This window comes from Rattus norvegicus, chromosome 10, assembly GCF_021556685.1.
Source record: "Rattus norvegicus strain SHRSP/BbbUtx chromosome 10, alternate assembly SHRSP_T2T, whole genome shotgun sequence".
Classification (NCBI taxonomy): Eukaryota; Metazoa; Chordata; class Mammalia; order Rodentia; family Muridae; genus Rattus; species Rattus norvegicus.
In genome coordinates this window covers 109,990,686-110,044,800 of record NC_141543.1, presented here as the reverse complement: position 1 = coordinate 110,044,800, position 54,115 = coordinate 109,990,686, and the positions used below count along the sequence as shown (strand labels likewise).

The 54,115-nt window shown below is 52.4% G+C and overlaps 2 protein-coding genes and 1 long non-coding RNA gene across 13 annotated transcripts; 1 reads left to right on the top strand and 2 right to left on the bottom strand.

Moving 5' to 3' along the window:
• Nucleotides 1-7,804: 7,804 nt before the first annotated feature.
• On the bottom strand, nucleotides 7,805-29,005 carry C1qtnf1 (C1q and TNF related 1). 7 transcript variants are annotated; one of them, XM_087572550.1, is made up of 4 exons: nucleotides 28,303-28,817; nucleotides 13,728-13,886; nucleotides 10,967-11,106; nucleotides 7,805-9,896 (listed from the first exon to the last, which is right to left on the bottom strand). In XM_087572550.1, the coding sequence occupies exons 2-4, from the start codon at nucleotides 13,880-13,882 to the stop codon at nucleotides 9,346-9,348; spliced, it is 846 nt and encodes a 281-aa protein (XP_087428676.1). In that variant the 5' UTR covers nucleotides 13,883-13,886; nucleotides 28,303-28,817; the 3' UTR covers nucleotides 7,805-9,345.
• A 363-nt stretch (nucleotides 29,006-29,368) lies between these two features.
• Nucleotides 29,369-34,069, bottom strand: LOC102548791 (uncharacterized). Of its 2 annotated transcripts, XR_015632317.1 has the most exons (5): nucleotides 33,645-34,069; nucleotides 33,246-33,323; nucleotides 32,953-33,139; nucleotides 32,744-32,865; nucleotides 29,369-29,825 (listed from the first exon to the last, which is right to left on the bottom strand). It is a non-coding gene; the product is annotated as an uncharacterized LOC102548791 (long non-coding RNA). The 2 variants fall into 2 exon arrangements; XR_015632316.1 differs by lacking the exon at nucleotides 33,645-34,069 and having other exon boundaries at nucleotides 33,246-33,545.
• A 5,703-nt stretch (nucleotides 34,070-39,772) lies between these two features.
• On the top strand, nucleotides 39,773-52,947 carry Cant1 (calcium activated nucleotidase 1). Of its 4 annotated transcripts, none has more exons than XM_087569776.1 (4): nucleotides 39,773-39,803; nucleotides 47,942-48,600; nucleotides 50,431-50,634; nucleotides 51,188-52,947. In XM_087569776.1, the coding sequence occupies exons 2-4, from the start codon at nucleotides 47,964-47,966 to the stop codon at nucleotides 51,556-51,558; spliced, it is 1,212 nt and encodes a 403-aa protein (XP_087425902.1). In that variant the 5' UTR covers nucleotides 39,773-39,803; nucleotides 47,942-47,963; the 3' UTR covers nucleotides 51,559-52,947.
• The last annotated feature ends 1,168 nt before the right edge of the window (nucleotides 52,948-54,115 follow it).

Sequence of the window (54,115 nt, the reverse complement as noted above, 5' to 3'; positions counted from 1 at the left end):
GTGTGTGTGGTGTGTGGTGTGTGTGTGTGTGGTGTGTTTGTGGTGTGTGTGGTGGTGTGTGGTGTGTGTGTGTGATATGTGTGCTGTGTGTGTGTGATGTATGTGGTGTTGTGTAATATGTAAGTCTACAAAAGTGTCTGGCTGGAGAGATGGCTCAGTGGTTAAGGGCACTGACTACTCTTCCAGAGGTCCTGAGTTCAAATCCCAGCAACCACATGATGGCTCACAACCATCTGTAATGAGATCCAATGTCTTCTTCTGGTGTGTCTGAGGACAGTTACAGTGTACTCACACACATAAAATAAATAAGTAAATAAATCTTTTTTTTTAAGTGCCTGTCATCCAGAGGGGGCAGCGAGAGGAATCCTCTTTATGTATCTGTTGCATTACTCAGAGTCGCTCATTGGAACTGGAGTTCTCTGTCGTTCATGCAGGCTGGAAGCCAGCAAGGACCAGGGAGGGATGCCTCCCTGTCTTTAACAAAAGAGAGGTAGACAGACAGACAGACAGACAGACAGACAGACAGACAGACAGACTGATGATGTGTATGATGTTTGGGCGTGAGTGCAGAGGTCAGAGGCCAATTTGCAGGCATCTGTTCCCTCCTTCCATCACGTGGATCTAAAGGACTGAATGAGGTTGTCAGGCTTGGCTGCAGACGTCTTTACGCTCTGAGCCCTCGTCAGTCCCAGCACTGGGAGTGCAGGAGTGCGTGGGCACACCCAGCTCTACGCACAGATGCTGGGGATCCTGACTCCGTCCTCCCTGGGCGTTCACCGGCAGCAAGCACGTTCACCCTCTGAGCCACCTCCCCAGACTCAGTTGCCCTGCCTCACACTGGGAAGTGATAGGGTCCCTGCAGCTGGCACCAAAAAGCCAAACCCTCCCTCCTGTCCTGCGAGCATCTTGCTAGAAGCTTGGCTTTTGGCGTCACTGACTCCGACTACTGTACTTCCTACTACTTGTCTGTCTCTGCTGTGGGTTTCACAGCTGACCAGCGAGTCCCGGGAGCCTCCTGTCTGCCTCCTGGCACTGTTGTCACAAACACACTACAGCTGGCCACAAACACGCGCCACAGCGCCCAGCTTTCGTATGTGGGTTCTGGGGCCTGATCTCAGGCCCTCACGCTTGCTCTGCAGACACTTTACAGTCTGACCTGTCTCTCCAGCCCGAGAGGCCTCACTGACATCATCGAGACATAATATATTGTTAATATGTTCATTTAAGATGAAAGATTCAGCTGGGCATGGGAGCTGTCATCCCAACCCTTGAGAGGCAGAAGCAGGAGGATTAAGAATTCAGCATCAGCCTTGGCTACATTCCAAGTTCAAGGCCAGTTCGACTTACGTGAGACTCTGTCTCAAACACACGGAAAAGTACCCAATTCAGTGGCATTTAGTGTATTGATTACATGTGCAGCTATGGCCAAGATTTACTTTTGGAACAGTTCGCTACAAAGTCCCGCTAATGGCTGTTCTCTGGCCACTGTTCTCCGGTATTCACAGCCCCAGGTAGCCTACAATCTCCCTTTGTGGGTTCCCTATTGTGTGCACTCCTCACAGGTGAAGTGGCGCCCTGTTGTGACCCTCTGCAACGACTTCATGCCCTCAGCGTGTTTTAGGTTCATCCGTTGCTGTGGCACACACTGGCAAGTCACCCCCTCTACTGCCAAGTAATCACCCTCTCCCATGCTTGCCCCACGTGCCTGCGGTTTCTGGTTTGCTCCAGTGTGGTGCCTCCCTGAACACGCGTGCACGAGGCTCTGTGTGGAAGCGTTTTGTTTGCTTGTTTGTTTCTCTTGGGTATGTGCTTACAAGTGGGATTTCTGAGTCACGCCAACTCTATATTTAACAGTTTTGAGGAACTCCTAAGCTGTTTTCCAAGGTTGTCGGTGTTGTTATTTTTAAAAGAGATTGTTCTTTGTCAGTTTTATATAAGTATATGCATTCTGGTTACCCTCTCTCCCCACCCCCTCCTCTTATTCAACCTCTACCAATACGATATCAAACCCACCCCCAGCCCAACACACACTCACACACACACTCACACACTCACACACTCACACACACACTCACACCTTCCCCAGATTCCTTTGTTGTTGTTGTTTGTTTTGTTTTGTTTTGTTTTAAAAAATAATTTATTTGATGTACATAAGTACTCGGTAGCTGTCTTCAGACACACCAGAAGAGGGCATCAGATCCCATTACAGATGGATGTGAGCTACCATGTGGTTGCTGGGATTTGAACTCAGGACCTTTGGAGGAGCAGTCAGTGCTCTTAACCGCTGAACCATCTCTCCAGCCCCCCAGATTCCTTTGTTTTGTGACCCATTTAGTTTAGCAAGCCCCGTCAGACCGGTGTTCTGTTGCTTGACATCACACAACCCCCACTATCTTGATCATAACTGGTGTTTGCTGTCCAGTTTGATAGCCCTGGAGTCATGGCTACCCTACTGAACAAACCGAATCCTGAGATAGTCAGCGGAGGGTAGCGTGCCAGCCAGTGATGTCCAAGTCTCTCGTTTGACAGATACTGGACAAGTTAAGTGTTGAGACAAGCCAGGTGCATTCTGGTCACACCTCGCCCATGTCTAGCTTAACGCTTGTGTTAGACAGTTGCTGCGACAACCTGGCTAAAAGATGTAAATGGAGAAAGATTTATCCGTGTTCCTGCTGTCAACGTACAAACGCTGACATCCTGCAAGACAGAACGCATAGATAAACGATAACCGGAAGGAAGGGACCTTGACAAGATAAATCCCCAAGGACACAAGCCCTGTGACCCATTTCCTCTAACCAGGTCTCCCCTTCGACAGTCCCCACACCTACGACAGTCTACTTGAATAATGTACCCACTAATGGATTGCACTGTCAGAGCCCCGATGAGCGACCAGTCCCCCAGATACACACGAGAGCTTTGAGCATCTTCTGAGAGGGTCTCCATCCAACAAGTCCACAGTCAATATCAACCAGCCTGTGCCTTTGACACATGGCCTGTCTGCCCCCGGGTCCTGACTCCATCTCTTTAAGTTCATGGTGCCTTTTCCCTCAGTCCTTTTCACCAGACTGAGTTTTCCTGAGGTCTCCTCTTTCTTCTGTTTCTGCCTCCATCTTTCTCATGCTTGTTCCCGGGCGCCGTCCTCTGACTGACTCACTGTCTCCTCCCCAGCCTCTTTCATCTGCTTTGTTCAGCATGTGGTTAAATCCGTCCACAGGCTTCTTGGTTTCACTTGGTTTTCCACTTCTAGAATTTTCCATCTGGTTCCTTCTCATTGCCAGTTCTTTGCTGCAATTCTCAGTCTTCCTCCATCCCTCTAACCGTCGCTAATGTGCTGTTTTAAACGTTGTTGGGGACAGCTCTGTGTCCTCCTTCTTGCCTGAAGAGCCTGTGTGTGCTTTCTCTGGTTGCTCTCTTTAGCAGGCAGGTCTTCCGCCTGTGTGGATTTTAACTTAGTGACCTCCGTTGTTGAACTCTGCTGGAGGTTGGTCTGGTGCTACTATGTATTCAAATGCTAAATTCTGGCTCCTAAGATTGTGTCACTATGTATTCAAATGTTAAATCCTGGCCCCTATGATCAGGTTGCCCCGGATGAGCAGATCCTCCCATAATACACCAGAGATACTATGTAATCTTTGCCCCCCAACTTAGCACTATTGGTTAAATAAAGGTGACTACAGGCAGTTACTGAAGAAAATAGGAGAGGCGGGGGTTTCCATTACCAGGCTGGGGGTCTCAGGTAGGGACCGGGATGAAGAAACGTGAAGGAGGAAGATGGAGAGGCCAGGGGCTTTCCATTAGACCATGATAGACCAGGAACACGTGCCCAAGCAAAATGGACCCTGAGGACAAGCAGTGGAGTAGAAATAACCCAGGAAGACACAAACAGTAAGTATTTGGGGAGTACAACTGGGGAAGTAGACAGTCTAACATATAGAAAGATAGATTTGTGGTAATTCCCCCCCAGTAATTGTGCAAGAACTGATTAAATAAATCCACAGGACTCTGACTCGATTATTGGGGGGCTGGCCGGGTCATATTAATAATTAATAGAGCTTATTAAAAACCATTTTACAGAGCAGTCAGAAGGACATCTTCTCTGGCAGAACAGGAAGCAGTCCGGGTTCCCTAGAGCACACCGTTTCCAGTCCCGTTTGTAGGATTCTCTGACTACAGCCTCTTGTCTGCACCAGCTAGCTGTTCCAGGAAAAATGGGCCAGACTCCATCCTGTGCTGGGAGGGGCTGGACACTGGGGACTCTTGAGGTAGGGCGCTTGAGGTCACCCTGCTTTTTCTGATTCCTTCCCAGCAAAGCAGGGATTTGAGAAAGGCATGGTCCTCCATTACGTGTTCCTCTGGAATGTTCCCCTGGCCTCTGTGTCAGCCTCTCAAACTTGAATGATCTCACACTCACGATGTTGAAAAATGCTTGTTCAGTAATGTTCTTGGAAGGGCTAACCCTCGCACTCCTGTCCTACCTTACTGGCTCAGACTCTGATGCTACCTTCGCCAAGTCTGGGTTGATGGATGAACGGACGCTGGTTCAGAACTCTCCAGGCCTCTCCAGCCCTCAACTGAGAGCAGTGGGCACCCTGGCTGTGTAAGAGACTTAAGTTAGTGTGCATGGGTGTGTGGTCATGTGTGAGTGTGAATGTGACTGTGACCACTCTGTTACACAACTCAGCAATGCAAAGTGTGCAGTTCCGAGGTTCCTAGTAATCACAGTGTTGTGTAAGCGTGATTGGCAATTTTAAAATGTTTTCATCAAACACACACACACACACACACACACACACACACAAATGCATTAACACACACTGGCTGTATCCCCACCCAGCTTTAGGAGATGTTGGATCAACATTTTTTAAATTTTATTTTGTTTATTTAATATCTGAGTGCTCTGCTGCATACAGGGCATCAGATCCCTCTATACATGGTTGTGAGCCACCATGTGGTTGCTGGGATTTGAACTCATGACCTCTGGAAGGGCAGACAGTGCTCTTGACCACTGAGCCCTCTCTCCAGCCCTGGATCAACTTTATAAGATTCACCTATTTCTGAGCCCCGCAGTGATGGCATACGCCTTTAATCCCAGCAATCCGGAGGCGGAGGATCTCTGAGTTTGAGGCCAGCCTGGTCTACGAAGTGAGTTCCAGGACAGCCAAAGTTTCACAGAGAAACCTTGTCTTGAAAAACAACAACAACAACAACAAACAAAAGATTTACCTATTCTGAGACTGGAGAAAAAGCTGGCAGCACAGTGTTGGGGTGGGGGTGTTCAGAGCATTTCCCACTCTTGAAGAGGAGTTGGGTTCGGTTCCCAGCACCCACACACTAGCAGCTCACGACCATCGGTAACTTGAGCTCTAGGGGTTCTGACACCTTTTCCTGGCTTCAGAGATACTCATGCATGTGCTGAGCTTACGTGCATGTAAGCAGAACACCCAAATGCAGATAATTAAATCCTATGTGTGAGGGATACCAGAAAAGGCATGCCTGTAATCTCAGCACAGCATGATACAGCCTAGATAATGGATAGATAGATAGATAGATAGATAGATAGATAGATAGATAGACAGACAGACAGACAGACATAGACAGGTAGATGGATAGATAGATAGATACAGACAGACAGAAAGATATAGACAGGTGGATAGACAGACAGACAGACAGATGGACAGATGGACAGATGAATAAATAAAACGGCAAAAGCAAAACCACTGACTTGTGGCCACAACATGGCTGCTGCACACTCAAATTCAGCAGGCAGCAGCCGTGACAGCCTGTACACAACCGGGCGTTTGGGCGCTTCGCTCTGGAACTGGGATGAACTCGTGTAGCCACACCCTGAGGACTTATACACAGTTGCCTGAGGGAAAGTCTTATGTTCTTCACTGATAAGGTTTATGTTCCTGCAATAAACCCAAGTGAAACTCACTGGAAGACACACACGCGCACACATGCACACATGCACACATGCACCAGCATGCCCACACATAGAATGGGAATTTGCTGGAGTAAAGGGGGAAAGGATTCTGTGAGCTGGATTTGACTGAAATACAGTGTGCATGTGTATGAAAATGTCATAAGGAAATTCTTTATTACCTATAATTAATATACACTAACATTTGAAAAGATCAGGCATGTTGGGGCACACCTGTTACCCCAGCATTCAGGACATGGAGTCAGGGAGATCAGGAATTCAAGGTCAGGTTGATCATATAGTGAGTGTAAGATCATCCTGGCTTATATGAGATCTGTCATGGGGATCACTTGGACCGCAGAGCAAATGCTGCCCTCTTCCCCATGGTGGCTGGGCCAGCTATGGATTGAGTGTACATGGGCTACAGGACAGGACAGCAGTCTGCCAGTGGTTCTTGAATGAGGCTGGAACGTTCCTTCTAGGCCCCTTTGGGAAAAGCCCTGGACCTCACATCCGGGCAACTGCAAGGCCTCTCTCTGCCCCACAGTCTCTATACAGTGAAGAAAGGAGCTTGCTTTTTACTAAGGGCCCTGTGTCCACCTGCTCCATTTTGGCCCCATCCCAAGGCCGGGCGTGACCACATGGGCTTTCAGCACCAGGCAAAGGCGGAAGACCAGCTGTTTGCCAAGATGCTGGTTTCTGCTTCCAAGCCAGCTGCTGGTAGGTGGAAAGGCGGGGGTGGCTTCTGGCCTTGGTGGCCAGTAGTGAGAAGAAGTGTCTGCCCTTCTCCACAGGGATGACAAGAGACTGTTAAGTGTCTAAACCTGTGAGTTATCACAGCAAGCTTCGCTGGGATCCCCAAAAGAGACACACACACCCTGGCCTCTGGCACCTGCCAACGTGTCCACTCACAGGTCTCTTTAGCAGATGTGCTTGCGTTAAAACCTGGAGTGAGTGAGTCCCAGACTTAAGGAGACCCTGAATGCAGCTCCAAGTATCTTTGAAAGGAAAACAAGCTGTGTCAAGGAGGTCATGTGGAGTTGGAACAGGAAAATCAGATCGAAGTGATATGGTCCCTCCTTCCAGGCAACGAATGCCTGGAGATGCAGGCGGCAGGAAGCGGCATCCCCAGCCTGTGCTATGAGCACTGCCTTGCTCACATCTGGATTTTGAACTCTGACTCCCAGAACTTTGAGAAGAGATTTGTCTGTTCGCAGCCACCTGGTTTCTGGACATTTGTGACACAGCCCCAGGATGATCATTCAGTTGTTTAGGCCCCAGGCCAGGCCAGAGGGGGCTGCCTGCTCTGCTGTCTCACTCCAGTGCAGAAGAACAAACCCCTACCTTCTGGGAGTCTCCAGGCCAGGCCTGCCCACACACTGGGCAGCTCTAGATGCTCCACGCCAGGAGATCCACGTCTCCTTGGTAGGAATGCGACAATTTGGGCCCCGCCTGGTCCCTGAGTATAAAGCTGAGGACTCCATCGGATTAATAAGCAGAAGGGTGGGTGCTAGATGGGGCAGAGGGATGGGGAGGAGGGAAGGAGCACTCTAGATGAGGAGGATGGAAAGAGGAGCACCCTAGATGGGGAGGAGGAGCACCCTAGATGGGGAGGAGGAGAACTCTAGATGGGGAGGAGGAGCATTCTAGATGGGGAGGAGGAGCACCCTAAATGGGGAGGAGGGAAGGAGGAGCACTCTAGATGGGGAGGAAGGAAGGAGGAGCACCCTAGATGGGGAGGAGGAGCACTCTAGATGGGGAGGAGGAGCATTCTAGATGTGGAGGAGGAGCATTCTAGATGGGGAGTAGGGAATGACGAGCACTCTAGATGGGGAGGAGGGAAGGAGGAGCACTCTACCCAATGAGCAGACAAAGACGCCAAGCTTGCTGTGGATCTCCATGGTGAGTTTAATGTTTTCCGGAAAGAGCAAGGTAGAGCACAGGAGGCAGCAGCCTCTGCTGTAGGCGCGCCCACGGAAAGCGGCTTGGAGTGTCTGACCAGCAGAAGCCTCTTCGGAGGCGGCTTACGTACACACTGAGCTCCAGAAGGAGAAGGATCCTAACCAAGGGCCACCAGGAAGCAGCAAGCAAGGCCTAGTTGGCACAAAGCAGATATCCAGTGGCCCGGGCCCTGGGGATCAACCTGGGGTGAGATGGGAAATGAACACAGATTCTCTGCAATCAGAGAGTCAGCCCCGAGGCCATCCCTGAGTCTGAGCTGGCAGCGGGATATGAATTTCCTGTTTCCTCTTCTACCACTTAGGAAGATTTTTACACCTCCGCCCCCAGCTCTGGGACCCAAAGGAAGTCCCTATCACATGGCCATAGGCTGCGAGGCTGTGTCAGGGCTCGGCAGGTCTATCAGACTCACCAGCTCACATACCCACATGGGATGCTGAACTGGGAAGGAGCGGGACACAGGGCGGTGAGGGGCGGTTTGATGGCACCCAAAGCAGAGGCCTGGTCCTTCCGTGGTTAGTCCATCTGGAAGGAAGAACGGGGACCCGAGACCCCAACAGGCAAGAAAGCCCACCCGTCCTGCGCTCCAGAGTGGCTGGGGAAGTGTGGAGCAGAGCTGAGAGGTACTGGCACATAGTAGGAGCTTTATTTCTCATATAGAGAAAACCTGCAGGGGTCCCTGAGGTCCCCAGCCACTGTCAGGATCCTGTGAGTTGGAGCAAGCAGGATGCTGCCACCAGCCTAGAGTCAACCATAGAGGACACTTGCTGCCCTCCCCCAACCCTTTTGCTAGGGTGACTCTGAAAGACTGACAAGCCACTGGGGAAAGCTCTAGCATGTCAACAGAGCGCAGAAGTCCGTCCTGCTGTCCCCAGGAAAGCCCGGCCCGGAGCTAAGTCAGATGTGGTTTCCAAACTCACAAACTGCAGCTCCTCTGTAGCCATTCATGCTTTTTCTGTGCCTCAGTTTCCCCAGTACAAACACACACACCCCCACCCTCCTCTCTCCAAGCTGGCTGGAAAGCCAAAACTAACACACCAGCTTTCTTTCTCTTTTCTGCTTTACTTCGTCCCTAAGAAACCCACGACCTTTGCTTACTTGCGTCCAGGAATGAAAACACACAGGGGCTGTGCTCTGGAACACCCTGTGGCCACAGGACAACACAGCACAGGGTCGTCTAAGGCTGTGTACACAGGAGAAGCTGGAGGTCCCCCAATGTCCACACAGTCTCCCCGCCCAATGATCTCATCCATCGGCAGCCAGATCCGGGACCTTTGGGCTTCCCGGTGGCCAAGGGCATCTTGTCAAAAACCAAAACTGAGGAAGTCAAGGCCAAGGAAGCCGGGATGGAGGAGAGAGGTAACGGGGTCAGCCTGGGGCAGGACTCCAGTGTCCGTAGAATGCAGGGATAAGCCAGGTGACAGGCAAGGAGGTCAGAAGTCCGTGGAAGCTCCAAGGGGTGTCCGCTAGGGCTCGGAGGCCGGCTTGACCAGGTAGCCGCTGAAGGTGATGTAGGTGTCGAACTCGTCACTGAAGATGGCGTTCTCACGCTCGCCCTTGAAGAGGCGCACCCATACCTCATCCTGCTCTCGCAGCTCCAGCATCAGGCTCTGACTCTGCATGATGCTGCGGTCGCTCACCTGCGCGTACAGGATCACGACCTCCTCCTCGTTCTTCATGATGTGCAGGTAGGTCTCCTTCTGGTTCCACGTGTGCACGTTGAGGCTGAAGAAGTAGATGCCGGGCACGTAGCAGTAGAACTTCCCGGTGAACATGTTGAAGTGATTGTAGAGGTTCACAAACTCCGTGTCGAAGACCACAGGCTGGAAGTAGTCGTTACTGTGCAGAGCCTTCTTTCGGCCCACAGAGAAGGCTGCGTACTGGCTCTTGCAGTGGTCCCCAGGGGCTCCCATAGATCCCTTCTGCCCTTTGGGGCCAATGTGGCCCCTGGGACCCGTAGAACCTATTTTGCCATACTTCCCCTGCAGGCCTCGATCCCCTCGGTCTCCTTTCTCACCTAAGAGAGAACAAGAAGATGTGAGGTCCCAAGGGAGGTCAGCCTACAGCTCCTGGGCCGTGGTCTGACTACACATCCCAGCATCCTCTCTGGCGCCCCTCAGCAGGAGGCTCCTGGACCAGGAAGTGTCTGGCCTCTCTTGGGGTTGGGGATTTAGCTCAGTGGTAGAGCGCTTGCCTAGCAAGCGCAAGGCCCTGGGTTCGGTCCCCAGCTCCGAAAAAAAGAAAAAAAAAAAGGTGTCCGGCCTTTCACATCATTAGCGATAGATAACTTTTTCACGTATATCCAGAGGACACTTTCTCAGTTTCTTTCTGGAAAGTTCTGGCAAAGATCAAAGAGCATACGGGTTTGTCCACAAGCAGCAGGCTGCATGGCCAGGCCTGGGCTCACTCTGAGTAAATGGACTCAGTGGGAGCGGGGTGGGGTCCAGGTGGCAAGCATCCCTGGGGTTACATGAAGCTATCTGGAGAGACAGGCACCGCATTTGAGAGAAATAGCTTAGGTGTTGTGTCAAGAAAAAGAACTTAGAGGTCTGCACGTCCTGTGCAAACGGGGATGGGCAGAATCCCCGAGGCCTCTCTTTCTGTCTGTGTGGTGTGTGTGTGACATGTACCTATACACACCCTACAGGCACCTGGGGAGGCCAGAGAGGATGCGCGTGCCCTCTTTTCTCTCCCCCTCACTTTTTGGCGAACGTAAGCGCTCCTGCTGAACCTTACTGCTTCAGAAAGCCTGGCTCTAGAGTCTGCCTGCCCCGGCCCCTCCCCAAGCTGGTTACAGGGGTTACAGGCACAAATGGCTATACCTACCTTTTCCATGGGTGCTGGGGATTTGAACTCAGGTCCTCCTGATTTGCTCTTACCCACTGAGCCACCTCTAAAGTTCTGCTCATGGAACGGGGTTACAGCTCAAAAAACAAAATGTCTTCCGTCCCTCCAGATGACACCCACCTCTGCTCTATTATAGTGATCCTCTATTCTTCCCCAGCCCCACCCAGCAATGTCTCCCTCTCCATCTATAGAAAGCAGCCTCTGAGAACTGGCCCCCACACCATTTCTGAAGCCTCTCACCTTTTAGGATGGTGATGTTGATCTGGGGCGGAGGGATTGTCTGGTATACTGGAGGGTTGGAATCACAGCATCGATAGCACCGGGAAGTGGGGAGGCCCTCACGCAGGCTAGGGCTATACCTCTTGTGTGTTTCTTCAGGCCTGAGGGAATAAACCATCACAGAATCATGAAGTGTTGAAGTGTTTGTGGTAGGAGCTCTCTCCTGCTGCTGTAGACACAAGGCTTGCCTCACCTTGCTCCCCTTCCCCTAGAAATGCAAGCTCTGTTTAGCATAGGCATGGGGAGGAATTCTGAGATCCTGACTCAAACTGTAGACAATCACACACACACACACACACACACACACACACACACACACACACACCAGTTTTAATATATCCAAAGCAAATATAACACGAAAGCCAATGACCTCAGGCCTTAGATGGCAAAGCCACGCCTTCAGGACCTGGTCTTTCGGTGGTAAAGGACTGGTCTATGGATCTGGAACACATTTACCCTCAACTCACTGGTAAAGTCTCCATTCAATTCTTCTGCTACCTCTGGGCTACAGCTGCCTCTGGATGGGAATGGCTCTGCACTGCCACCTTATGGCCATGTGCAACATTGCACTTTGCTCTCCTCCCAGAGGCTCCACGGGACACAGAGGGGTCTAAGTAAGTCAGCCAGCCCTTCTCTGACCCTGATCCATTCTATCCCCAGACCATCTGGAACATGGACCCACACATGCCCTGAGTCCAACCATATGAAAACCCAGTTCCTGGAGAAAGACACTCACACCTCTCTCTCTTTCAGGAGCCTTCTGCCCACATGACCTCTCCTCCATATCCAGCAAGTCCTGGAGAGTCAATCTCTACCCTAAGCACCCCCAGGACCACCCTGGGACCTTACTATCTCTAATGCACCATGCGGACAGCGGTCCTAGAGTTTGTCTCTCTAGCAGCTATGCATTCTCTGATAGTTCCCTCCATAGTTCCTTGAATACAAACCTCTCCTGTAGGATTCACTACTCCCCACAGAATGAAGGCTGCATGAGAGGAGTTTTCCTCACACTCAGCTGCCTCAGGCTCAGGCTTAAAACTTCCTATACACAGAGCCTTGTGCAGGCCTCTTGTTTGAAGTCCCTACAAAATATCTCCCATAGCCTTGGGTCTGTATACCACTGAGGGTCACAGACATGGAGGCAAGTCCGGGGACCCAGTTCCCACCACCCCAAACCAAACTCCCGTCCTGCTCTACCCGCCTACCTCAGCCTACAGCACTCTGCCTTTTTCTCCCACACCCAGGAGGACCCTGGCACAGCGTTGTGGATGCAGTTGTCTCTGGAGCCTGTAATGTATTTTGTGTGTGTATGTCTTCCCTGTGGCCGTGGGGTTTCTAGAAACCAAGGTCTGTCCTCCATATGCCTTTCTAGGACCCAGAAGATGACCTGATTGACAGCAGCTACTTAATGCTTGCTGAATGAAAATAGAGGAGAGGAAGAAGAAACAAAGGGTTTGGGGTCCTTGGCCCTAAATTCTGTCTGGAAGCTTGAGTGTTAAATTGTGCTGATGAGCAGGAAACCCCAAGTTAGCATGGAGCCTTGTGCAGGCCTCTCATTTGAAGACCCTACAAAATGTCTCCCACAGTCCTAGGTCTGTAGACCACCGAGGGTCACACACATGAAGGCGAGGGACTGACATCCTCTCAAGTCCTTTATAACCTTTTAAGGGAAGCTGATACCTGGTCTGCGGATCCATCCTCACCAGCTTGGTCCTAGTAAGAGACGAGGAATTAGACAGACTGACTCCCCAAAAGGTAGACAGATAGGGAGAGGGGCCACAATAAAGGTGTTGAATTTCCAAGATGGCTTCTTCCTCTCCCTCCAGACTTGAGACAAAAGCCTGGCAGCTTAAAACAAAGGCTTTTGTAGGCTTGGTATCCCAACCAGGCTTCAGTTTTCAGACCCGCTCAATAAGCTCAAAGCCAGATCAGGACACGAAACCCTACAGTTACAAGCCGGTCGGCCATCCCAGTCCTTGGGAAGAGAGTGGAATTTTTTTTGGCTTTCCAGGTTCCCCCTCTGCTTTGCATGGGGTCTTTTCTTTATGTGTTTGCTGCATGTGTGTGTGTTTCCTCCTCCACCCCCAACAAACACCTTTCTTCAGCTGTTGCTGCTGTTTGTAGCATTTGAGACTTCTCTGGGGCCACTTGCTTGAGATTGTTCTCGGGTGTTGTTATTGTTGTTTGTATGGTTTTTTTTTTTTTTGTATGTTTTGTTTTGCTCTTTTTTTTTAAGTTCTTTAACTGGCAGAGAAAATGAACCACAGCAAGTCCTCTAGGCTGTATCATTGTTTTATAGATGAGTACATTGCTTGAGGCCTCTTGTCCCTGCCTCCTGCCTGCATGCACTCCCAGAGTCCTGGTACTTATTCTTGGGAGGCCGAGCTAAGGGCAAAGGCAGAGTGGGGGCCCTCCATGACAGAGATGTAAAGTTCCTGTAGACCCAGCTGCCCTGGCGTTGCGATGGGACTAGACTGCCATCCTCGGAATCAGACAAGACGCTCAAGTCACTGACCTCCAGGGTCGGCCTCCTTAGGACCTCCTCTCAGCCTCATCTTTGCCTTTTGAAACTTGAAGCAACCACATCTGGAGCCCCCAAACCTCACAGACTTGACCCGGAACCCCCCAAACCTCACAGACTTGACCCGGAGCCCCCCGAAACCTCACAGACTTGACCGGTCAGATCGAGAGCCCCTGCTGCTGTGCTACCTCAGTCCCTCACCTTGTCACATGATCCAGGGGAGATGTCAGCTCCTCTGTCTCTTCCCACTCCTGTTGTTCCTCCTGAACTCGTGGCACAAGGCTCAGGACCGGGCCCCAGGTGACAGCCAGCAGCAGGCAGCATCCCAGCATGAATCCCTGTCCACGGGAGCCCATCTTCCTGCCAAAATACAAGCAGAGGGCATGGGTTTAGGAAGGGACTCTGCAGAGAAACAGTCAACAGTGAGAGCTGTCTGTGCTCAGCCACACATGCACGCACGCACACACACACACACACACACACGCACGCACGCACGCACGCACGCACATATGCATACTCACATGCACACGCACACACACACACGCACATATGCACATGCACATGCACACGCACACACACTCACTCACACCCCACAACATGAGCTGCTGAATCACCGAGCACAGGGTCATCTGCACCAGCCTCTCAGGAAAAGAGATCCCATCACCTGCTGACTCCTGACAATGAGTCAAACCAATCCCGAGTGAGTGTGGGGCAACTGGCATCAGCTGTTTTTTGTCACCAGGGGGCGCCGAGCGAGTATTCGTTTGAGCTTAATTTAGGACTCATAATCCATACAACTCAATCCAGTTTCTCAGCCCCTCAGGAGAGAACCCTTCTCTTCCAATATGGAGACTGTCCTCCAAGCCCCTCCCTCCCTGATCCCAGTGTTCCCCTACCACTTCTCTGCCCAATCTTCCTGTCATCTCTAAGCTCCTGGAGTAGGGCAAGCAAAGCCTGCCCCTCTTTCCTTATGGCTACACACCTCAGTCTATGGTCCAGCCTTTGGCTTCTCACATCTAGGATTCCTCTTAAGCTTCGGCTTCTCGTTCGGCTGACCAGACCAGGGCCTCCGGGCTCTGTGTTTTCAACACACCCCAGTGCTGCCAAGGGTCTGCTGATAGTGCTCTGCATGCCACCTCCCAGCCACACCCCCAAACCTGGGCACCTGCCCGCAGCCCTGCATTCCTGCTCCCTAGCCAGGAGCACCTCCGTCCTGTTTGGACTGATAAGCAGTTAACAGGGCCTGCAGCGGCACCAGGGCCCCGGCTGAGATTCTGTACATCCTTCCAATTAATTTCCCGGGCCCATGAGGTAGGGGTAGATATGAGAACATGTCCTCATTAATCACTTCTATTCCGTCCAGGCCAATCTTTCTGGGAGACAATATTCATTCATTAGTATGCCGTCTGTAAACGAGTACAGAGGGGGTTGGGATGATCTCTCCATGGTTGAGCGCTAGCCTGGCAGGCACAAAGACGTGAGTTCCGCTCCTAGAATCCACGTACTAAATAAGAATAAGTAAAAGCCAGGTCTGGCGGCCTGAGTTTACAGTCCCAGGATCATGAAATCAGAGACAAGCAGAGAGATGCCAGGGTTCACTGGCCAGCCAGACTTGCTTCGGTTGGTGAGCCCCAAGCCAATGGGAGACCAGTCTCAGAGAGCAAGGCAGATGGCACCCGAGGGAAAACTGAGTTTGTTCTTTGGCCTCTACACACTCTCATGTCTACTCACAGAAGTGCTCCTGTACACATCTGAACGTGCACAGCACACATATGCACATGTACACACATGTGCATAGCACACCCATGCACATGTACCACACACACATGCATAGCCTGCACACACACAGCACACACATATACAATATGCACATGCACAGCACATACATACACAGCATGCACATGCACTGCACACATATGCCCAGCACAGCACACACATGCACATGCACAGCACACACATGCACAGCATACATATGCACCACACACATGCGCAGCACACACATATACAGCATGCACATGCATTGCACATACATGCCCAGCATAGCATATACCTGCACATGCACTGCACACACATGCACATACATGCCCAGCATAGCATACACCTGCACATGCACTGCACACACATGCACAGCATGCACATGCACAGCACACATATACACGCACAGCACACACATACACAGCACACACATGTACAGCACACGTGAACACACATGCACACGCACAGCATACACGTGCACAGCAAACATGCACAGCACACACATACACAGCACACACATACACAGCACACTCATACACAACACATACACAGCACACTCATACACAACACATGCACAGCACACACAATGAGAAGACAGGGAGGGAACTGCTGGCTTGGGGCCTACTCCTAAGTGTCTGGCTGCACTGGAGCAAGGACAAGCTCAACTCAGATGAACCAGCCCAAATGGCCCAACCAAGACCCACTTCATGCTGTGCGCTGTCATGCTCTCCCAGACGCCTCCCCAACCCTGACCTGGGAAAACCTCCTGGTAGTTCTATGTATCAGGTGTCTCCAGCCCTGGAGACTTTTGCTTGGCCCTTGAGACTCTCCCGGTCAGACATGGATGTCCCTGGCCCAGCCAAGTTGTACCCTGGACTTCACTAGTACTCAACAAATATTTATCCAGCTAAGTTCCCTTGATCTGTTTATTTCTCTATTTCCATATTTCCTGTTTTCCCCTGGTACCTTCATAATTAGTCTCCTGCCCCCTGTAAGTGTTAGACTTGCATCTGGAAAAGGGAAATTTTCCTTTCTTTAAACTTGGGTCTGTTTGGGTTTGGTTTTTTTCATTTTTCTGTCTCACTGTGTAGCCCAGGTTGGCTTCAAACTCTTGATCCTCCTGCCTCAGGTTCCTAAGTGCTGGCAGTGTAGGTATGAACCACCATACTAGGTTTAAATTTGGTTTTCTATAAATCTGAATATATATGTGTGTATATGTGTGTATACATATACACATTTATACTACATATATCTATATCTATATCTATCTATCTATCTATCTATCTATCTATCTATCTATCTATCCATGTATGTTTTGAGGCCATTTGAATGAAAGCTGACATAAGGCTAACTTTGGCTGCCCTTCCTCATGGGTTCTTGGTCTTGACTTTGCTGACATCTGAAGCTGACTGTCCCGTCCCCTCAGTTTGGACCCTTTCCTGTACATCTAAAGGTGCTTTGTGGGATCCCAGCCTCTACCCACATCTTGTTAACATCTTCCTCGGTTTGTAACAAACAACAACTTCAGACACTGCCCTATGTCCACACAGGGGCACAATCACCCCCAGCCAGGAACCAGTGCTATGGCCACCATGCAAGGGTTGATGTGTCTCTTTCCCATCCAGAAAAGGAGATTTTAAACATGTTTGTCAGAAAACGGGGTGCCCAGAGCTGGGCTAGGAATGTGACACGATGGGGTAACAGCCCTTAAGCTTTTACAGTAAGTTGGGCAGTAAGGTGGGCAGTCCCTTTCCCCCTCCCCCACCACACACACACACACACACAGAGGCTCTTTTGCAGTTTCAAGTCAAGGCTGAGATACTCCCCTCTCCATACCGTCTTAACAGTCGCTTAACCAAACCCTACGGCCAAGTCAGCCCCATCACATAGGATTCTTGCAGTCACTTTTGAAAAAAACCAGTATTGCCCAACACCTAACCAAAGTTGGTCACAGACCACCTCTCCGTTCCTAGCCCAGAGGGGTCTCCCTGCAAAGGGAGATGCTTCCCTGCAGTGAGGCTCCACACAGGAAGAGGTCCAGAGAAGGGTAGGACATCCTAACCAAGGGGTGACAACCCACCCCACCTCCACTCCACCCCCGCCCTATCCCTGCAGTCTGTACTCACCCTCCTTAGATCTCAAACAAAAGGCTGAGTGCCTGTTTAACATTTCAAAGCAGACCTAGCCGAGATTCTCCCAGCATCCCTCTGGGCTACCTTTTCCCCCAGCTCCCCCTTCCCTATAGAATCCAACCAGTTTGGTTGCTTGGTCTTTTCATCCACTCTCCTGGACAGTCCCTTGGCCCAGGCTGCCCCTCTTGGTCGGTAGCTGCTCTCCAGCCCCTCCCCCCTCTCCTCAGTGGCTCAGGGTCATGTCCACTCTGTATTCTCCCAGATGTCCCTGCCTCGGGCTTTTATCTACAATAAACTTTCTCCTCCACCACACGTAGGTAGGAACAGCCATGTCTTTTTGTCTCTCTGGCTTGTGTGGCAGTAGCAGTCACAGAGGACAACCCCAGCGTGAGCCATCCTTGTTCTCTGTTGAGGAGAGCTGATTCCACGGGAAACTGTTATCCTATTTCTTCCTCCGAGTCCCACAGACGGAGCCCAGCATCCTTCCTCAGCCCGCCCCGCCCGCTTCCACCCAACCTTCATCCCAGAAAGCAGGAATCCCCCCCTTTGCAAGAGAAGACAGAGGAGCAACTCACAGAGCCTGGAGAAGGGCGTGGCACGTGAGAGAACTTCCTGGCCGGGACTTTCTGTCCCTTCCTAGACTTCATGGGTCCTTTACAGAAACAGTATTCATCCACAAGCTCAGTTCCCTTACATTCCTTTCAAGTCTGTCCTATTGTCTCTGGCGGGTCTGTGCCTCTGTGGAGCAAGGCCTCCTGGTGTGTGGGGACCCTGGCCTCCTGGTGTGTGAGGCTGCCTGAGTGGGTTTGGCCTCGGTATCCTCCCTTCTTCCCCCCCAGCTCAGTGCCATTGACAAAAGCACTTTGTAAACACTGTTTTCTTCTGTGATCCTCACAGGGTAAGCAGCAGTTCAGAGAGGCAAGAGGCCTGTAATCTCCTCGAATAGCCAGGAGCCTTGGAAGGAGAGCTGGAGCCCGCCCTCTCAGCTGGCAGTTTAACACAGGCATGGCTTATGGAATGCTCTGAGATTGGCCTGGCATTGTGCAAGAGCTGGGGGTGGGGAGTGGGGGGGTGATTCAGCCATAAATTAATCATAGTCCCTATCTCGGGCACAATCCGTACAGTCCAGGGAGAAAAACAAACCGACACTCGAGGTTGAATGAAGACTGATGAGCATCCTAGACCTTGTGCCCTCACAGTGGCCGTTGTGGTATTGAAATCGAGTAAAGCAAGACAAGAGCCAAGCACGAAGCAGCGCGGGGCACCTGCCTGTCATCCTAGGGTGCACTAGGAGGAGACAGAGAGCCGGACTCTACCTCCCAACACTGAGAGGACTCCTGGCCACCACGCTGCCATTTACAAGGTTCCAGGGACCAAACTCTTGTCTTTATGCTTTTTAACAAGAGCACTTTACCAAATGGGCTACTGCCCCTGCCCGAACATCTCAAAACTAGGACTAGTCAGGCTTTCTTGGTGAGACTATCTCAAGATGGCTTGGGATTTAGATCCCGTGGTGGAGCGCTTAGCTAACATGTATGAGATACTGAGTTCTATTCATCATCATCATCATCATCATCATCATCATCATCATCATCATAACAATAAAGTCAAGATTCTGCTCCCCAGGTGACAGTTGCCAGTCACCTCCCGGGCTCCGGACACTTGCGTGCATGGCGCTATTGCTGCCATATTGGGAAGTACATTACAGAACATGTCTGGCATGGCTGCCAGTTCCAAGGGGGAACTCTGTTCTAGATTAAAATGAGGCCAGCGGGGGAGGAAGCAGGAGCCATGAACAAACAACCTGAAATCTGGGAGTCATTTAGATTCCTTCCTCCCTGTATCCGGCACATCCAACCCACCAGCAGCCCTCCTTCGGAGCCTCGAAAGTCGTTCGTCCTTCCTGCCGCTGGCCCCACCAGATGCTTTCCAGGGGCTCTGGCTGCCTCCCAGACAAGGCAGGCAAGCATCTCTGTCCAGCTTTGCCGGGGCTTGGACCCTACCCTAAAGTTTCACACTCAGGACTCAGGAAGCCCGGCAGAAGAGGGCACTGGGTCCCAGCACCCTGCACCTTAAGACTGGATCCAACTGCACTGCACTTGTGGCTCCAGGCTCCTGGCCACACTGAGCATAGATAGCACAGAACTCGGCTTGTTTGAGCACATCATGGACACCGCCCACTGTTACTGCTCTTCCCAGGCATGTGTCTGTCCGCCATTGCCTCCAAAGTCCTCTCAAATACCGGGAACCCAGGGATTTGCTCAGTCTCCGCTCGACACTGGGTGGAATCGATTTCAACCACAGAGCACAGGAGTCAGCCAAGGGGGAGACCATGCAGCGTTGAGGTGCGATGTCCTCATTGCTCTCCTACTGTGTGACATACATCAACTCCTAGTCCTTGCTTCTCCATTTATCCCTCGCACACCGGAACTTGGGATGAGCAAGAGGGCGGTAGAGGGACTTCCACTTGCTTCATGAGCCATGTCCACGCCTTTCTGCAGAAGCCTCTTCAGTACATGATTTCCTTGCTGGGACCCTGTGGGCCATCCTGCTCTGAGACTCTTCCCCCAGCTGCTTAAGGGAGACGGCGAGGGAGCGGGGACTCCTTTCGGGGAATGGGCTCGCATGTGTTCCAGGGCCTGGATATCTTTTCCTGTTCCTGTCTTGGAGAAGGGGGCTGGGGGAGCTTACTTTTTAAGGCTTGGAGTTTCCTCTGAAGCCTACGAATGGGGAAGATGCCTTCCTCCAGGACAGCCAGCTTGCGAGCAAAGGACTCTGGCTCTGGATGGATGTGAGGTCTTGTTTGGGGCAAAACCATGAGAGGGAAGATGAGGAGTTCCCCCATCCTAAAGCATCTCCCCACTCTGCACCCATTCAGTCCTGACAGAAACCAGGCTCAGACTTCCTAGACCCTGCCCTGAGGTTGAAAGGCCTCCAGCCTAGAGGTACCTGACCAGCCCAGCCTGCAAAACTCTGCATCCTCCAGAGAACAAAGATCTCTAGTAGAGCAGGTGTCCTTAGGTCACCTCCCAGCTGAGCTCACTCTGGCTGGAAGCTTTAAGAACCATCTGAGAGAAAAGAGGCCCCAGGGGCTTGTGCCAGGGCCTCACTCTGCAGGTGGCCTGGCCCACTGCCCATTTCTTTGGCACCAGGAATGACGCTGCCCTGGGGGCTGACCACTCCCAGGACCCAGTAAGGAAAGAACCTGGACTCCACCGTGCCCAGCCCTCTGCAAGCAGTACAACTGGCCTTTGTCTGGTTAGCGCAAGCCCTAGCCTTTCACAGGAACCGCCCAAGGATGCTCTGCAAGCGGGAACATTACCCTCTAACACACAGCTGCTGGGTCAGCAATATGACTTGCTCGGCACCTGTCAATCTTGCTGCTACTGTCCATTCCAGCCCAGGCTGCTCACGCCACACTCACCACCGGGCAGAACCACGTTCTTTGCAATGTCCCGAGTGCCTTAGTAATTTACTTTGTTGTTTTGTTTTGAGAAAAGGTTTTCATTCTGTAACCCACTGACTATGTAGACTCAGTCTACATAGGTGACCCTCCTACCGCAGCCCTCCTGAACGCTCTGATTACAGGCATAAGACCACGCCCAGTGTGAGTATGTTAAACTGTCTACTTGTTGGGTCTGGAGAGATTGGCCAGCAGTTAGGAGGACTTCCTGTTCTTCCAGAGATCCAAGGTCAGTTTCCAGTACAACCCCTGTAACTTCCGTCTCGTAGGATCCGGCTCTCTCTTTTGGTCCAAGGATACCCACACACATGTAGCATACACATATGTAAGAATAAAAATAAGTCTTAAAAGACCTGCGAGTTTCGGCCACTCTTTCTTCTGTACCAGGCTCTGGTCTATTTTGTCTATTGGGTTCCCCCTTCCTTATAGAAGGAAGAAAGAAAGAAAAAAGGAAGAAAGGAAGGGAGGGAGGGAAGAAGGGAGAAAGAGAGGAAGAAAGGGAGGGAGGGAGATAGGCTCTTACGATATTGCCCAGGTTAGCCTTGAATTGTTCTGTAGCCCAGGTTGGCCTTGAATTGTTATGTAGCCCAGGTTGGCCTTGAACTCATCATCATCCTGTTTTGGCTCCCCAATGCTGAACTCACAGGCTTCTGCCAGTCCTCCCATGGATCTACCCTTCTTGCTCTCCCCCCAAAAAAGCCGCTTTCCAAGGCTGCTTCAACTCTTAGCTCCTTTCACTCCAAACCCTTCCTGCCCGTCACAGCTTCAACTGATACTACCCCAACCCCATCCTCACCCAGTAGTGGTGCCGAGGTCCAAGTCTGCGCTGTGCAACACGCCAGCCACACGGGGCTGTTTCAATTAGCTAAGACTAAACACAATAAAACTTCAGGTCAGATGGCAGATGCTTTCACACTTCTCACCAGACTGGGCGGCCTGGCTGCCTGGGCTTTTCTTGACTATGCCCTTAGCATCCGTGTCCCCAGATGTCTGCTTCGTGACCCTGGCCTGCCTTGCCATGAGACCCTTGTACCCCCCACCCCAGTTACCTCATCCCCTCCTCCTATTCCCCCAATCCACACTATTTTCTTCCCCTAGGGCTAGCAGCTGGGTGAAAGACATCACCGTGGAAGCTGCAAATACCCAGGCCTTTCATACACCTTCCACATCTAAGCCAAGCTCCCAAAGGTCTCTCATGTTCTGCACCAAGTCCTTGCCAGATGGCCCAAGGTCTCCCTGCCTACCACCAGCTGGTCTCCCGGATGCCACAACTTTAAAATAGGAGCAAGCCTCTTGACTTCAAGGATATTTAGTGACCAGAAAGGAAGTGTTTAAATCCTGAGTGTCAACGTGAACCTCCCCTCCCCCATCACTCAGCTACCTGCAGCTGTTCTGGGTCTTTAGATGGATGACCCCCTTAACAGCCTCCCCCCACCCATAGCCGTGTCTTCAGAACCAGCCTGGCCCCCTACCTGATGTCACTGCCCCTCCCTCAGCATCTAGTCCTGATCTGGTGTATCTCTGTGTGTGTGTGTGTGTGTTCGTGTGTCATATATAGAGGGCACCAAATCCCTTGGGCTAGAGTTATAGCTGCTTGTGAGCCAACCCAGTGTGGGTGCTGGGAGCACAGCTTGCATCCTCCTCAAGGTCAGCAACCACTTTGCCATTGAAGCCTCTCCCCACCCTACCCCCCACGATGTGGCATTTTTACTGCAGTCTATCCCAAGTGCAAAGCCATCACCTATCTTCTAAGTGTTCAGACGAGGCAAGAGTCATGAGTGAGACCCAAGTGCAATCGAAGGTGGCCTGAATCTCGCTGGAGTCTGGAGCTAGCCTCTCCCAAATCCTCCCCTTTTCCTCACCCAGAAAGCTTCTAAGACTCTGATTCCGCACCAAGGTTACGAACCCCAGAGGCCACCGGGGAGACAGATCAGATGAATGGCAGTAATCAGTTGGGCGGAAAACGAAGACCACGCTTGTTGATCAGAGGCAAACTCAACCCCCCGGGAAGTATGGGCCGCACTGATCAGAAAAGCTTGCTTCAGTCTAAAGGAGGAGGAAGGAAAGACGAAGGGGGAACCTACGGGGGTCGGGGGGGGGGGTCGGGGAGCACAGATCCACCAGCAGCAGCAATTAGTGCCAAAGGATACATTATTTATGGGCTCAGAAGTTTCTAGAACCACGAGGAGAGAAAATGCAGTTACAAGTGTGGCGTCCCCACCCACAGCAGCGACCCTGAAGCCCACTCACCCAGCCGCTCCCAATAGCCACCACGTGGGGGCGGGGCTGGGAGCAACACTGCTGCACGCTCTTACCTGGGCTTCTCCGGGGGTTTTCCTCTTTCCGCCTACAACAATCCCATCTCTTCCCTCGCAGTAAGTACACATTATTTTCCACTTAGAAAAGACAAAATAAGCCCCGCCCTGGGGACCAAGAGAGCCTTTTGTTTATTCCAGGGAAGTTGGCTATGCATAGGAAAGCTGACAGGCAAGGGGGAGGGAGGAATTGTGAAGCATTCGTGGCTCACGTGGAGCTGCTGAGAAACACATCATCCTCCTGCTGAAGCCTGACATCCCACATCCTTTCGCTCCTTCGTGAACATTTGTTTATGAATGCCTGCAACACACCCCGGGCAGGGCAGTGGGCTGATGTTAGCAGCATCTAGGGCAGGAAGATGCCGACCTTCCCTTGGGCATTGGCCGCTCCCACACTTTGGGCTCTGGTTTGGGGCGCCCACCTGATTGACTTCCTTAGTGACATCTGGAACACCCGCAGGCATCCGTGAGAAAACAGTCGGTCATCATTTACCCAGCAGAGGACTGCTGAGCACCTCCTACAGGGTGCCAGGCACAGTATGGGCACCAGGACCCCTCACTGTCTTCCCTGGCTCAATGTTCAAAAATCTCTGCGTGCCGGCAGAGTCATCAAGGAAGATCAAAGACAGAAGGGCTGTGTGGTATTCAAGGCCAGCCTGGTCGGGGGAGGGGGAGTACACTGGGTTCCGGGCCAGCCTCACAAACATAGGGAGAATCTGCTGTTGATGACAACAACAAGGAAAGCCAGTGTGTACTCTGAATTACAAGGCCCAGAAGCCACATCCCAGTGGTCAGCCGGAAGGAGTGGTGTGAAGAAACCTTACTTACTGAGGGAAGGGCTAAATGTTCCCTTCCCATTCCTTGGGATGTCAGGAGTCAATTATGTACTTTTTTTTTTCTTTTTTCTTTTTTTTTCGGAGCTGGGGACTGAACCCAGGGCCTTGCGCTCGCTAGGCAAGCGCTCTACCACTGAGCTAAATCCCCAACCCCAGGAGTCAATTATGAATGGACAGCGCCAGAGGATCCACTCTGGAAGTGTGAAGACTGAAGGAGACCACAGGGTAGAGGAGGCTTGGGTTCTAACCTAGGCAGCCCCCCAACAGCCTCCGAGGCTCTAGCCTAGTCTGTCTCTGTCTCTGTGTCTGTCTCTGTCTATCTCTGTCTCTGTGTCTCTCTGTGTCTCTGTCTCTGTCTCTGTGTCTGTCTCTGTCTGTCTCTGTGTCTCTCTGTGTCTCTGTCTCTGTGTCTCTGTGTCTCTGTCTCTGTCTCTCTCACAACACACACACACACACACACACACACACACACACACACACTCACTCAATAGCCTCTAGGACTTGAGTCTAGACACTTCTCCAGCGCCTCCACCGGCACAGCAGCCCCCTCCCCCAGCAGCTGGTCAAGTGTCCTGTAGACGCTTCACGCCCTATACCTCCTTTTCATAAGTGGCTCTCCATAGGGCCCCAGGCCCAAGGAGGGAGATGCTATGTATATCAAAAGATTCCATAGCTCCATGATACTGGAAACCTTCCAGATCCCCCCATCTTCCACAAGAACTCAGCCATCAGAACCCAGCTCTGTATCCTGGTAAAAACGAAGATATTCCAAACAGACACGCGGCCCCTAGACTGTTGTAACAACGGACTCCGTGAAATTGAGATTCCCACCCCCACCCCAGGTGTCTCCCACTAGGAGACGGAAGTCATGATGGGTCAGCCATGCGAGCTGACCTTGCCCGCCACGCCTTGGCCAGTACAGCTTAGCTCTGCACACTTAGCCTCTGTTTACATCTGAACCTCATGTTAGGACCCCAGAGACAGACTCAGAGGCCACTGGGCCTCTTTCATTTGTTCTTCCTAATGTGGCCGTGCTGATAAACCTGTCTGTTTCCGTAATTGGTCTATTGGGGACGGTGGCTGAACATAGCTTGCTGAAGCTCTCAGGAGCTCAGGCTCTGGTGCTAACGACCCAGCAACAACCCCTGTGCAGGAAGAGCCAGCCCCAGTAATGTAAGGGAGGAAGTTGCAGTCCTAGCCTAGCTTCTGGCCTGCATCTGCCTTAGGCCCACCCATGGTTGGCAGCTCCCCCAGGGGGATCTTCTCTTTCCCTGGTACCCAGGGCAACAGGCAGCTGGTAACCAGATGCCCCATGGTGTGGGGAGGAGCTGCAGTCCCAGGATGTGAGGCTCTCTACCACATGTGGCCACAGCAGCCAGAAGTATGTCTGGTTCAGCCCTGGGCACCAGGAGCTTGGCTTCTCTGCACCATTCTCCTCTATTGGCTCCTCCCTCATCCTCGATGCCTGGGCTTCGGCTCTCTGCCTGCTGGCTGTCTCCTGGTCAACTGTCTCATTTCAAGGGAAATTCCTACCTTGGCCAGAAAGATGGTGAGACACAAAGGCCTAGTCAGTGAATGGAGTACCAGTGGTGTGCCTGGGAAGGGGCCAAAGGAGGTGGCTATAGATACACAAAGTCCTCTGAAGCAGGCTGGGGATGCCCAGTGGTCACTGGTGATAGGGGAATCAAAGCCCCTGCCTCTGCCTAGTGAGGGCAGGGAAGGTATCTCACCGGCTAGTATGGAAAGAGCTACTGCTGGCCGCACCAACATCACACCATGGCTTTTTTTTTTTTTTTTTTTTTGTTCTTTTTTTCGGAGCTGGGGATCGAACCCAGGGCCTTGTGCTTCCTAGGCAAGCGCTCTACCACTGAGCTAAATCCCCAACCCCACACCATGGCTTTTTAACCAGGGCTCTGCCACACAGTGCCCTTCCAGGTTCAGAAACCTCACCCTGCCCAGGGATCCGGCATATCCCTTCCTGCCTGAGGAGGAGAGAAAGAGGAACCACTTCTTAAGGCCTCCAAGACTGCAGTCACCCATCAGTGGTCCTGCCAGGGCAAGACTCAGGGCAGGTCCCTGAGAACCAGATCCAGTGCCAGAGCTAGTCCCAGAGCCAGCACCAGCGCCAGAGCCAGTATCAGAGCCAGTGCCAGAGCCAGAGCCAGTGCCAGAGCCAGAGGGTCTGTGGGGCTCACTGGCTTCCAGCAAACTGCTCTCTAGAGAAGCCAAAATGTCTCTTGCACCTCGTGAATGAGTCAGGGAAGTGGCCGGGTCCTGTCCAGACAGCCACTGTGACAGGTCACTTGACATTAGTGGAAGACAGGTTTTCAGTGACTACATCGGGAGAAAATAACAGTCCCTAGGAGCCACCACCCGTGTTCCGGTGTTTCTGGGTCCTTCAAGGCCAGAGCCCAGGCCCTTCTCTCCAGAGAGAGTGGTGGTCAATCAGAGGCTGCATCCTCCAGTGGACATCGACCTGCCCTCCTGGCTTCAGATTGTCACTCAGCCTCACCTAAACCCTAGAGCCTCAGCCACCCTCAGCCCTAGTAACTATGACCCACCAAAGGGCCTGACCCCCGTGGGTAAGAAACAGTGAGTGAGGGTTTCCCAAGTGAACCCAAAGTTTCTACGAAATTCTTTTCATCTTTGTTTTGATGGGTGAAGTTCAATGCCAGAATACTTGGTTTATGAGTCATGCTAATTATGGGGGGGGGGTGCAGAGGGGCGGGCACCAGGAAGAATAACAGAAAGGAGTGTGTTCAGAAAAAAAATTAATGCTGTGCTGGTTGCTCCGAATAGGGAGGTTACAGCCGGGAATTAGCAGTGAGCTGCCCCCTCCCTCCAGGACAGGACAGCGGGTAGGGCCTGCCCCCTCCTGGGGTTGGGGAGGAGGTCCTGGGCCCCAACCTCTGAACACCTCTTTTGAATTCTTGGCAGGTGGGCGAGCAGGGGGTGTGCACGTGTGAGTTTCTAGGAAGTAAAATGGGACAGTTAAAAGCTCATTGTCGGGGGTTGGGGATTTAGCTCAATGGTAGAGCACTTGCCTAGCAAGCGCAAGGCCCTGGGTTCGGTCCCCAGCTCCGGAAAAAAAAGAATAAAAACAAAACCAAACCAAAACTCACTGTCTCCTTGCCTGGGCAGAGAATCCAAGTTGAGTTGGGAGGGGGAAGACACCATTTAGCTGGGATACTTCCTGGTAGGGTGTAGGGCCCGGGGGCAGGTCTTTAGACAGAGAGCTATGAGACAGGCAGAGCAGCAGGACAGCGAAGCAGCAGTGAGGATCCCATGTTCTCAACCCTCTGCTTCCCTCTGCAGGTTTCCCTCCGCTCTAGTGAGAACTGGAGGGGTCTGGTAGAGACTAAACAGTTCCTCCCACAAGGCCAGCTCCCGTGCAGGCAGCACACAGTCGGTGCACTATAAAAAGCAGAGCCCGGCAGTTTCTAAGGAGGTCACTTGCTCCCAGGGGAATCCCAATGACATTTCTCAGTTTTTCTTTTTCAGTTGTTGTTTTTCTTTTCATTTGGTTACTTTGAAACAGCATCTCACTCTACAGTGCCGGCTGTCGGCCGTCCGCTGGACCCATCTGGCTCAGGATGGCTCAGACTAGCTTCAGCCTTCCTGCCTCACAGCCCTGAGCCAATACACTTGGTGAAAATCAAAGTTGGTGGTATTTGGTTGTTGCTGTTTCCAGTACTGGAGATGCAACCCCTGGCCTTTCACACGGTAGGCACTACACGCCCTGCTTCTGAACCATGTCCCGAACCCTGTTGTCAAAGCTGGAGAAGCACGTTCTGTGGTCTCTATTCCAAGAAACAGGGAACCGGCAGAAAGGAATCGGAGCGGCAGCTTCCCCAACCCCACCCTCTGAGAGACAAGGGCGGAGCCTGGAGTAACTGTGGTTGGGAGGAGGCTCCCTAGCTTTCCGGGGCAGGGAGCTGCCTGGGTGGGTGCAGGGATAGAGAGGGCGAGACTCAGGTTAACTGGTAACTCAGGTAACGTCTACACCCGCAGAGATGTCCAGACTTTCGAGTCTAGGTGGACACAGGCTGAGCAAAGGTCCTGGGGCATCTTAGAGACTGCAGCCCTAGCCCTACTCTTAGCACCACAGGCAGTCCCTTTAAGTCCCAGGAAGGTCCGTGGAGAAGGGATATTTGTTTTTTCCTGCCCAAGCTGGATGCCCTCCAGGAACAGCGAGGCTGTTAGAAGAAGGGGCCAAAGTCCACACTTCCTGTTCAGTGTTGGGGCTCCAGCTGACCACTGATAGATGGGACATACCTGGATCCTAGCTGTCCCAGGTGATACGACAGGGCATGGGGTGGCAGGAGCCGGGAAAAGAGATATGCTCTTTCTCTTTCCACACTCTCTAAAGAGCATCGGGGTGAAAGAGAGACACCCCCACAAAACAGCGGAAGAATGTGCAGTTGGTCTTGTCTGCATCCTATCCTCCTCCAAAGAGCCCGCCCCCTGCACGTTCCAGGGAGCCCCAACAGGCTGCCTCCTTACACAGCCAGTCCGGGCGCGGGGGGGGGGGTGTTAGCAAGAATAACTCAATGCTGTCCCCCAAACTTCTGCTCTGTCTGCTCCTTTGCCATGAGCTCCCCGTCACATCTCACTCCAGAGAAAGATCCCGCTCAGCCATGCCACCCAGATGAAGCCACGAAGACAGAGCTTCAGAGGCATCGAGTCCTTCCCGGTCTGTCCAATGTCCAGGCCACCTACCTCCTTCCAGCTGAGCCGGCTGTGCCAATCGAATCCTCCCGCCTCTCAGGGCTCTCGAGAAGTGGTCTCTTAAAGCATCTCCCAGGGGCTGAGCCTTTTTCTAGGCTAGGTCAGAGGGGAAGCACAGACGTGTCAAAGCTGAGAGAGAAAGCCCTAGGGAGAAAAAAGTCCCCCCCCGGGGGGGGCTTTAGGGGGAGGAAAGGGTGTGGGAAGTGCAAGCCACAGCAGTCCCAACACCTTTATCTCCTCAGCTGCCTCCAAGGTCTCTTTGGCCAGAAGCGGAAACGTGGTTTCTTTCAAAAGTAGAGGAAGAGAGGAGGAAAGAGGGACCAATACAAAGCGCCAACCCCAGCCAGATGTGAGCTCCGGAGGAGACTAGAACGCTCCTAGTGCTTTCTATCCAAACAGCAGCCGCCAAGGATTAACTGTGTGTATGCCCGCTGGCTGGCTGGCTGGCTGGCGGGCTGGCTGGCTCTCCCTACTTCTTGGACGCCCTGGGGAGCTGGCGCAGGGTGGAGGGAATAGAAGTGGACGCTTCTGTTTATCTAGAGGTCTTTCCAGATGTGGAGGTGACTATGAGCCCAGGACGAGGATACCCCACGGAGGACAGAGAACTGCAAAATAGGGCTGAGACTCTTTATTGGTGGTAGACGCGTTGACTTAGGTGTGTGGGCAACCCTGAGTCCCAGCAGCGGTCCCATCTGAGACACTTTCCATCTGGGCTACTTGTACTCCAGGGATGGATGATATTCATAATCCTTTTGTAACAAGGCATCAGGTTGTGTGTTCGTGCAACTATGTATTGAAAGGGGATCGCTCAATTGATCAGGTCAGTCAGAGTCTAGAGAACCTTGTGAGGCAAAGGTGAATGGGTAGCTTTGGAAGATCCAGGTCCTCCAGTGAAGCCCTAGAGTGTGGTGCTGGGCAGCTCTGCTCAGAACGTTTCTTAATTCTACATACATGCCCTCCTGAGTCTCCTCCTGTGGGAATCCTGTCCCAGGCTTCTCCAGAACAGTCCCTCCTCTTCTCCATCCCCAAACACTGAGTCAGATAGCTTGCTCTGGAATCTTATCACAACTCTGAAAGAGAGAGGATCTGAACTGAACGGAGAAATGAAACTGCCCTGGTGACATCAGGCTCTGAAAGCACCTTCTCCCCTTCCCCCTCCCCCCCTCCTCCTTTTCCCTCTCCCTCTCCCTCTCCCTCTCCCCCTCCTTCTCCCTCTCCCTCTCCTTTTCCTTCTCCCTCTCCCTCCCCCTCTCTGCCTCCTTCTCCCTTCCCTCTCCCTTTCTCTCTCCCCCTCTCTCTACCCGCTTTTTCCTCTTTACCCCTTCGTCTTCCCTCCTTTTCTCCCTCCCTTTCCCCCTCCCTCTTCTCTTCCCTTCTTCCCTCGCTCCTTCCCTCTCTCATTCCCACCATTCCTCCCCCTCCCATCCCTCCTTTTCTCCCTCCCTTCCCCTCCCTCTTCCCTTCCCCTTCCTCCCCCTTCCCTCTCTCCTTCCCACCATTTCTCCCCCTCCCACCCCTCCTTTCCCCCCTCCTCTCTCTTGGCAGGAGGAGATGCTGGTTTGGGATATCCCAGGCAAAACAAACAGACTGAACTTTTCTACTCTTTGCTGTGCCAGCATAAAAAGGCCAACAAATTGAAGGGGGAAGGCAGGGGTGCAAGCCAGTGCCTCCCGTCATCCCCTCCCAAGGCTGGGCATAGAGAGGCAGAGGGCAAATCTCAGAATGGGACAGAAGGAGAAGAGGGCAGATTTGACGTCAGACAGAAGCCTGTGAATTCCCATAGGCTTCTCCAGAAATTCCAAATCCAAGTGCCAGTTCATGAGAAGGAGAGACGTTATTGGCCCTCTAGTACCCCGGCAGAGCACTTAAGGACGCCTGTCGAGAATAAGCAGATGTGCTCCAACCAGAGATGTGACCTGCCCTGGCCTAGCAGCCCTGAGGAGAGTTCCTATTTCTTGGCACATATCTTAGGCAGAGCGAAATTGCATTCTTGGTTATCTATATAGGAAAACACAAGGATAAACTTCTCCTCATTCCTGTAAGGGACACGAAGCTTCCCACCCAGCATGTGGACCCAGCCTGTCCCCTGTCTCTCTGTTCCTAACATTAACAAGCAGCAGAAGGGGGGGGGGCTTAATTTCCCCTAGGATGCTGCAGGGGCAACAGAGAGTCTTGGAAGCCTTGTGAGGGAAGAATGTAGCATTTCTCCATGTCATGGCGCCACCCAGAAGACTTGGCTTACTGAAAACCTGGCTCAAAGCAGGACAGCAGGATTCATAAAGCTGGGCATGTAGCTCAGGAGAGGGACACACACACACACACACACACACACACACACACACACACACACACACACACGATGGGTTTAGTGGTAGAGTTTGGAAAGGCAGCACTCTTTTTTTTTTTTTTTTTTTCGGAGCTGGGGACCGAACCCAGGGCCTTGCGCTTCCTAGGCAAGCGCTCTACCACTGAGCTAAATCCCCAACCCGAAAGGCAGCACTCTTTAATGTTGATGTTGAGATGCCAACCTGGAGGTCAAAAGCAGAAGAAAGGTTTAGAGACCCACCAGATGATGGCCAACTCCACAGCTGGCTCATTCCACTGGGAGGTTTCACATCTACCCAACTGGTTTCTTGACTCCTTATTGATAAAGTGAAGATAGGTTAGGTGTCTCTAATCTGGAGTCAACTGGGGCAGATGGACTCAGAATGAGATGGAGATTTCTCAAAAAGCAGCTAACCCAGGGGAACCCGAGCAGCCCTAACTGTTCTTCGGAGAAATAAATGAAGGTCAAGCAGTGGCAAGACAGCTCAAGATACAGCTCGATACATTGTATCAAGTTTATGTCAAACTTAGGAGAGACCAAGACTCCGGTGGTTTTGTATTTGGGAGATGTGGGGTTGGTTCGTTTGCTTGTTTTTCAGCTTGTGGTTTCCTTTTTCAGTGGCATGTATTAACCAGGTATGCTAGTGCACGCCTTTAATTCCAGCCCTTGAGAGGCAGAGGTAGATGGAACTCTGTGAGTTTGAGGTCAACCTTGTCTGTATAGCAAGTTCAAGGCCACCCAGAGATACATATTGAGACACTGTAAATAATCAAACAGAATTACTTATTTTTGTGTGTGGCCAGAGAGTGTGCGTGTGTACATGTGTGTTCCAGTACATGTTCATGAATGTAATCATGGATGTAGAGGTCGGAGGAAAACCTTGGATCTTGGTGCACAGAATCTCACTGTTCTGGGACCAATCAAGTAAACAAGGCTGGCTGACCAGCAAGTCCTAACTCTCTGTCTGTGTCCACCTTCCCAGCACTTGGATTATTAACTTGTTACCATACTTTTTTAAAAGCATGATTTCTGGGATGGAAGTTGAGTCCTGATGCTTGCAAGGAAAGCACTTTAAGGATTAAGCCATCTCCCCATTCTTCTTTCTGGTTTTTCCTCTGTGGCAGAGCCTCCCTCAGTAACCAAGGCTGGCTCTCAGCTAATACCAGTCCTTCTGACCCACCCTCCCAACTGCTGGGGTTAGATATGTGTACCACCATATCTGTCATGTTTTGGGAATTTTGGAGAAGGAATCATGACCTGAAGCTTCTCACATGACTAATAAAAAGGTTGACGTAGGCAGGACATGTTAGAATGTCCATGATAAGTACCAGTATTCTAAGTATAACCTCCCTCTTTCCAGACTCTTAGGCTGAGCCCCCACATCTCCCAAGAGACTTAAAGGGGATGTGTTTATTTTATTTGAGGTACAGACTAGGAGAGGAGAAGTATGGTACTAAATACAGCAAAGGGAGCCTCGGGCTTCCCATGGTTCCCAAGTCAGAAGACTCGGGCGACGTGGGGAATTCTTTTTTTTTTTTTTTTTTCCCGGAGCTGAGGAGACGTGGGGAATTCTAAGGGATGGGAACAGAGATGGAGGGTCTGGGGAGTGTCATCACAACCCACCACCCCAGTCTAAAAGGCAAACAAGCAAAGAGGACTCACAAGGCCAGGTTGCAAAGGCCAACCCGTGCCAGTATGACAGAAGAAAGAAAGTGTGTCACCGAGCTGGACACTTTGTCAGGCGCCTGAAGTCCTTTGTCCTCAATTTCATTCCTGCTTTGAAACTGTAAGAAAGACAGGAAATTTAGCAAGACAGGGACTGCTTTGCAGAATTCCCCGTCTCCCCCCACCCCCATCCCTTCCACAAGCACCCTAAGCAACCAGAACCCAAGTGCTTTCCACACAGCGAAAGCTATCCCTCCAGGGCTAAGGCAAGGGTCATGGAGAGAAGCACATCAACAGCTAACAAATGAAGCCCAAGATGACGCAGAGCCTAGGTCAGCAGAGCCTGGGTCAGCAGAGCCTGGGTCAGCGGAGCGTGGGTCAGAGGTCATCATCCTGAGAACATGGGACAGATGTCAAGACCAAGCACCCCTCCAGGGTCTCCCTGTCAAGTTCCAAAACGAGCTACGTTTACCCTTAATTCCCTAGCCATTGCACCTACTCAAGGGAGCCTGGGCTAAGCATCAAAGACTTCCTCCATATTCCCAAGTGGCTCTCTCTCATCAGACCACAGTAGCTCCTGGGAGAGGAACACGAGAGTCAGTGGAGCATCCCCTGCAGCCTACCATGGGGAGCATGCCCTGTGCCCCGACATACTGTCGCGCTTATTTATTTGTCTATTTTTGTGTACATATGTGTGCAAGTGTGTATGTGGTGTTATCTGTTTGGTGTTTTTTCCATTTGTGTTTGTGAGCATTGTCGGGTGTGTGTGTGTGTGTGTGTGTGTGTGTGTGTGTGTGTGGTGTGTGTGTCCAGATGGGTAGGGGCTGGAGATGGGTGTTGGTCACTCTTCACCTATTACCTTTGAGACCTCAATCTCAGATGCCCCCCCCTGAGGCACCTCCCCAGTCCATTTGACAATTCGTTCCTCCTCCCTGGTCAATTCATTCCTGCGGCTGTTCTCTGGTTGTTGGAAAGGGCCGTGGGGCCAGGGCTTCTGTAGGGTGACATTGAGTTCCCGAGGAGCGCAGCATGTCATTAGCAGCTCCATGACTTCTCCCACTGGGGCCCTAACATTCTGCCAAGCCAGCTATTCTCGTCCCGTCTGTCCAGCCATCCCACAGGCAAAGGCTGGCTTTGCAAACTTTTGAATTCCATTCTGAAGGGTAGCTCGACAGGCAGGCTTCCATGGGTGGTGCTCCACTGCCAAGAGGAGGACGAGGGAACCGCTCAGAGATCCTCAGAAGTTGCTGAAATGGGAAAGGAAACCTGGCATCCAGACCAGTCCTGGCCCCTGGCCCGTGCTCATGGCTCCTGTCTGGCGCCGCCTGTATTCTGGGAGGCCCCGTCAGGTGGAGCTCAGGATCAGCAGCTGAAAGAAGACAAGAGTAAGGTCTGCACACTCGCGCCGTGGCCGTTCACGTGCCTCTTGACTTTTATTCAGCCATTTAACCTCCCCGTGCCTCAGTTTCTCTATCACTACTGGCTCCCCCCGTTTTGGTAAACCATGTCAATTAACACTGAGGCACAGAATGAACCTGATGGAGTATCTTTCCTGATAAATAAAGTGACATCGCCCCCTGGTGGAAGGCACAGTCCTGAGCACTGAACTACGGGGACCTGTGAGAGATTGAAAGAAGGGATGGCTGGGGTGAAGAAACGTTATACAGAGCCACAGGAACTAAAATAGTCTGAAAGGAGGTGTAGGAAGCCCTGATTAAGTGGAGCCCTAAGTGGAGGCTCACGGTTAACATGGACATGGCTGTCAAGAACACCAAGGCCCAGGCACATCCTGACGTCCAAGCGCAGTGATTGATTAGTGCTTACAGAAACTAGCAGCCGCTGCTTCCTCCCACAGAGACCGCTGGCCTACAGACTCCTCCCACAAAGACTGTTGGCCTACAGACTCCTCCCACAGAGACTGCTGACCTACAGACTCCTCCCACAGAGACCGCTGGCCTACAGACTCCTCCCACAGAGACTCAGAAACATACTCCTGTGCTGTACATTAACAAACACACTTGAGGTCCAGGGTTGATGTAGTTATCGGTTCCATTCCATCAGAGTTCACACAGCCCAGCTGACACGAGCTTTTCTGTATGTGTGTCTACGTGTCAGTCCTTTCCTCATGTCCTTACTACCCCTACTCCTGTTCCGAATGTGGCAGAGGTGCTAGGGCACAGAGCATGATATCTCAAGGCATGGTGTAAAGTCCTCCGGGCTGAATGAGGTGCGATGGAGAGGCCCTCAGAAACAAAACCTCTCTCAACTTTCTTCAGCCCTCCTGTCTCTACTCCTCTTTCCCCATAGAAAGTAGAACCCCTTTCCCAGAGATCCAGCCACGAAATCCAGAAACACCGCATAAGCTTCTCTTCCTCTCTGTGTAGAAGCTGGCCGTCGAAGAAGTTCTCGGACCTACAAAGTACAGAGGATAAGTGGCTGTTGGGTACTCGACCCTTGATGGGACATCTATCTGAACTGCGCTTCCCACAAAGCTTGGGGAACTGTGGAAGAGGAGGTGGAAATAGTTGGAGGATGATGGGAGGAGTGCGATAGGGGTTGGGGATTTAGCTCAGTGGTAGCGCTTGCCTTTGTGCGCAAGCACAAAGTCCTGGGGTTCAGTCCTCAGCTCCAAAAAAAAAAAAAAAAAAAAAAAAAAAAAAAAAAAAAAAAAAGGCAAAACAACAAAAAGACCAAAAAAACAAGGTAACTGGGAGGAGTGCGATAAAGTGCTCTCTTCTCGATACAGCCCGACAGTTATGGATCAAGCCAGGACTCCCAGCAGGCAGCACCAAGTAGGAGAGGGAGCTGGAAGTGGATATGATCAAGATTCATTGTACACATGTATGGCATTGTTGAGCAATGCATAAAACATTCTTTTTTAAAGATTTTTTGTTTGTTTGCTTATTTTGTTGTTTTGGTTTTTGGATTTTTTTGTTTTTTGGTTTTTTGGGGTTTATTTATTTATTTAGTTTTGGTTTTTTGGTTTTGGTTTTTGGGGTTTTTTGGGTTTTGTTTGTTTGTTTTGGTTTTTTGGTTTTTGGGTTTTTTGGGTTTTGGGTTTTAGGGTTTTTGTTTGTTTTTTGTTTTTTGTTTTTTTGCTGTAGGACTGGAGAGAGGGCCCAGGAGTCGTTATCATTTGCTAATCTTGCAGAGGACCCAGGTTGGATTCCCAGTGCCCATGTAGAGACTCAGAACCATCTGTAGCTTGAGTTTCACACGATCCTACTCCCTCTTCTGACCTCCATGAGCACCAGGCAAGCACACGGTGAACATGGGTATAGCCAAAACAATCATACACAAAATAAAAGGAAGAAGTCTTTTTTTAAAAAACATGCATTTTATGTATGTGTGTACACTGTCACTGTCCTCAGACACACCAGAAGAGGGCATCAGATGGCTGTGAGCCACCATGTGGTTGCTGGGAATTGAACTCAGGACCTCTGGAAGGGCAGTCAGTACTCTTAACCGCTGAGCCATCTCTCCAGCCCCTGGAAGAAGTCTTTCTTTTTTTTTTTTTTAAATATTATTATATTTATTATATATAAGTACACTGTAGCTGTCTTCAGATGTACCAGAAGAGGGCACCAGATCCCATTACAGATGGTTGTGAGCCACCATGTGGTTGCCGGGAATTGAACTCATGACCTCTAGAAGAGCAGTCGGGTGCTCTTAACTGCTGAGCCATCTCTCCAGCCCGAAGTCTTTCTTAAAAGAGAAAGTTTGCCTATTTTTTGTGGTTCTTTTTTTTTTCGGAGCTGGGGACCGAACCCAGGGCCTTGCGCTTCCTAGGCAAGCGCTCTACCACTGAGCTAAATCCCCAGCCCCAAGTTTGCCTATTTTTTTTTTTTTTGGTTCTTTTTTTCGGAGCTGGGGACCGAACCCAGGGCCTTGCGCTTCCTAGGTAAGCGCTCTACCACTGAGCTAAATCCCCAGCCCAAGTTTGCCTAATTTTAAAAGTCTTCTGACCCATTTTGCTTGGTGATACCTTGATACATGAACTTCATGCTAGGAGGCATCTCGTCCCCCACCTGACCAGTAGTGCTGCATCCAGAGGCCAAGGTGACACCAAGCAAACACTCCTGTCAATTCCTCCCACTAGATCTTCCCACCAGTTCCTCCCACTAGATCTTCCCACCAGTTCCTCCCACCAGGTCCTCCCATCAGGTCCTCCCACTCAGCCTAGTCCCATTGGGTCCCATCCCTTTTGTCCAATCATGTTTATATAGGAAGTCTCTTCTTCATCAAGCCCAAGCACTAAAATAATATTCCCAGGCTGGAGCTGGAGCTCAACTGGTAGAACGTTTGCTGAGCATGTGCAAAGCCTTGGCTTCCGTCGTCCATCCATTCACCACACAGACCAGGTGTGATGGTGCACACGTGCAATCCCAGAGACTTGGGGGGTAGAAACTTGAGTATCAGAAGTTCCGGATCCTCCTCAGATATGTAGCTAGTTTGAGAACATCTTGGGCTACACATTTCACGAGTTCTCTAGGTTTTAGGGTCTTCAGCTCTGAAGGTTCTCACAGAAGGATTTCGTGAGCTTGATGTGCCATTCTCTTGCTACCTGAGCTTTGTTACCCCATGGAGGGTGATGAAGCTCAGCATCCCTCTCTGGTCCTATGGAGACTGTGTTGCCTCTTCCCAGGATGCAAAGAAGAATGAAGATCTTCTGGTTGTGCTTGAGCATGGAGCTACTGCAGAGCTTTAGGAGGACTGCTGCACAGGCTTGCTGCTCCACAGAACCATGTGCTCACTCCTGCACGAACGGGTACTTTGGCCCCAGTAGCTTTTCTCCTAGGAATTTATCCTAGATACGTTTTATAGCCGTGTTCTAATAACACAAGGCTATTCCCCGAAGTGTTGCTGAAATATGAGATTTCAGGCATCCCAAAAGAGATTTTAGGGTGGAATAAAACAGCTTCTCTACAGTCTTGGGTAGAAGACTATATATAGTAAAAACCTCGATGGTCTCCTAATGCTACTGGTTCAAAGAAATTCTATTCAACATCCCTAAAGGTCGGTTGCTGGGTAGTTGCAGTGGGTGTGTCATTCAACTTAGGAGGCTTGCAAAGAGATGCTGATGAAGAAGTGTCGAGTCGAAGCCAGTAAGAAATGTCTACCAACGCAGCCCAGCAGCCCCCAGACAGACCTGTGTGTCTATGGAAACACCATTCGGATAAAATTCATTTTGCACAACAGCAATGGGGAAAGGATGGATTTCTTCTTAAAGAGATATTACCGTAGCCACAAAAGAATTGCACGTGGTCTAAGAGGTGTGACAGGGCTGAGAGGAAAAGCCAGCCGGCAAAGTGCAAGTCTTTCGGGCACAGAGGTGAGTCCCGTCCCCAGGAATCATGTTATGAAAATGATGGGTGTGATGTTGTGGTCCCAGTGCAAGGGAGGCAGAAGAACTGGGGCTCACTGGGGCTCGCTGGACAGCCATACAGAAACAAGACAGGTGATGGAACAACAGCTGAGGTTGTCCTCTGGCCTCTAGGGAAATGTATGCGCACCTGTGAATATATAAACCCACACAGATGCATGTGCCTCCCCCCTCCTCTGTGTGTGTGTGTGTGTGTGTGTGTGTGTATGTGTGTGTGTGTGTGTGTGAAAAGAAACAGACACCATGGTGGAACACACCTGTAATCTCACTCAGGAGGCTGAGGAAGAAGGATCATTGCAGGTTTGCAACCAGCCTGGACTGCACGGTGAGATCCTGCTCCAGTCAAAGCAAAATATATATTAACATATTAACCTGAGTGTGCATGTGTGCGCACGTGCGTACACGCAGCTCTGTAATCCGGCAAGGAAAGGACGTTTGGTGCCATTATACTGCCCCTGGAACACTGACTCTGCCACCATTTCATAAAGGTTAAGCGGGGCAGAAATGTATTATTTAGAGCTGAACAGCTATGTGCTAAGTCCACAAAGGAAGTCAAGAGAAAGATGAACACCGTATTCGGGACCTTGCCTCCCATTGGAGGTGTAAGAAGAGGATATTCCGATTGGAAAAGCTGTAACAAATAAAGGGTGGCTGATTGGGACTCGGTTTGGTCTGACAGGAAACAGCGAATTCAAGAAAGATCTGCCTGCCAACCCAAGCACAGAGGGGGAACCCAGCACATTTCCACTTTTTACTTGTAATTTAGTATATGTTCTACCATTACTGTGTGTCCCATAGGACATCGGTGTCTCAGAGGAATCACCAGAATCTAGCAACAACCTTGGCTTTTGGACAGGGAGGGGTGGAAGAAAGGGCTGTTTTTCACCATGTGGGGTTTACATATTTTGAATTTGCCCCCCACTGTGCATCTTTCCAGAAGGCTTTTGGGAGACCAGGAGATGAGGCTGAAGTCAGGAGGCAGGGCTGACCCTGCATGGCTGATGAGGGCTTTTAAATGAGTTCTGTTATGCCACCGCTGTCTAGGACTGAACCGGTCCGTACCAGGATGCCTGTTCACACAGCACAGAGCTCAGGGCTAAGCAGGCTGGGAAAAGAGGAATAGGGGTCCTCCGTTGGTAAAGGTTGCAGATTGCAGTCGGCGACAGGAACATACTACCATCCTCTGGTCCTGGCTATGGAAACTGGTCAGCACTGGCTATGACCAGCTGCAAGAGCTCAGAAGAGGGTCTGAGAACTAGGACTGCAGAGAGGAGTTCTAACATGTAAACTTCCTAAAACGAAGGTTGGAGGGACCAGGCAAAGAACCCTGCAGCTGGAACTGGGGAACAACAGACACTCCAGCAGTGAATTTCAACGTCTCAAGAACAAGCCCAAGCCCAAGCCCAAGCCCAGGCGTAAAACTACGATTCCCATCCGCCCCGCGCGCAGCGCGCAGGCGCAGAGCAAAGACGGGGGGGGCAGGTAAGGGTAAGAAGGAAGACACAGAGCAAAGGCTGCCGGGAAGACGTGGCCGCTGCGCCGAACAGAGACGCGGGTGCAGAGCAGAGGCTGCCGGGAGCGCGCCGCTAGAGTGGGGCGCAGGCGCAGAGCAGAGGCTGCCGGGAGCGCGCGGCCGGGCGGAAGTGGCCGCCCGCCCTGTCCGGCCCTACGCAGGTAGGCGGCAGCCCGCGGGCTCCGGAGCCAGGCTCTCAGTGGGTGAGTGACGGCGCGCCCGCGGCCGAGTGCCCTCCCTCGCTGTGTTCTGGGGCCTGTCTCCATTTGCATCCGTTCGGCCTGGCCCCAGGCACCTCAAAATCCCCCTCGCAGCTAGGCTGTGACTGGTGCCGGTCAGACAGACATCTTCCCTCTCTGGCCAGTGTGGGAGACTTCCCCTCTCTGATGAGTGTACAGTACTGTACCCCTGAGAAGTAGTGTGAAACTTCTTCCTGTTCTTAATAGCATGCTTCAAATGCCGCCAGCGAGTCCCTTCTCTCTCTCCCTGGCCTGGGCAAGGCCTCTCCAGTCAGGCACTTGATCACCTCCAGTAGACCCACCTACCCAGCCCGTCCTCACCTGTAACCGCCCATCTCCTCGCACCTGTCCTGGCTCTTCTTGCCGTCCTCCAAGATGGACCTTCCCGGAGGCAGCATAGTGCACCATCATTTTTTACTTCCCAACTGTACACATTCCCTGCCCCTTCTGCACACCCCCTAATCCCTTTCTGCACATACAACCCCAATCTCGGCTAGATTCTGGTCCATCCTAACAGTGCTTCCTGCTCCTAGCACCCATGACATTCATCCGCCTCCAGTAAACCCAAGCACCTTCCCTGCAGTCACTCAGGAGCACCATTTCCCAGTTCCATCTCAGGATTATATATTTGATGAAGCTTAAACCTGGAACCTGGTCTCATAGTGTCAGTGGGACCTGGCTGACCAGAACTTAAAAACTCACAAGACTGACGGGAGCAGATGTACTGCCGTTACTACTTTAGGAGCTCCTTCTCCTTGCCCCTCTATGGAGCTTAACCGAGGACCATCCTTCTGGACTGAGCCATGCACCCTCCTTTGAGCTGCTCCCCAGACCACAGCCTAGCAGTCTTGCTGGTACCTGGGAGCACAGCCTAGTTCCTTCTGGATAAGACAAGGGATCTCTGGGGTTGGGGATTTAGCTCAGTGGTAGAGCGCTTGCCTAGGAAGCGCAAGGACCTGGGTTCGGTCCCCAGCTCCGAAAAAAAAGAACCAAAAAAAAAAAAAAAAAAAAAAAAAAAAAAAAAAAAAAAGACAAGGGATCTCTGTCACATAGAGCCCGGACATCTTCGTTTGGCTAGAGACGTAATTCTGGGTGTTTCCTTGCTCTCTCTTTTTTTTTTTTTTTTTTTTTTTGGTTCTCTTTTTCGGAGCTGGGGACCGAACCCAGGGCCTTGCGCTTCCTAGGTAAGCGCTCTACCACTGAGCTAAATCCCCAGCCCCTCCTTGCTCTCTTAGTTCCATTTCACCTGTTCTCAAAAGGTAAATGCTTCTTGCAACTGAACCATGTAGTGTGACCATATTGTCCCTCAGTCCCTTTTCCCACGTGATACCGTACGTAGCTAAGCCCTTTACAGTTGCAGTCTTACTTGCACAGCCTACAGCACTGTGAACGCATTGGTTTAATCTGTTGGTACCTCAGGCCATTTTACACCAGCGTGGCCAGGAGCGCACAACATTCTTTGCCTGCTGAGCAGTGGGTACAGGAGGAAAGGTCTAGAGAGTGGTAGAGGCAGGTGTCCTGTTGTCACCCCCCCCCCCCCGACTGTGGCATATGTGCCCGTGAAGCTCCCACATATGCATGTGACTGATGTCTCAGAGCATCCTTTGCGGTGTGGCTGCCGGTAGGTGTCCCAGTGTGTTAGTGTCTGCTCTTTGAGGACCATGGGTGGTCATCACACTCCTCTCTATCCAAAGAGGCATGGAGATACTCATTGGAAGCCAGTGAGTCCATTTGAGATGTCCCGGAAAGCTTGTCTTAAATGCCAACACTGGAGGAGTTAAAACCCTGTATACTGACTTTAAAGACATTTCGTATTGACCTTTCTTTTCATCGACACAAGATAGGAAAAATAATAACCCTGATCCTGGAGAAGTCCGCATGGAGAGGTGTTAGGGTTCCTGTTGGCGGGCATTTCTCTTGAGTCCCCCCCTCCCCCTGTTCCTCTTCAGTGACTGTAGCCGTTAAGTGCTTCACCTGTGTCTGGTGTGGACAGGGTCACAGGAAATGAGCTTAAGCCAGCTCCTGTGCATTGAGAGTGAGCAATTGTGAGCAGTGAAGTGCAGGTGAGTGTGAGCTGAGAACCATCAGAATGGTTCTGAGGGTCTTGCCTTGTCCCGGGAGCCAGAGCTTGGGGAAGCTCCAGGACAGTGTAGCTGTACCTCAGGATGTAACCGTGCATTCTGGAATTGAGTTCTGGTCTGGGTTGGCCTGGGATCATCAAAGCCCTGTGTTTTCAGGCACGCTGGCGTCCAGTGTTTAAGGTGCCACTTTGACTTGGAGAGCAGCTCCTTTGCTATGTTCCTCCCAGGGCGCTAGGGAGCAGCAATGGGTCTGAAGCCTCTCTGCCCACTCTGAGAAAGGCCTGGTGTGAACTGTGACAAGCCTTAAGATGCTTGTGTCTACCTCACCCCCAGCCTGTGAGCATGCTGTAGCCTGCTACATTGCATAGGAAAGGGAGTTGAGGCTGGAGATAACTCACCGGGAAACAGGGAGGTTTTCCCAAGGGGAAATGGGATCTCAGGACCCTTAAAGCCATAAGAGGGAGGCAGAAGACCAAGAGGGGACAACTGGGAAGAACCCTTGGTGTTGTCAGTATCGTTGGCTCTAAACAAGGAGGAAGGGGCCATAGGCGGGGAGTGAGGCAAAGGCCTGGGAGTGGGTCTTCCCCCAAGAGCCTGAGAAAGGAACCAGTCTTGGGGTATAGCCCAGTGAGGCCAAGCCAAACTTCTTTCTGCAGGGCTGGAAATAATAGTGTGTGATGTTTCAGCTGCCGGGTCTGCAGTAATTAGTTACAGCCGCAGTGACACTTACACTCCTCCTGAGTAATTGACTTAAAAAACAGGCTGAAAAATTCAGCTGTCCCAGTAGTACAGAAGTTGACTCAGTGTGTGTGTGTGTGCATCCTGGGGTGTGGTGCAGATGTCAGCGATCCCGGAGCCACACTTGGCTTTGAGAAGGATCTGAGGGCGGGAGAGATGGCTCAGTGGTTAAGAGCACTGACTATTCTTCGAGAGATCCTGAGTTCAAATCCCAGCAACCACATGGTGGCTCACAACCCTCTGTAATGGGATCTGATGCCCTCTTCTGGTGTGTCTGAAGACAGCGACAGTGTACTTATATATAGTAAACAAATCAACCTTAAAAAAAAAATAGAAGGATCTGAGTGTGAGGAGGAGTGGTCTCTGAAGTCCTTAGAGCACACATTGGTGTTCTTCTCTTTTCCCTGGGCTATCCACCTGGTCTAAGTGGGGAAGGTACAGTGCTGAGCTCGGCAAAGCACAAAACCAGGAGCCAGATCCCATGTCATAGTGCCTAGCTGTGGCTGTACACAGGTCTGTGCTTCATAAGGACCTGCCATCTGAGGCTGCTGGGAAGCCAAGGTATCTGCCTACTTTTTCCCAGCAGTCAGTGCCGGCCATGGGCTTTGGGCTGTACCGTGTGGTAAGGAAACAAGCTCCAAAGTGAACAGAGTAAACGTGAGGCCTGTCCACCCTGGTGTGGAAGGAGTGGGGAAGCCCTTTCTGCAGGAATGAGGTGTGGCAAGAGAGTAGCACCGAGAACTGCCCTTCCTTGATCCTGGAGGGGAGGAGTCAACTGCCTTGAACCTGTTTGAGCCTCCACCTGTCACACAGGCCACTTGTGAAGGAAGCAAGGAGACAGGCCACCTTGGCTGTAGCTCTACAGGGTGTGTACAGACCCGAGGGTGCCCATGGAGGTAAGTGCCCTCCACCCATGCTCTTCCTCACCGTTAGGCAGAAGCTCTGGCAGCTCCTGGGTGCACAAAGTAAAACACTTCCTCCGTGTTGCTTATCCCTCTGGTCATCTAGAAGTGTCCTTTGGAGTTGACAGATGGATTTGTGTGTCTCATGAGGACGTGAGGTATGGCCTTACTGTCTTATGCCTGGGGGTAGTTAGCTCTTCAACGCCTACTGTGTAAGAGGGGTGGGGAGGAAAGGGACCTGGTGCCGTGTAACATAGGAGCACGGTTGGCTCAGGAACAAGAGCAGCTGCAGGATGCCTCTGAGCTTGGGGGAGAGCCTGTCTGCAGGTTCAGGGCCAGCACCCGCCTGAAGGGACCCTGACTTTACAGCTCGTGTCAGAACATGTCATGCCTCAGGCCAGGTGGACCTACTTCTGTCACAACCATGCAGACCCCAAAATGACCTCGGGGTTCCTGTGGGGCCTAGGAGGAGGCAAGCCCAACCCTGTCCTTCTATGGGACTGTTGTCCATCTTCTCCCTTGCAGTCAGTCTTAGGGACAAAGCAGCCAGGATTTTGAGGGCATCAGTGAAAAGGCAACTAGCTGACTTGGTGCTCTTTTCCTAGCATAGAAAAGAGGAAGACCAGGGGAGGGATATCTGGCAGGGATGTTCACTGAGGCTTCTGGAAGGCAGGCAGAAGTTTCTAGAAACTGCTGTTGTGGAAATCGTACCTTCCTTTCTTGAACCAAAGCTGCGTGAGCCCCAGCGATCCCTGTGCTTCCTTTGCTCTTGGAGAGTCCTCTCGGTCAATCCCTTCCCTTGATGCGTGGGCTGGCCTAGGTGCAGGTGGTCCTTGGGCCACCATGGGGTGGGGTGGAGTTGTTCCTAGGGCACTATAAAGAATGGCATATACTGTGACCTGGGCTCTAGAGAGTCACGGCTCAGAGGTCTTGGTCCCGTTGTCTCGCCACAGGAGGCTCTGGGAAACTCAGTTACTTTGTCCTCATGGCTTCGCAGGGTTTCTGTAGCTTGGGTCCACATCAGGACTCCAGCCTCTGCTTATGTGGTCATGTTGCTGCCTCCTTTACGGTTCCTCCGCCTTTTGTAGGAAAACACACGTGATGGCTCAGCACTCAGGAGGCTGGAGGAGGGTTGTCTTGAGTTCAGGGCAGGCTGTGTCCTGAGAAAGCAAACCACCTCCCATTGCACTCGGGTCCCCACAGGGGACAGCAGTAGTCTCCCACAGGAGGGGACCTCGCTGGGAGGGGGCTGCACAGTGCACGATGACTGTCATGGCACTTTCAGGAGGTTCCACACGGCCCTGTGTGGTCAGAGGACATGTGTGTGCAGGAGGAGGGAGCACACGCACCATGGTCTGAGTACATGGACTCTGGATTGCCAGAGCTGCTCTTGTCTGAAGTTAGAGTTTGTGGGAAGCTGAAGAACGAAGCGAGGTGCTCTGCAGGCTGTGACTGCTAAGGAGAGCTTGTGGGTAAGAAGGAAGGACAGGCAGGCCCCTCCTCTGCATCTGGCTTAATTGTCAGCAGGTCTGGGGAGAATGCTGGGACCCACATAAGGGGGTTCATTGTGTGACAGTCAGCTCTCACTGCTAAGTGGCAGAGCAACAGTTTGGACTCTGAAGGTCTGGAGCATCAGGTCTGAAGTCCAGGTGAGAGAGGCGCATGGCAGGGGACAGGAACAAGCTGAGCTAGTGCCTAGGTGTGGGGACAGGAGTGCAGATGCTCTTGAAATGGTCCTGGGGGCTCTGCTAAGAAGCCTATTTGATACCAATTGGCCTGCAGCCAGGGGATACCTAGAATAAAGAACGTGGGATCTGCTAGCCCCTAGGCCAGCAGAGAAGTCTCCCTGACTCTAGGACAGCATCTGCAGAGGCACAGATAGCCCAGGCATGCAGACCTGTGCCTAGGGCAGCAAGAGGAGGGAGGAAAGGGCCAGAGTGAGATGTTCCTGAGGTGGTGGCCAGGGCTCTGGAGCAGGGCTGGGGAGACTGCTCCTGCACGTACTCCCAAATCCTCTGTTCACAAAACAAGTTGAGTGCCCAGTGTCCCTGAGAGGGCAGTCCAGGAGCACACATGAGCCTGCCAGGTAAACAGGATGCCTGCAAACCAAGGGAGGGACCAAGGAACCAGTGTCAGCCCATTGGGGCAGCCCACAGAGCTCTTCTTGAACAGAGTTGTGGGGATCTGGGCTGTACCCCACCTCAGCCGCTACAGAAGCTTCTTGGAGCAGGTGGGCTGCTGACTGGAGCCCAACAGTGAAGGTGTGTGGTGGCTCACAGGAATGCAGAGTTTTGAACAGGGACAAGTTTGTGGGTTCCAGAGACTAAGGACAATGACGTGTCATAGTGTTTACCACTGCACAGCAGCCATGTGTTTTGGGCCTGTGGCTCATGTTGGGCCCTTAAGTAGCTTGTTCATCAGGGCCTTGATCTAGAGCTACGCACTTTCAGAAGAGAGAAGGCACCCCATGGTGCTATTGATCTGTCAGCCCTTCAGTAGGTGCACGCTGATTGTCTCCCAGCTCAGAGCTGGGTGGCAGAGCCAGAGCCTGAAGCCCTGACTGGGTGAAGCTCCTAGCTGAAGGAGAGCAGATGGGGAGTCTCCTGGGACTCCTTGGGCGAGAGCGAAGCCGCCACGCAGAACAGCATGGCTCCCAGTGTTCCGTGCCCATGGAGCGTGTGAGGCTTGCTCTGGAAGTGGACCTTGTGGTTAGGACCAAGAGGGAGGGCCATGGAGCCATGGGCGGTTACACAGCAAGTGGTGCTGGCTGGGGAGGTGGCAGAGGGCTCTCAGGAGTCGCTGTAGAGGGGCTGGGGGACCGGCATGTTTGTGTGAGCTGTGGTCCTGCAGATGGGACAGACCTGCCAGTGAGGAGCCATTAGGGAAGGGAAGGATTGAGGGCACTTCTTGGCACGTGTGACCGTTTGAAGTGTGTCATTTATACCGGCTTCCATGGGAATTTTAACTTGCTAGTAGTGTTTGTGGTAGCCTCGGCTATTCCTGAGGGTTAGTCACCTTGTAATTGGAGAACTCGGACTTATATTTTGAAATAGTGTCTAAGGTGCAGGTTGGAATTGGAGCGTGGCAGTATCTGACTCTTGTCAGGGCCCGGCACCATGTCCAGTGTGAGGCTACAGCACTGATATCCTGGGTCCAGCCTCTGAAGCCACGGTGATAGGGAAGAGTGTGTGAAGCAGAGCCTGGGTGGGGGACACTATGGGGTGGCCAGTTCTGCAGCCATTGCTAAAAGATGGCTACCTTGCCAAGTGGTCATAGCACAGCACCTCAAAGTGCACAGAGCCTTCTGCCTTTGCTGAGCAGCAGGCCCTGCATCACTGTTCTCCTTGGACCTGACCCTCGGCACTAAAGCCTGAGCACATCCAGGACTGGTGACCTACAGCACAGAGCACCCTGAAGCCACCAGACACCAGAGCCTTGTAGTGGGAGTACATGGGTACCCCACAAACCAAAGCTGCTGGAACCCCAAGCCCTTCCCAGGTGCCGCCTGGCAGTGTGTGCCCATCAAGTCCCCTGATGTGCTGCCTCAGATTGTGGCAGTGGCCATGGCTGGTGTGCTTGCAACCACAAGGGAAATGCCATGCTACATCCAGATAAAGGGTGGAGGGGCCGAGAGCAGCAGTGGCTGTACCTTATGGGTGAGCAGCCACCCTGGAGCTACATACACCTTCACCACAGCCAGCACGGCCTTGCAGGCTGTGTGGTACTGAGCTTTTGAGCTACACTAGGAGCAGGCAGGGCAGGCAGTGAGTGGTGTGGAGGTGAAATTCCCAGTTTCCTCCAGTGCTCTGGACCTACAGCTGTGCCATAGTGTAGAGCCCAGCTTGGGCCTGGAGCCAACATAGCCCAAGTTCATAAGGTGAGCAACATGCAAGACTCAGTCCCTGTACCTGCTTGTGCTGATAGAAACAACTGAACCAAAACCAGCAGCAGAGCGAGCACTGCCTCATGTCTTCTTTGTATTGAAACATTGTAGAACCTGCCAGAATAAAGACTCCATGGCTCCAGGCTGCTAGGCGAGAGGCTGTGGAGGTGCTGAGGCTGGGGCTGGGCAGCAGTGACTGCTGCTGTCCCTGCGAGCGGGGTGGGAGCTGGGAGCTGGGGAGTGAGGGAGTCAGATCTGCACCAGTGTCTCCCAGCAGGCAGCAGCCCTCACTAAGGCTTCCACTCTGACTACCTGCTGGGGTCAGGGTTCAGCCAGGACAGCACTGCCTGGAAGAGCTGTCTGTCCTGGATGAGGCTGACTTGAGCCTGTGTGACTCAGGACTGGAGAGGTAATGTCTTCCACAGCTCACTCACTGCTCTTTCCTCCCTGATCTAGGTCCTGTCCAGTGTGCAGTCTGATGCCCATCCAGCCCTTTGACCAGCGGGAATGGAATGAGCCTATGCACTCCCTCCGGATCAGTGTAGGGGGCCTTCCAGTGCTGGCATCCATGACCAAGGCCACGGACCCTCGCTTCCGTCCCCGCTGGAGGGTGATTCTGACGTCCTTTGTGGGTGCTGCCCTCCTCTGGCTGCTGTATTCCCACCATCAGACCCCAGTACCGGGCAGGCCCCCCATCCACAACGCACACAACTGGAGGCTCAGGCAGGAGCGCATCTCTCAATACAATGACACCTACCCCCTATCACCCCCACAGAGGACTCCAGGTGGGATTCGGTACCGAATTGCAGTCATTGCTGACTTGGACACGGGGTCCAAGGCCCAGGAGGAGAACACTTGGTTTAGTTACCTTAAGAAAGGCTACCTGACCCTGTCGGGCAGTGGGGACAGGGTCAGTGTGGAGTGGGATAAAGACCGTGGAGTCCTGGAGTCCCACCTGGCAGAAAAGGGGCGGGGCATGGAGCTCTCGGACCTGATCGTCTTCAACGGGAAACTCTACTCTGTGGATGACCGCACGGGGGTCATCTACCAGATCGAAGGTACCAAAGCAGTGCCCTGGGTGATCCTTTCTGATGGCGATGGAGCTGTGGAGAAGGGTAAGTGAGCCCTTTGCTGTGGACTGAGCTCTGGTCAGCTGCCGCACGGGTGCCTTCCTGCTCTGAACAAGTAGCTCAAGGGAAGAAGGGTTTACTTTGGCTCAGTGTGAGGGTGTGACCGGTCACAGTCGGTGGGGAGTCACGGTGGCCGGTGTGAGGCATCCCCAGGAAGCACAGTTGAGTGCTGCTGCTCAGATTGCTGTCTTCTTGTTCTCCCCAGGACCCCAACCCAGGCCATGGCCCAGGCCATGGGGCCACCTGTGTGGGGCGGGTCTTCCTTCCCTAGTTAGTTGACACAATCTAGAAACTCCCTCACCTGCGTGGCCAGAAGTGTGTTTCCATGGTGATAATGAATCCCATCAAGGTGAAAGTGACACTCAAGATGAAGCACAGACAGATCCAAGTGCCTGTCAAAGACCCTGCACAGCCAAGTGACCCTTGACCCAGCCTGGCCCACAGCACAGCCTTCACCGGGCTTACAAGAAGCTGTGTCTAGACCTCTGAGCTGATCACTGCTGCTTAGTGGGAAGAGCTTTCCAGATGAGCCCAGGCTATGTCCATTGCTATCCTTCCCCCTCTGGACCCTGGTCCGTGTCATGCCTTCAGAGCTGTCTTAGGTCATATAGTATGATTCCCATCAGGTGACCCACCTTCAGGGCTCGGAACCCAGTGGCTCACTGCCATCCCAAGCTCTGGTCTCACTTTACTGGGAGCACAGGTCAATTGCTGCTGCTCAGCCTTGCCCCGAGCCCACCCAGTTCAAGGGTCTGTGCAGAGCAGCAGTGACTCTTGGGAACACAATCTGATATTAGCGTCTTTTGTAGCAGGTAGGACTCAGGGCTCCAGCACGGTAGGGGCAGAGCCATCTGTGCTCTGGCAGATCTGTTCTGTGCCTCACAGCCAGCTGAAAGCTGCTGCTGTCTGCCCCGCCCTGCCTGGGCGGTAAAAGTCTCTCTATTTGACCAAGGTTGGGACTCTTAGGAGTGGCCGTCTCCACCTAGATACCGTGGCTCTGTTGCTGGCCCATTTCCTGCCCATAACCATAACCGTCAGCCTTGTAAACTTCTGTTCTGTGGGGTAGTTCTCCCTCTTGAACAGAAAGAACACAAGTAATGGGATGCTGTGGCTGAGCTGTGATCGTTCACCCAAGCAGATGGGACAGCTCTGACTCGAGGTCACTGGGGCTACCTGGAGCCGAACCAGTCCCTCCAGAGCCACTCTAGGGCATGTCAGAAGCTGCCATCCTCCTGCAGCCCTAGGTCCCAGGGGCTAAGGAGCTTGCTCGCAGGAGTGCTGGAGAGCATGCTTGGGGATGTGAGGAAGGAGAACGTGCTGAGACAGTGCAGGCTCCATCGCCAGCCACAGCAGGAGGCTGTAAAGTCGGTTAGTTGAAGGCAGCTTTGGAGTAACTGCGCTGAAATAAAGACAAGGTAGAAACGATCATTGCCTCGTCCCGAAGGCCCAGTCATTCTGCTGTTTTCCCGCATGATAATGGTCTAAAACCCTGGCTAGTGAGAGGCAGGATTGGGTAGCCCCGTGTTGGCTGTCAGCTGTGGCCCTCAGTGGTCTGCTGCAAGGCCTGCTTGCTTGAACTGCTGCTGCAGCTCCTGAGGCTGCCGGCGTCACATGAGAAGTGGGATGGGGCTCCTAGCCCTCGGAAGCTGAAGTGGGTGTGGAGAAGTAGCACAGGAATGGTCTGTGTGGTTCAAGAGTTGTTACACGAGTGATGGATCTCCTGGAGGAGAGAGGGGTAAGGAAGACGAGGGTGTGGAGACAGGCCGGGTGTAGGGGGTGGGCCCAGGGTCTCAGCTCACCTTCTTCTTGCCCCAGGCTTCAAAGCGGAATGGCTGGCTGTGAAGGACGAGCATCTGTACGTGGGTGGCCTGGGCAAGGAGTGGACGACCACAACGGGGGAGGTGGTGAACGAGAACCCTGAGTGGGTGAAGGTGGTGGGCCACAGGGGCAGTGTGGAACACGAGAACTGGGTGTCCAGCTACAATGCCCTGAGAGCTGCCGCAGGGATCCAACCGCCAGGTAAGTGGTCTCTCTCAAGCCCCCAAGTACAGCTTTCACAGCTGGCTCGGGTTTGCGGATGACATTCATTCGCCATATCCAGTGAGTCATAAGCAGCCCTGAGCCGCCGCCCCTTGGGCTCTGAGGAGTATGACTTTTGTCTGGAGGAAGCTGAGTCAGCTGTGGGGCAGAGGGCAGCAGGTATCCGAGTCCCAGAGAGCTCTCCCATGCTGAAGTTGTGCGTCCTTCAGTCTGAGGGAAGGCTCCTATTTTGACTAGTCGACCTTCTGTGTGTCCTGTGATGTACACACAGGGAGCAAGAGCAAACCCGGCTGGTGAAGGCTGCAGGCCCTGCAGGAGCCCAGGACAGCCAGTGAGGGGTGCACTGCAGACTCAGGGTAGCTCTCTGACTGGGCTGTGGTGGCTCCACGGTTGTCCCAGGTCATCCATAGCAGGTGTGAATGCTCTCCCAAAGTTAGAGTTAGAGGGGAGATGGAGTGGAGCCCCCAAAGTGCAGCCTCAGGTGGCAGCCAGCAGAGTGGGTGGTGACTGTGGGTCTGCACTGCCACCTCAGGCTACCTCATTCATGAGTCCGCCTGCTGGAGCGACACACTGCAGCGCTGGTTCTTCCTGCCACGACGGGCGAGCCACGAGCGCTACAGCGAAAAGGAGGACGAGCGAAAGGGCAGCAACCTGCTGCTGAGCGCAGCCCAGGACTTCAGGGACATCTCTGTGAGGCAAGTGGGGGCGCTGGTCCCCACCCATGGCTTCTCATCCTTCAAGTTCATCCCCAACACGGATGACCAGATCATCGTGGCTCTCAAGTCAGAAGAGGACAATGGCAGGATTGCCACCTATGTCATGGCCTTTACGCTGGACGGCCGCTTCCTGCTTCCAGAGACCAAGATCGGCAGTGTGAAGTATGAAGGAATAGAATTCATCTAGAGTAAGCTTGCACCCCAGCAGGGCTGGGGCCGGTGACCGCAATACACCAGGACTCAGTTTCATAAAAACCGGGAGCTCTTCCACTCGTTTGCTTTTTCCTTTTTTGAACTAAGAGCTGTGTGCCTGGCTAGAGTTCCAGAATAGGGAGCTGCGCCTGGCCCTTACGGGTGTGCGTGCTGCTTGGAGACTGGGAGCAGGGACCACACTGGACCCCAGGTGCTCACTTGCACTGCCACCTGGTGGTAGGGACTGGTCACTGCTGCAGGCACCTTCCGAGCCTCTGGCCTTCGAATCCAGCCATGCCTTTCCTTCCCTGGTCTCTGACCTTTCTATGAGTTCTCTGTCCAGTGTTTTTGAAGCAGCCAGGTGTTAAACCCTAGCCTAACCATGGGAGTATGAGACAGTGTGAGGTGGGCCTGCCAGACAGGCACTCGGAGGCCCCCTCCTCCTCCACGAGACCCTGGCATTCCGTACTCTGGAAAGTGAATGTTTACATGACAGGGTGAGGACCCACCCCTTGGGAGACGCCTGCCCACACTCTGAAGCCACTCTAGCACAGGATTCCTTACGAGCTGGTCATAACTTCATTTCTCCCCTCAGGAGGATTTTGTGCTGTACAGCCTTTTAAAGTCTGATTACCAACTTATTTTTATTAAAGCAATTTCTCTTCCTGAAGTACAGAGTCACTAAACTTCACCACACGGTGAAGGAGTCCCCATACCTACTTGCAGGAGCAAGGGGCTTGTCCCTACAGCCACGATGGCAGCCCCAGCTTTTACAGAACGGGCTTCAGGATCCTGGGCCCCTGTCTTCTAGCAACTTCCAAAAGTTGCCATGCTCTCACCCCTCAGCAGTGGCTGAGGGAGGGACTGTGTCTGACTAGAGATCGGCCCTCGCTGGCTCTTGGTGAGTGTTTGGTAACCTTCTCTCCAGGGGAGCCTCACTGTCTTCTGCTTTCCTGTTCAGTCCCTGTTCAAGAGAGCCTAGGCAGCCGAGTCGGGCTCAGAGGTTGTTCTGTAGGTAACAGCCACCTTAGCTGTCTGCAACACAGGATGCAGGTACTGTCGTGGGCTCAGGGCCCTGATGAGCATCGCAAACCCCTTCCACAGGAAGCTAGGAGAGCCATTGCCACTGGGGCCTGACTGCCCTCAGTCCGACAGGCTGTTTCTGTCTTGTGCTGAGGTCTTGGTGTACTTGTGCTGGGAGCTCAGCCAAACTTTGGTGTGTGTCAGCTGTGTTAGATTGTGTGATTCTGAACTGAAAGAGATGAGAGGTGGAGAGACCTGGGCCCCCTTGCTAAGAAGCCTTCCACACACCTTCCTTTCCCTAATGTGAGCAGAATGATTGTGTCTCTCCGTTTTGTAAACAATAAAGTGTCAGGGGAATGTGGTTTTCTTGTCTGTGTTGGCTGTTGCCAAGGGCTCTGCCTCAGGATGTCTGAACAGATGGGATGCAAGCCCTGGGGTCATGAAATGACGCCTCACCTCTCCAAGTGAGGCAGGGACGTGAAGCCCAGTCCAGGCTTCCCAGGCTTGGCTCTGGTGGTGTGGAGAGCCTGGCCCAGCCTCAAGCTCTGTCCTGCTCCACCTCTTCCCACTCTGGTTACTGCAGTCAGAACAGAACCCGGAGTGCTGGAGCATGGACCACAGCCGTCACAATAGGCCAGGCTTGGCATCCCAACCTCCGCAGGCCAAGACAAGGAATAGTGACAAGCAGAGAAAGGCTTGTGGCCACATCAGGCAGTGGGACATGGAAAAGGCCCAGACTTCACTAACGAGCCTGACAGACTGAGTGATCGTAGAACCATGGCGGAGGAGGGAACTGATGACCCAGAAGCTGGTCACCTTCATATGATCCCTGTGGCATCTGTGCATGCTTTCTCTCACACGCACACACCCTATACCACATGTATGCACGCATGCGCACACACCACATGGTCAAGGTGTGGTCCCGCCCACTGCTGACCCAGCACTGTGCCTGGTCCTGGCTCCTGGACTGTTCAGCAGGTAGTCTGACAAGTCAGACCATGTGGGATCCTTCGAGTGTCTCCAATGGCTGGCACCAGGCCTCTCAGCTGTTCCCTTGTCAGATGTGAGAGCTCCTGGGAAATTCAGTTTCTTCTTGTGATCCATCGCCTCACTTCTCTGTAGGCAAGAGGAAGGATGCAGATGTCTCCCTGCGTCTTCTCCGCCTAGTTTCTATGCAGAGGGTAGATCATCCCCAACCACTGCTCAGGGCTGCAGCAGGGATGTGTTCTGTGGCCAGAAATGGGGAACGGACCTGGCTTCTGAGGCTGGGCATAGGAAGCCAAGGTGCAGAGCGAAAGAGACGAGGTGACAGGAGGGCAGCCCCATGTCTTCTGGGAACTAGACACTTATTTAGGTTTTGAGACAGAATCTCTCTGTGTAGCCCTGGCTGTCCTAGAACTCGCTCTGTAGACCAGGCTGGTCTCAAACTCACAGAGATCCGCCTGCTTCTGCTTCCCAAGTACTGCGGTTAAAGGCATGGCCACCACCCAGCTGGACACTTCTTTCCGATGCTGCTATTCTGCTGGGGT

Bases quoted from the DNA above. Each gene is read 5' to 3' on its own strand.
- Cant1 (XM_087569775.1), top strand. From the start codon at position 43,591: ATGGAGGTAAGTGCCCTCCACCCATGCTCTTCCTCACCGTTAGGCAGA. The intron at 43,761-47,941 runs GTATGGCCTTAC...TCCCTGATCTAG, and splicing joins GTGTCTCATGAGGACGTGAG to GTCCTGTCCAGTGTGCAGTC. The intron at 50,635-51,187 runs GTAAGTGGTCTC...CTGCCACCTCAG, and splicing joins CGCAGGGATCCAACCGCCAG to GCTACCTCATTCATGAGTCC.
- C1qtnf1 (XM_087572550.1), bottom strand. From the start codon at position 13,882: ATGGGCTCCCGTGGACAGGGATTCATGCTGGGATGCTGCCTGCTGCTG. The intron at 11,107-13,727 runs GTGAGGGACTGA...TTATTCCCTCAG, and splicing joins CCCCTGGATCATGTGACAAG to GCCTGAAGAAACACACAAGA. The intron at 9,897-10,966 runs GTGAGAGGCTTC...GTTCTCTCTTAG, and splicing joins CAACATCACCATCCTAAAAG to GTGAGAAAGGAGACCGAGGG.